Source organism: Acartia tonsa, chromosome 13 (genome assembly GCF_053477335.1).
Source record: "Acartia tonsa isolate MP-2025a chromosome 13, ASM5347733v1, whole genome shotgun sequence".
NCBI lineage: Eukaryota > Metazoa > Arthropoda > Copepoda > Calanoida > Acartiidae > Acartia > Acartia tonsa.
Window position 1 is genome coordinate 2,615,041 of NC_137272.1, and position 72,089 is coordinate 2,687,129.

The 72,089-nt window shown below is 36.2% G+C and overlaps 2 protein-coding genes across 2 annotated transcripts; both read left to right on the forward strand.

Moving 5' to 3' along the window:
• The first annotated feature begins 5,076 nt into the window (after positions 1-5,076).
• On the forward strand, positions 5,077-33,893 carry LOC145304404 (uncharacterized). Its single transcript, XM_080146286.1, has 27 exons — positions 5,077-5,161; positions 6,231-6,343; positions 6,959-6,986; positions 7,516-7,596; positions 9,526-9,580; positions 10,321-10,373; positions 12,079-12,134; positions 19,147-19,205; positions 22,476-22,545; positions 22,927-22,963; positions 23,646-23,681; positions 24,373-24,451; positions 25,399-25,456; positions 25,536-25,572; positions 25,898-25,997; positions 26,491-26,553; positions 27,182-27,248; positions 27,873-27,964; positions 28,323-28,946; positions 29,534-29,833; positions 29,910-29,941; positions 30,029-30,084; positions 30,735-30,786; positions 30,868-30,902; positions 31,635-31,671; positions 31,863-32,437; positions 33,598-33,893. Exons 1-27 carry the CDS (start codon positions 5,145-5,147, stop codon positions 33,891-33,893), a joined length of 3,108 nt encoding a protein of 1,035 aa, XP_080002412.1. The 5' UTR covers positions 5,077-5,144.
• Positions 33,894-35,484: 1,591 nt separating this feature from the next.
• On the forward strand, positions 35,485-55,699 carry LOC145335050 (uncharacterized). The gene is made up of 24 exons (XM_080180737.1): positions 35,485-35,596; positions 35,904-36,020; positions 36,394-36,491; positions 37,216-37,273; positions 37,590-37,694; positions 38,186-38,260; positions 38,796-38,927; positions 39,376-39,414; positions 40,056-40,133; positions 40,948-41,032; positions 41,261-41,348; positions 43,226-43,331; positions 43,913-43,999; positions 44,275-44,369; positions 45,119-45,253; positions 46,526-46,575; positions 47,746-47,812; positions 48,284-48,347; positions 48,738-48,814; positions 49,124-49,208; positions 49,849-49,915; positions 53,627-53,766; positions 54,261-54,310; positions 55,186-55,699. Exons 1-24 carry the CDS (start codon positions 35,567-35,569, stop codon positions 55,262-55,264), a joined length of 2,007 nt encoding a protein of 668 aa, XP_080036863.1. The 5' UTR covers positions 35,485-35,566; the 3' UTR covers positions 55,265-55,699.
• The last annotated feature ends 16,390 nt before the right edge of the window (positions 55,700-72,089 follow it).

Below are 72,089 nucleotides of genomic sequence, written 5' to 3' on the forward strand. Positions count from 1 at the left end.
TTAGCCATTATAAAAACTTAATTACCCCCAAATTTTAAAGCAAACTTAAAGTTAATAATTTTTCTCGTATTCATTCGAATCCGGTGGATAGGAACTGGTTCTTATCCATACGAAAAAACTATGTCTAGCATCGTATTATATCCAGCTTTCTACGAATATAAAAAGTGGTTTTAATCTTATAATTGTACATTCTATATCCGAGGAAAGCTGTTTCAAATACGATTCGAGAAATAACTATTATTTTTTTTTCTTTTTCATAAAATTTTATCCTTATATAAAAGGAACAGTATGTTGCTAACTGCTGGAATGATATGGTTCTCCTTTTCATTGATGCTTCTTTTAGGTCCAGGGATGTTTTAGAGCTATTTTGGGAGAGTGTCAATTAACTCCCTCCCCCAAGAGGAAGATTTCTGGAAAAAAATACACTCCATCCTCCAAAATTAAAAATTTTGAAAGGGCTTCATCAACCATGAAAATTCAGCCTTCATTAGAAATCTTATCAAAGCAAAATGAATAAGTTTTTACCTGAAGTTTTTACTGTGAGATTATTTAGAAAAGAAGGTGTATCAACTATTTTTTTTATAGCTAGCCGGTTCTTTTAGTAAGTAGTAGATGTAAAATTTTTCATAGAATTCAGATATGCAATCGGTTTTTTTGTAGACCTCTTATTTTTTAAGTAATTTAAGTTTTAAAAAAAAAAAATTAAGTCGATTTTAAGGTACTAAAATGCAACAAAAAAAAGAAAGAAAATGGTCATTATGAACAAAAATAGTAAGATCTTTAATTTGACACCTTACTTTTTCAATTCTGTCAGGTAATTATTGAAAAAATCGATTTTTTTAAACCCACGAGAATAAAAACTTTGAACTTAATTTTATTATTTCACAAATAAAAAAATATGGGTTCATATATACCATTAGAATCAGAAAAATATTACGAATCCATTGTAAGCAAAATTGAAAAAAAAAGTTTACAATATAGTATATAAACTACAATAAAAGGAATTATATGAAAATATCATATTATGTTGTACAGGCAACGTCTTAATTCTTCAATTGAGTATAAAAATGGGAAGGGGGTAAAGAGGGGGTAAAGAGGGGGTAAAAAAGGGAAGACAATAGTGTTGTCTGAACAAAAAAAATAATTGGCCATTTCTGTAATTTTTTAATTTTTTAATTTTTTTCAATTTTGCTTACAATGGATTCGTAATATTTTTCTGATTCTAATGGTATATATGAACCCATGTTTTTTATGTCTGTTTGAGAAAATATTTAGGTCTAAAGTTTTTATTATACCGAGGTTAAAAAAATAGATTTTTTCAATAATTACCCAACAGAATTTTAAAAGTAAGGTGTCAAATTAAAGATCTTACTATTTTTGTTCTTACTGACCATTTTCTTCTTTTATTTTGTTGCGTTTTAGTACCTTAAAACCGACTTAATTATTTTTTTAAAAAACTTAAATTACTTAAAAAATAAGAGGTCTACAAAAAAAACCGATTGCATATTTGAATTCTATGAAAAATTTTACATCTACTACTTACTAAAAGAACCGGCTAGCTATAAAAAAAAAGTTGATACAACTTCTTTGTATAAGTATATAAATAAGAACTAAATTCCAAAACATTCCTTTTTTTATCAGGGATTAAGGTTTAGGTAAATGAAAGATAATTCATGCCCCCAGAAATATAACAGCTCTGTCTAGTTCTCAATGTTTTTGATGCCAAATTCGCTAAGATTGTGTTAGAAACCTGGTTAAGGTGTCTATAGAAAGGTCTTTACATGCCCTATCAATCAAAAACGCAAATAATTAGAAAGTCTCATTATTTTTCAAAGCGATTTTCATCATAAAGTAATGTTGGCTATGCTTTTTGTGAAAGAATTTTGATTGAACTTAAACTAAAAAGTGATAAACTCTTTTGAAATGAGTCAGTTATATAATAATTGTATGTAATTATAGTAAGTTATGCTGAATTACATTTTAACATAAAATAAATCAGTGACTCATTTTGCAAACAAGAACAATCATTTACAATACAATGTAAATCAGTAATACAAATAATTATCTATTGTATAAAGTAATAGGTTTTTTTTTGTCTGTAGCTTAAGAATTCAAAACTGCTGAACCGATTGTGTTCTCCATTTTATGAGTTCTTCTTATAGGTCCCCGGATGGTTTTGGGATATTTTCCTACTTTCCTACTAAAACATTATCCTGTATTTAAGCAGTTTTTCAACAAATTTAATTAAAATTTTGATTCGACATTTCTAATTACGTTCTGATTTTTCAGTTTTGACACACTACAATTATAAATGTTCGTTTGTCCTACCGTTTCAGAGCTTCGCTTTTATGGATGTTGTCATCCTTGTTAGTCAACAATACACCTTTTGTAAGATAATATCTTCTGTCAGAGTGGAGGTACTCTCACCCAAAATAGTTATAAACCTTCCCATTAACCATAATAAGCTTCACTGTAAAGAAGAACCATAACGGTTAGCTAGATCTAGGCTACAAATAGATAGATAGACTTCCTGCTAATTTTATATGGGATTAAAAAAGCTTATTATATAAGACACATTTAGTTATATGTAGAGTGGCTACAATTTGATAAAAAACTGCAACGCCTTTTGACACTTGTTAAGTTGATCCCAATTTTACATAAATTACAAGTTTTTAATTAAAGCAAAATATTTAAAGATAGTCAATCAATGCGTCATTTTTTAAAGCAAAGCTTTTCTATAATTAGGGTTGGTCTGTCCGTCCATAACGGTTAGCTTTTTTGTTTATTTAAACAGTTTAGAATTGTCCTATCGATTTCAAACTTTGCATGCTGATTTCTGTAATATTTAGGTGCGACTTTGATACCGTAGCAACTCTATAATCGTTAACAGAAAGGCCATACGCCCATTTAAAACATGCTGTTTTTTTTACTTTTTTGACAAATTTTTGTATACTAAAATTTTCCGATTCGTCTAATTTTTGGAATACTGGTTCCTATTACTACAAGGTACAATAATACAAGCGAAGCATCTCTGTAATAAAGTCCTAAAAATGTAGGTATGTCCTTAAACATTATCCTTTATTCACAATTTTCTTTGGAATTACGAAATAATATTCTGCTTATTCAGTTCTTACACTCTACAAATGTTATTGTTCGTTTGTATTTCCATTTCAGAGCTTTGCTGTTATGAAACTCAATCAGTCAGTAGTTATCAAAAAATTAAACTACAGACATAAAAAAATTAGCTAAGATTCTATATGATTAATGTGTAACTTATGGACAAAATTGTAAATTTAACTTTAAACAAAAAAAGCTAAAAAATTTCGTTTAATATTTTTTAGTTTTTCCAAATAAAGCAAAATTTATTTTTAACTTTAAAAAGTAGCTCTGTTTATATGACTAAGCGTATTATGAATATATAATACCACATGTAAAAAGAAATTAAAATCCTATTGAAACCTTTTAAATCTAAACTATTGAATACTATTAACAAGGATGACAACATCCATAAGAAGCAAAACATAACTAACAAACAGACGAAATATAAAAAAAGTCGATAGAGTAGTTGCTCATTTGCCAGGGGAATATTCACAAACAATTGTGGCATATATGTAAAATTAATATCCTTAAAATAAAGTAACAAGATGTCTATTTTGTCTGTCTGTCAGTCTGTCTGTTTGTCCGAAGGATCTCGCTAACTGCTGAACCGATATGGTGCTCATTTACAGTGTAGCTTCTTATAGGCCCTGGGAAGGTTTATAGCTATTTTGGGGAAGGGTACCACCACCCTCCCAAGAGAAATCGTCAAAAATAAAAAAAAATATATTTGGTAAACAGCTGATTTTACGTGTCCCTAGAGGCCTCTAGGGGCGTAGCCGTTAGAAATATAATAAAGTAGTTAAAATAATATAATGTCTCTCCAAGTAAATGTTAGAAGGTGGTCATTTTAAAGGGAGTCAACACTGAAAAGTCAAATGTCTAGGGGTATAATTGGATAAGACAATAGTCGATGAATTTCGTTACATCCCCATTGATTATACACAAAATTACCTCTTCTGTAGATTTCAATTAATGGTTGAAACGTTTGGACACTCAAATAAATGGATAAACCAATAAAAATTAAATAAAAGTCAATAAAAAAGTTATTATAAGACTTTGGGGACCAGTGTCGTAATAAACAGCCCAATGTCCCCTCCCTCATAGATGTTTAATAGCAGCCGTCATTTCCCTCTAAGGCACGAACCGACAAAGTGAGGTATAGAGTAGATTAGTTACTAAAACATAATCTATAACTACATATGAGATTAATTGCAAATATGAAATACATGCAAATGTTTGATAGTCATACATTATTAAAAGCAAATCCACACGGATTACAAAGATCGTAAAGTTAGACATGTTATAATCGTCCTATCAATTACAAACATTGCAATATGATGTCTGTAACAAGTAGGTACCATTTAGAAAGCGTTCAGAGCCATTTGCCAGGGGACGCAACATTTTGAGGGGTTAAAAAAAGGGGATTTTAAAAAGTTTTGAGCGTTTTCCCTCAAAGGGCCTTGATGGCTTAGGTTAGGTTATATTGGTTAGCCCAACAGGGTTTAAGCTCTCTGCATGGGTTAGCACAGGAAACAAATGCCCTACCCCTTATTTTCATTTTATATAAGAATAAGTGCTCGAAATACACTTTCAGGGAAGGCATCGTTTTTGTTATTTCAAAGAAAGTTTGGGTCCCTTTTCTGGCAACACCTTTTAAGGGGCGTTTCGTCATATTTTCACAGTAGCTTTTGATAGGTTATTTTAGGTTAGGTTAGGTTAAGTTAGGAGAATGCCCCGCAAGGTTATGCAATTGGCCTCGCAAGGTTAGAGACCCCCACAGGGGCTAGAAATATGGGAAAAGCTACTGTGAAAATACGACGAAACGCCCATTAAGAGGCGTTGCCACGAAATGGACTATACCAAAGTTTTTTTTTATATTCAACTTATCTATTCCTGTATCTCTGTCTAATTAGCATATAAGATTATGTTTTAATAAAATATTATATTACATTCGCATAATTAATTAATACAGGACGTCTTAGGTTTGAATTTTAATAATTAAACAAATTCTAATTATCAATTTCGTTTCAGATGAAATTTTTAATATGAAGAAAGTTTTGAGGTAATTTTAAAGAAATGTATATAACCACATATGTTTTATAACAATAGAAATAAATATAAAAGTATCAGGGATCTAAAGGGATAAGACAATGGCCGATAAACTTATGTACATCCACAATAATTATACACAAAATTACCCCTTCTATAGATTAAAATTAGTCGTTGAAACGTTTGAACACTGAACTTAATTAATCAACTAATCAAAATTAAGTCCCCAAAGTTGTAAAAGAATAAGCCAACGAATAAGAAAACGTTATTATAAAACGTTGGGGACTAGTGTAATAAACCAGGGAGTAAGGGGACATTTGACTGTTTATTACTCTAGTCCCCAAAGTTTTATAATTGCGTTTTCTTATTCGTTTGCTTAACAACTTTAGAAACTTTTATTTAAATTGGATAAGATTTGTGTAATGTCTTATCCTTGTAGAATGATCCCTCTGTAAAAGTCTCTGTAGATCCCCAATCAGTTTTATTAAGTTAATGTTCTTTGTTCTATCTGATTTGCTAGGCTTCGCTCTTATGGATGTTGTCATCCTTGTTAAGACAAAGCTTTTCTATAATTAGGGTCGCGCCGTATTTAACAGATAGCTCTTATCGTTCATTTAGGCATGTTAGAGTTGTCGTATTGATTTCAAACTTAAACTTGCATAATATTTCCTGTAAAAGGAAGGTACTATTAGAAAACATAACTTTACTACATATATTACTAGAATGTCCGTACAACCATTTAAAACATGGTGCTTTTTAACATTTTTGAAAGCATTTTTTCATTAATATGATTATCCTTTTTATCTGATTTTTGGAATAATGATTCTTAAGACAACAAGGTACAAAGTTGTAAGTGTTGCTTCTCTATAATCAAGTCCTAAAAAAGTAAGTATGTACTTAAATAATGTCTTCGATTTAAGCAATTTTGCAACAAATATACTTACAATTTTGTTTGGACTGATGCATTAATATTCTGCTTATTCAGTTCTGACACGCTACAAGAGTTAATGTTTGTCTGTTATACCCTTTCAGTGCTTCGCTTTTACGGATGTTGTCCATCCTTGTTTATATATATATTTTAGGTTGGTAAAATCTGGGAAGAACAAGGATGCGGAAAAGCAAAAGGCGGAAAGGAAAAACTCTCTGAGCTCCAGAGGTTCTAGAATATCACTGGCTGCTCCTTCAACGTCTATAGGTATGCTATTTAATAGGTCCTAGGACAAGCGCAGGAGTGACAAACGGCAGAGTGACAAACGACGCAGTGTACACTTAACCTAAGCTAACCTATTTTCAAACATCGTATTGGTTTATTTAAATGCCTAACCCCTGAGGGGGGCTTTATATCTTAACCTAACCTAACCTGTATTTAAATACTTTTATTTTGGACACTCCTGCGTTGGTCAACTCTTACGTTTGTCACTCCTACGTTTGACCTGGAACCATTTCATATAGACGACAAGAACAATTCTGTATCAAGGACGTCCAAGCTTTTTTGAAGTTGAAGGGGAGGTATGAGGGGTTTTAATTTTCTTATCAAAAACTATATTATCCCCCCAAATTTCAACATGAAGGGGAAAATTCACATATAGAAATTATTCACCTTCATTTTTTTTTTTGGGGGGGGGGGGCTAGGGAAAGTGAAGAACAATAAAGTGGCGTAGAAAGATAGAAAGAAAGAAAGCAATTAACGCCCTTCTAATAAAAATCGGGCCAGACTTTTATTACGGACATACGGACACAAACCCATATAAAGTAGCTTCGCTACTTAAAGTGAGTTATGTATTAAATTCATTATAAACTATTGTTTTAGGTGGAATTGAATCAGGGTTTTCATTTGGGTAAGTTAATTTTCTCAAAATTATGGAAAAAAAATTATTTATAAATGATGCTTTATTACTTGAGCGAAATAAATATTTGAGACTTTACTTTAGAAAACTTTACTTACAATTTTATTTCGTGTTTTTTTGTTTACCTAGATTAAGTTAGGTTATGGTAGGCCCGAAGGGTTGTGGTACCTTAGTTATAGGCCCCACAGGGTTAAAGTACCCCGCAGTGATTAGGCATCAAGAAGAAAAACTGTCTAGATAATTTAAAAAATAGGGGGGTACTTTGTGCTTGATAGGAAAGGCATTCATAATTCTAACTTATACATTTAGAGTCAAAATAGCTTAAAGGACATACCAACTTTCTGGTAATGATTAAAGAGTTGCTTTGCTTTAAAAAATGTACATAACTCTTGCATGAGTTGAAATCTATTTGGAAATTAATAATCTTTAATTAACGAACGGACGGACGGCTGAAAGTAGAGACTAAATTATATTCTTATCCCTAATTAACATATAATTTGAAATAATTGTTGTATTTTAGTAAAACACCAGCTAGGTTATTACAATCAACATCAGCCTTGGATACAAGAAGTATTTCTAGCAGCTATAGTACACTAACTATGTAAGTAGGAAGCTAGTAAAAGTGGCTGACTCAGATTATGACGTCAAAAAAAAATAACCAATGAGAGGCCACTATAAATTTTACCATTGGTAAATTACAGTGTATACTGGACTCTCATTGGTTAATTTTTTTGACGTCATAATCTGAGTCAGCCACTTTTACTAGCTTCTGTAAGTAGTATTACTATCAGCCAGGGAGGGAGGGGACATTGGACTGTTATTACGCTAGTCCCAATAGTTTAATTTTCTTATTTATTGGCTTAACAACTTTGGGGACCTTTATTTAATTTTGATTTTTTGGTTCATTAAGTTGAGTGTCTAGTTACTTGGTCCGTCAGTTTGTCCTTCATGCAGCAAAGACATTTATTTATTTATATGTAAAGATTTTTGTGCTTTGCTTCTTATGAATGTACCTAAAGGGTGTGCAAAAAAATGCGGACCTTTTTAAAATTTAGATTGCGCGGCTTGTGTTAATAGTACAAAAACTTTATGCATACCATTAGAACCATTATGAGGTCTATTTTTTGGAAATATAAAAACGATTCCTATGCTACGTATAGTTTAGGAGCTATGTGGTAAAATGTCCCAACTGGCTTAAAACTTGACTTGCGTGTAAATCATTAAAGATAAAATTAAAGGGTATGCAAATAAAAATACGTTCATTTTTAAAATTTAGATTGCGCGGCTTGTGTTAATAGTAGAAAAACTTTATGCATACCATTAGAACCGTTATGAAGTCTATTTTTTGGAAATATAAAAACGATTCCTATGCTACTTATAGTTTATGAGCTATGTGGTAAAATGTCCCAACTGGCTTAAAACTTGACTTGCGAGTAAATCATTAAAGATAAAATTAAAGGGTATGCAAATAAAAATACGTACATTTTTAAAATTCTAATTGCTTAGTTTGTGTTAATAGTAGAAAAACGTTATGCATACAATTAGAACCGATATGAAGTCTATTTTTTGGAAATATAAAAATGATTCCTATGCTACGTATAGTTTAGGAGCTATGTGGTAAAATGTCCCAACTGGCTTAAAACTTGACTTGCGAGTAAATCATTAAAGATAAAATTAAAGTGTATGCAATTAAAAATACGTACATTTATAAAATTCTAATTGCTCAGCTTGTGTGAATAGTAGAAAAACGTTATGCATACACTTAGAACCGATATGAAGTCTATTTTTTGGAAATATAAAAACGATTCCTGTGCTACATATAATTTATGAGCTATGCTGTAGAATGTCCCCACTGAATTAAAACATGACTTGCGAGTAAATCATTAAAGATTAAATTTTTCACTTTTCTCACATTTATCAATACAGCTCCTAAACTAAAAATAGCACAAAAATTGTACTTATATTTCAAAAAAATAGAGCTTATGACGGTTCTAACGATATACATAGCATTTTTCTACTATTCACACAAGCCGAGCAGTTTGAATTTTAAAAATGTTCGCATTTTTACACACACTTTTTTTATCTTTAATGATTTACTTTCAAGTCAAGTTTTAAGTCAGTTGGGACATTCTTCTACGTAGCTCCTCAACTATAAGTAGCACAGTAATGGTTCTTTTATTTCCACAAAATAAACTTTATAGCTGTTCTAATGGTATACATAACATTTTTCTACTATTAAAACAAGCCGCGCAATTTGAATTTTAAAAATGTACATATTTTTTTATAAACTTTAATCTTTAATGATTTACTCGCAAGTCAAGTTTTAAGGCAGTTGGGACATTTTACCACATCGCTCCTAAACTATACGTAGCACAGGAATCGTTTTTATATTTCCAAAAAAAGACTTCATAGCGGTTCTAATGGTATTCATAACGTTTTTCTACTATTAACACAAGCCGCGCAATCTAAATTTTAAAAAGGTCCGCATTTTGTTTTGCACACCCTTTAGTTATCCTTGTTTTATTTTTAGTGATAAGAAAATTGGAAAACTTCACGAAGCAGCCAGAGATGGAAATTTAGAAAAGGTAATAAATTTAGCTGATTTCACTTTATCTGGAAAGTGGACTATTTATTATTAATTTGTAAAACTGCAAATGATAAAATTTGACCTATTTTTCACTTTAAAGATTCTCTTTAAACACCTCCCCCGTTTTATATAAAGATGCTAATTCCCCCCCAACCCCAAAAGGATATAAGCAGTAAAATACCCCGCAGTGGGTATAATTTTCTAACACTTCTTTCTTATTTTGTCTTTTAAAAGGATTCAAAATGCAAGGACATTTATATTTTTTTACTCTTATTTTATACATCTTAATTGGAACTGATGATCTTTTTTTATAGAGAAATATATGTATTCCATCAATAAAAAAAGTTAAAAATTAAACTGTGTTTATACATATAATAAAAAGACTATTTATTATAGAGATGCTTCGATTATAACACTGTACCTTGTTGCAATAGGAATCAGCATTTAAATAATCAGATGAATTGAATAAAACTTGTTATATTCAAAAAGTAAAAAATCAGCATGTTTTAAAAGTACGTGTATGGACCTTCTGGCTACGATTATTGAGTTACTACGCTTTCTATATGAATCGTACCTAACTACTTCAGGAATCACCATGCAAACTTTGAAAACGATAGTACAATTTTTACATGATCAAATTAATGAGAAGAGCCAACCGTTACGGACGGACAGACCAACCCTAATTATAGAAAAGCTTCGCTTTTAAAAATACATTATGATAATTGTCTTTTTATTTAGGTTAAAAAATGTTTGAAAAAAACAGATGTTAACGAACCTGACTCAGATAGAAGGTAATTAATAATGAAAATAAAATTAATTTATAAATATATAGTTTTACTATCCAGTATTCGGTCGGATATCCGGCAGTATAATATTATATTATACAATGAAAAAATCACAGTCAAAAACCAGTCCAAGCATTATTTCTTAAATTCTTGGTACTATTTACTAAGTATATTTGCGATAACTTTTATTTAATGAAATCTTCCAATTTTTAACATGTACAAAACGGCCTGCTTAATCGCTTCAAGATCCATGTCAGATCTATATAGGAAATAAATGTCTATAAACGAGCTCAAGTTTTCCAAGGAATATTTGTTTAAAACTCATAGTGCTCCAATAATCCATAATAAACTCTCATTGCCCAGAACAATAAGACCCATTATTTTACTTTATCAAAAATAAATTCCTTTTTTTAATTTCATGTTGCTATTTACCTTATATCAATGTATTTAATTTCTAATCATAAAAAAGAAAATTTTAATTCATAAAATAATAAATGTAAGAAAACTCTGTTTTAAAAGAATTCGATTGTGGCGACACTTTGTGTGTTCAAATATTAAACTAAAATTGTAATCATCATCATTAACCCTTTGGTGATGGTAATGTAAAGAAAAAATATAATTTAAAAAATCTTTTTAAAATCATTTAGATTATTAAATATTTACTTTCTTTTAGATAGTAATGCCGGGTGAGGAAAATAGATTTATTGAGAAATAGATATGCATATAGAAAACTAGCCAATAGGGAGATAATTATATCGAGCCAACTCTAGTATATATATAGCAATAAATAGAAGTAAGTCAAATGGCAGTAATAGTTAATCAGATTAATTGCTAAGAAGTAGGATCAACTTAATAGTTACACCATTTTATGAAGAAAACATTTTTTGCTACTTCGATATCCGGTTATCCGGTCCAACCCTTATTTTTGTGACCATAACTTTTTTTTGTTGTAGATAAAAAAACTCTATAATTCACTTTGTATGTCCGCCATTCAAACAGTTCGTAACGCTTTGAAGGAAATAAGATTTGCTTGACTGCTTTTAATGATAGACAGTTAAAATCTACAGTATAGATTTATATGATATATGTTTAAGCGCTGAAAGTGTCATGTGTGACGTCAAAAACAAGTCTAAAAAGGAGAAAGAGAGACTTATTTTTATGACGCCACATATTGCACATTTCAGCGCTTCATATATGCTCTCCTAGTCTATACATTTTTTGTCTATATGTCTTCCGCTCATTCTTAAAAAGACATCAACATAAATGTTTTGTGATTATCCATTTATTGTTACGTTGACTTTTTCGGATCATTTGATGTTTTTTGGTTATCTCAATAAGATAACATTACTGCACAGTGGGATCTTTTGACAAATATCGGGACATTAAGAGTAGACAAAAGTAAACTTCAATATCTATGCTTGTATTGGAAGAAATGATGTAATTTGTTTTGCTTTAGCTCGGAAATAACTTAAATTCTGCTTTTGTAAACTTCTTATAAGCATTTGGTATGTACGTCTGGCAAACTGTTAACTGGACAAAGTGTCTCAAAAATCAGCCATGTGACGTCATAAAAATGAGGGAAAGAAAACCCATAAAAATAGATCGATAATCCCTCATTTTTATGACGTCACATGGCTGATTTTTGAGACACTTTGTCAAATTATGGCAAACTGCCAAACAAAAAACCTTTAAAATTTTTATATATTTTCAGAACTCCATTGCATATAGCAGCTTCTGTTGGGCATATTCAAGTTGTTTATCATCTAGGTAAATTAATTAATTCAAAACAAGGATAACAACATTCATAGGTAGCATACAAGTTTGCATAAAATCTTGAAACCATTTTTATTATGAAGAAGCCATGTATGACTCATTTATAAGAGTTTAACTCACAAACAAAATATGATTATTTATTCATTCCGACATCACAAATTGTCTGTTCTCAATGTAGTACCTCTTTATAGTGCTTATAAAAAAAATGACGTCATATGTATGTGGTATCCGCCGAGGATAAATGGCAGACACCGGAGTTCAATTAGATTACGGCAGTGTGACAGATGTGGACACCTTACTATAGAGAAGCTACGCTTCTCTAGCATTCACTAAATAATAATCAACATCTATTTCAGTTGTCACTTTATTGAAGGTCTAAAGAGTACTAAAGCTATATACAACAAACAATAACTACACAGATAGGAATAAGTAATCATAACATAAAAGCATTATAATACATATACAATAGTCAGTTTGGGCAATAATGATCCCCCATCCCTGGAAAGGGTGGGGGAATTAACAATACAGTTTTAACCATAATAAAGCTTGTCAGATTCAATCATTAATTTTAGACATAGGGAGGGGGTCGGCAGACCCCTTCCCCAGGACTCGGGGGAGGGCCGTTGGCCCTTCCCCGAACCCCGGTCAGGGGTGCCATAGGCATGGCTCACGGTTGCCGAATACCACAACTCTCCCCTCGGAAGGCTGGGAGAGGGTTTCCCTACCAGACTTCCGACAGTGGTTGAGGCCTTCGGTCCGCTCCTTAGGGCTAAGATATATACAAATGATAATGATTCAATGGAATCCTAGTGGTGAGTGTTTCTCAGGGCTGATGGGCTCCCAACGTGGGATAGAAGGCAGAGGCTGGCTTTGGTTGGACACGTAGTTCAGCGCCGGCAGGTGTCAGGTTGGCGGGTGGCACAGTTGTTGCTGGGACGGTCAACAGCGGGGCATTCTGGTTGTTGTTGGCAGCGGCTGGGGCACTGGCTGCCAAGTTGACCGTCTGGGCGGCAGCCTGACCTCCTGAGGGGCCGCGGGGTCGTCCAGAGGGCGGTCCTGGCCTGCCTGGGCGGTCATGCCCGCTATCGGCTGATTGCATGGACACCATTTCCTCGGCTGCTTCCCGGCCGATGGGAATGGCATCCCAGTCTACTGAAAAGTCCCGGGACTTGGCATGGGTGAGCCGGGCTCTGGCCAAGGCCTTCCTGTACAAAGTTGGATGGTACAGGAACACTTGTGACATCGCATTCATGGCTGCCCGTACACCTCCTTGTGCTGCTGCCAGGGAAATGATGGTCAGGTCCCCCAGCAGTTTGAGGATTAACAACAGCAAGCACAGTATGGCTGCGCCATCTCCCCACTCGTTAATAGCTTGTCTGAATCCAGCCCAGACATCCAGGGCGGCCTCTCCTTCCTCCGCCAGTCGGTCGATGTTGTAGGACACTATCCCATGGTCCCCTGTGGCCGAACAGCTACCTTGCTGAACGCATGAGCCATAGGACAGGCCATTCAGCATGGCGCTTTTATACGCTGGGAACGCCAGCAGTTGCTGCCAGTCGTTCAACTCAGCCTGCGAATACAAGCCCCCTGAACTGAAGTCATCCAAGGGTTCTGTCAGCAGCTGCTTGGGCGTATCCAGCGGGGGTGGCCTCTTCTTAGGAGCGGGGGTTAACTCTATCCAGCCTTCCTCCGCGTGCACAGTCAGGGGGTATGTGGAGGAGCAGGGAATCTTGGTGGCGTGGCCGCTATACACTCGTGTCACGGCGTCTACAAATCCTGTGGGCTCCACTGGTACTTTGTCCCAACATTCCTTGTGTTCAAGGACAACATATTTGTTGCGTTGGCAGGTAAGCTGGAGCAGGACATCTCCCCTCAGCACCGAGAACGTGCTCCCCTGGACACGCACCGGGTGGGCCGGGTCTAGTTGCTGGAGCTTCCAGCAGTTGGCCGCTACTTCTTCTGCTGCTGTGCTTTTCATGCGTGTCTCCAGAGTAAATCCAATATAACCTGCATGTATCTGGGCCTGCAAGGGGACATCAACATCCCTGGCCGATACTCTGGGCAGCGCCGCCGCGGCTGGGTCAGCTGCCACGAACAATGCTGGGTGGTTGGTGGCATGGGCCTCAAAGTCGCAGTTCACTATTGAGGTGGGGTTGGTCATGTTGATGAAAAACTGGGCTTGATGGTCAACCAGGAACGCATCCATCACTAGGCTAGGCTGGAGGCTGCGGATCAGCCTCAAGGGGCAATCTCTCCCCAGGTGGTCCCACACGTAGGTTGCTTCCCCAGTGATGCAAGACAGCTCAGAATGGGGACATTCTAAGGCCAGGTGGTCAGATTGGGACTCCACCCGTCCATCCTCTACTACGTAGGTCTCTTCCTTGACCAGCAGCCGTCGCTCCTGGAGCACTAATTCATTGCGGTACAGCTGGCCCTCGAAGTGGACGTCCTCCCCTTCACAACCCACCCCCTCGGGGCTGTTGACGAGGGCGCCCACCATATCGAGGGTGAAGAACAGGGGATGGTTCAGCTGGAACGTCAGTGGCTGGGTCTTGCCTGGCAGCGTGTAGACTCGGTTCCTGGCCAGGTCTCGGCACGTTTCTGGATCTATCTTGGTTGGCCTCATGAGGGTGGGGACCGAGGTCACCTTGAGGTGACCCCATACCCCACACCTGAATGTCCACTGGGACACAGTGAGCCGGCAACTGTATCCTGTTGTTTCCCTAATCTTGACTTGCTGCAGGACGTGTACTTCATGGCCCAGGGGCACCTCCTGGTGTAGAGGTTCCGTGTTGCACATCTTTTCTTTATTGTAGGCTGTGACGTGGGTGGGGTTGGCACAGTCCCATCCCACCAGGACGTAGCTGGTTGTAGGCCACACAGCTGCCAGAGCAGTAGTCCCCCACAGGACCATCCACCAGTGTGAGAAGCTACCAGACAGCCATCTACCTCGCGCACGCGGCTGGGGATCTTCGGCTCGGGTCACGGCTGCTTCTCGGGGCTGGACACGGCTGGGCTGCTCCTGGCTAGGTACAAGTTTCCATTGAGCGTTATCTTGGTGTGGCCGAGGCACCCCGATACCCTCCCCAATGACAGACTGGCAGGCGACTGGCGCTTGCCTGGGTGTCGGCTCCCCTAGCCCCAAGGGGTCCCTTCCCTTGTCCATGGCATGCCCAGTGGCATGGGGCTGAAGTGCGTGTGGCACAGGCTCGCCCTGACTCACGTCCCTCCCCTGCCCTAGGAACTCAGGTGCATGTGGCACAGGCAAGTCCTTATACTTCTAGCACCCCCCAGTCATCGCAGGTGGCGGCACCGGGTGGCGCCCCATACATCGACTCTGTTGCGCTGGCTAGCGCCTCCTGCCTCTCTCGTTCAGCGGCCGCCAGGGCCTCCCCGTACACCGTCTCAGTGACGCTGGGTAGCGCCCCTCCACTCTTGCTGGGTAGGCTCGGTCTAGCAGGCTCCATCATGTTGAGGCTAAAAGGCTGGGGCCTCAGAACTTCTGGCTCGGCGATGTTGTTGGGTTGCACAAACTCCGGCCCCAGGTGGTTGAGACTGAAGCCCAGGCCAACCCGGTTGGGTTCAGCCGCGCCGCCCAGTACGTTGATCCTAGCTGGAACGGTCCCAAACTGCGGCATCCCGTCGGCTCGGCCCGCTGCGTTGGGGGCGGCTGCTTGCTGCGGTGGCGCTGGGGGCGCGCTCCCTTCCATATGGGCCACTCTGCTGGGCTTTTCTGGGGGAGCACCCTTGTCTGCGGTGCGCCTGCGGCCGGCTACCTGGTCCCAGTCAGCTCTGCACTCGGCCGCCGTGTGGCCGGCATAGTGGCAACGCTCGCACTTGGCAGAACGGTCACGGCGTGGCTGGGTGCGTCTCTCCTCTAGGCTGACTTCCATAGGCGTCGGGCAGTCTCGAGCTCGGTGGCCTTTCCCTTGGCAGCGGAAACAGCGGCCTGGAACCTTGTCATCTGGAGCGACCTTCCCCATCTGGTGGAGACCCGGAGCCAAGGCGCCAATCTCCATTGGCTCCGACTCGTCATATTGGGGCAACTGGATGCTGGCTGATCCTGTGAGCCCGTCGGTAGCGTCCACTAGGCACACACCCTCCTTCAGCTGCTTGGTAATCATTGTGACGGTGAACATGGCTCTCCGTGTGTACTCAGGTACACTGGTGATCTCATGACTCATCATTTCACGTTTCACATTAGCGTTACGAATGCCCAGTTTAATTCGTCCACTAATAACTCGAGATCCTCATGGCTGTAGGCGTCCCTATACAAGGCACACTTTGTTGATATGTATGCTTGTATAGGTTCTGTCGAGTGTTGCCTGTAATCCCTAAACGCTTGTTTAAGCGTCTGGGATTCAAAGGCGGGACGAAATAACATTTCACACTCGGCCTTGACCTGTTCGTAGGTCAAGGCTTGGCCTGCCTCGCCAAACAGATGAGAAGCCACTTCCGCCGCTTGCCCTACCAGTGACAGTAAAAGGGCGTTGCGACGGTTGAGGGAGTCATGGGGCGGCACGCGGTAAGCCGCCCATGACATCTCGAGTCTGCGGATGTGGGAGCTCCAGGATTGCTTGGGCGGTCCTCTATACTCCGGCAGGTTACTCAGCATCAGCTTGCGGTACTCGGCTGGAGCCGGCTGAGGGTCATCCTGGAGCCATCCTGGGGCTTGGTCGCCTCCTGGCGCTTGCGGCTGTTCCATCGGGTCAACGGTTCAACGGCGGGACACAAGGTTATAAGGCAATATTATAAATGGTTTGTCACTTGAGGCTTCTAGCCTAACAGCCAACACTGTTTTATCACTAGGTTGGTAGTTTAGTTACAAAGATATAACTTAGCTGTACTTATCACTAGTTGGATTCTGAGGTTGTAGAGTAGGCTGGTAGGGGTAGATAGGTGTTGAGGGTCTGAACTGCTGTCAGGAACTGATTTGGTTTTCCTTTATCACACTATAGATAAGGAAGAAGCTTGTAATTCTTTATTTTCTAAAAATACCTCTGTTAGATGCTATGGAGTAGCTCCGCTCCGGTGTGTGTGTGTGTGCGTGAAATCTCCTGTCCTTGCAACGCGCTTACGCACCGTCAAATCCGCGCACACAGGTAAAACGCGCACTTATCCCTCAACTCGCTCTCTCATTGGTCCGCTTTGTCCGTTGAATTTTATGATATTTCCGCACTCCGTTGCGCTACCCGTAAATGGCGCTCTGTGTTCCCGGTCACTAGCTCCACACCGTGGGCGGACTTAGTCAAGTGTGGGTAGGAGGGGGGAAGCGCGTGAGGGGACGGGGTAAATCCGTCCGTTCCCCCTGTGAGGAAGGGGGGAGTGCTGTGGGTTTGAGGTAACTGTGTGATGAGGTAATGGTGCCCTTTCTCCTTAATCCTAGGCTTATCTGTTATGTCACCTTGATTGTATTTCCTTCAATGGAGAGTGGGCCCCTCCCTTTCCTCTGAAATAAGGGGTGTATTTTTGTTGTGCTGTAGGCTTGGGGTGGTTAGATTGTTTATCAGGGCATTTGTTATATTACATCTAGCTTCTATTTTTGTCCTTATCACAATACATAACAGATTTGTTTACCAAACCTGTTCTATTTTTAGTTGTTATCACAATACACAACAAATCCAAGCCTGTTCTATTTTTAGTTTTATCACAATACACAACAAATTGTTTGCCAATCTTTGCTCATAAATCTATTGTTTAACCATCACACCAGGGTGGTAATCCCTACAATGTGATATAATATCTGTTTTTCTAGATGGGTTGGTGCGTTGTAGCCTCTCAGGATACTTGGAGTTGACGTAGTTTTCTCTGCTTTGGTGCACTACACTCGTATGTTGGCTCGCAGCTCGCAGCTATGTGGCGTTTTTCAGCCTATCGGCGGCAGGGAATGTCCCGTCCTGCTAGCGCCGCTGATCCCAATCCGGCTGATGGCGGCAGGGAATGTCCCGTCCTGCTAGCGCCGCTGGTTCGGATCCTGCTATCTCTTGCAGTAAGGTTGGCCTATTTTCAGCCGTTTGCACTTATTTGGCTTGTTTCAGCCAGTCCGCAGGCCTATTTCAGCCCTTTGAGCGCTCAATTCTCCGTTAGATGTCGGCGCTTCTCGCGGTTCTTCGTCAAGTTTCGCTGTTTCACTTCCACAACTGCCGGATGCAGAGTTAGACCTTGCTATCCAGGGTGGGTAATTCAGGTTGCTTGTGTCAGTTTTGCCAGTTTCACTGCTGGGAGTACCTTAGCCTCAGCTGCGCGTCTGCTCTACACTTGTGGTTTGCCGTAATCTCACACAGCTGTCACCAAAAGTTGTGGTATCCGCCGAGGATAAATGGCAGACACCGGAGTTCAATTAGATTACGGCAGTGTGACAGACGTGGACACCTTACTATAGAGAAGCTACGCTTCTCTAGCATTCACTAAATAATAATCAACATCTATTTCAGTTGTCACTTTATTGAAGGTCTAAAGAGTACTAAAGCTATATACAACAAACAATAACTACACAGATAGGAATAAGTAATCATAACATAAAAGCATTATAATACATATACAATAGTCAGTTTGGGCAATAATGATCCCCCATCCCTGGAAAGGGTGGGGGAATTAACAATACAGTTTTAACCATAATAAAGCTTGTCAGATTCAATCATTAATTTTAGACATAGGGAGGGGGTCGGCAGACCCCTTCCCCAGGACTCAGGGGAGGGCCGTTGGCCCTTCCCCGAACCCCGGTCAGGGGTGCCATAGGCATGGCTCACGGTTGCCGAATACCACATGTACAATACAAATGACCAAAAATGATAGGCCATTACACAGACTAAATTAGCAATGGCAGGCCAGTATACATTTTAATTGACCTATGGTTGGTCAGTGTGACGTCATTTTTAATAGGCACCATAAAAATCTTCGTCATTGTAAAACAGATGGTTATGCTATTGTTTAAATTAAGAAAAATTACAATGTATGGCTATATTGGAGGCTAATTTTCGATTTAATGTCCCTTACACTATTTCAGTTGCTAATGGAGCTCATCCGAACAGCCTGGATAATGACGGAGCTACGCCTTTGCAAAAGGTTAGATAATCCTTATAATAAAGTAACAGGATGTCTGTCTGTCTGTTTGTACCGAAGAATCTCGCTAACCGCTGAACCGATATGGTTCTCCCTCACAGGGTAGCTTTTCATAGGACCTGGGAAGGTTTTTAACTATTTTGGGGGAGGGTACCACATCCCAGCAAAGAGAATTCGCCCATAGAAAAAAAAATAGGTTATTAAATTCAATTCCCACCCCCCAAGAAAATAGTTATAAACCTTCCCGGGACCTATGAGAAGCTACCCCGTTAAGGAGAACCCGGTCGGTTCAGCGGTTAGCGAGATCCTTCGGTACAAACAAACACACAGACACAAAAAGACATACAGACATCCTGTTACTTTATTATAAGGATAGAAAATTAAGTATTTTATGAAGAAAAATATATCATATTTAGAAGCTAAAATATACCATTTCGCGGTTTCATGCCTTGCATAGAATAAGAAAGTTTTTTTGTTTGTTAGAGTTTTACTTTAGGCATAATTAGGTTATATTAAAAATATTGTAGCCCCGCAGGGATTTGGCGCTCCAAATATGGGCCAAGCAGGGGTGATTCCAAACGGCCCAAGAACTTATTTAGAAAACCAAACATTGAGATGAATAACAAAGTCAGTGGCGTGCGAAGCACTTTGTCTAGGGGGGGGCATTTTGAAGATTTTGTAAAATTTTGCCCCCCCCTAAATCAAAGTGCCCCGGGGGGGCACTTTGCTTTAGGGGGGGGCATTTTGATTATATATACTAATTTTAAATAAGGGCGTTTTAAGGGGTGGGTTTATTTGATTATGGGCCTTCTAGTTCTTATCCCTTCTTCCCCATCCCTTCCCCCATCCCTTTTTCCCATTTATATCCCACATCTTTCCCCCCCCCCCATCTCTTCTCCCCCATCCCTTCTCCCCACCCTGCAATGACCGAAGGGAAGGGAGCTAGAAAGCATCTTTGAAAAAAAAGTACAGAAGATAATTTAACCTCCCCCACCCCCCCCCCCCCCCACCACAAAACATTTTTTATGGGTGGAAGGCAGGGGCGTCCAAGCTATTTTTTTTGGGGGGGGGTAATTTAAATTTTATTAAAAATTTAGTATTAAAAATGCGCGCGAAGCTCGCAAAAAAATTTTTTGTTAGAGATTTTTTATTTTTTTTTGGGGGGGGGGGGTATTTACCCCCCCAAAATTATTTTAAATATTTATTTATTGTATGACAACAAGGATGACAACATCTTTAAGTAGCAAAGCACAAAAAATCATGAATAAGAATACAGACAAGTAAATTTAAAGAGCATCTGTTGAAATAAATATATATTTTAGGTAGAAAAAGTCACAAATCCTTTTTCCTGTAAGTTGTGTGATGACAGTCAAAGTAAATTACATACTGGATGCTCGAATCAGCGAGAAATTTTATTTTTTTAAATATTATAATCCACAAAAAAATTACTTGTCCTTTCATCTACAGATATAAAAATCTCTTAGAAATATAGGGTATAGTCTCTTTTGTGGCAACGCCTCTTAAGGGGCATTTCGTCATATTTTCATAGTAGCTTTTAAAAGGTTATTCTAGGTTAAGTTAGGTCAGGTGATTTCCCTGCAGGGTTAGGCAATTGGCTCCGCAGGAGCTATAAATAGGTGAAAAGCTACTGTGAAAATACGACGAAATGCACCTTAAGAGGCAATGTCACAAAAGGGACTATACCTGAAATTTAAAAGATACAAAAATAGCCAAAAACTTCCTGAAAAGCAGTCCAACCTTCATGAATTTTTAATAGTTAATTATACTCCATAATGATGGGAATGTTAACATTAAGTTTTAGCCTTCTATCTTTAATTGCAGTTGAAAAAATCACATTTCCCCCTTAGCATTACGTACTGACAGCCATAGTGAATTATAGAGAAGCTAAAAAGTTATATCAACATATCCTACCCTCTTTCAATGGCACTTTAAAACTCTGTTAATTTTTGATTAAGTGGTGTTTCCAAAGATTTATAAGGGCGGTGCGTGAAGGGCACCTAAAATTTTTACTCCCCCTTTGAACTAAAATCAATTAAAGACAACAAGAGTGGCGTATTTGATCAGGTTAGGATTATAGAGTGTAGTTAGTTTTAATGGTTTTTAATGAAAATTGCCATAAAAAAAATGTCTTTTTGTAAGGGTATGTACACAAAAAAAATTATAAACTTATCCTGAAAATAATATGACATCATATATAGTTATTCATTTAGACAAGGCTTAGTAAATATCAACGCTGTTTTTTTTTATATAAAATAACTTTTTGATTAAATATTTGTTGTTTACACATGTTTTTAAAGAAATAAAAACACAATATACAATGCAATGTGATAAAAAGCAGAAACCATTTGGAAGGGCGCGAAGCGCAAATTTTTTTCTTCAAATATGCAGGGAGGGAGGGGTTTTTGGGCTATTTATTACACTAGTCCCCAATATTTCATATGAAATTTTCTTATTCGTTGGCTCAACAACTTTGGGAACTTTAATGGAATTTTGATTGGTTGGTTAATTAAGTCGAGTTTCCATACATTTCATCCACTAATTGTAATCTAAATAAGTGTTTGTGATTTTGTGTATCATCATTGGGGATGTACAAAATTTCTTTGGTAAAATGTTTATATTATACAAAATAAAATACTTCCTATTACCTGGTTTGTTATGTTCAGTGAAAAAAGTTTATAACCTAATTTCTACACTAATTTAAAAATTTGGTAAGGTTAAATGAATAGTAACTGTCTGGTTGGCAAGAAGCGCCAAAAAAAATTTTTTTGAATATTTCTTGATCTTTTTTTTGAAACTGGGATAGTTTTGCTTTTTTTAGGGTAGGGGGCAAAAAGGGGCATTTTATTGACCAGGGGGGGGGCAAAATGGGGCATTTTTCAACATTTAGGGGGGGGGGCAGGGGGGGCGGTGGCTAGGGGGGGGGCAGGGGGGGGGGCGTTTTGGTCGCTAGGGGGGGGGGCGATTGCCCCAAATGCCCCCTTCGGTTCGCACGCCACTGAACAAAGTATGTACGATTTAAATGTATAGCTTCTACATAACTGATTTTATATTGAAAAGGTGCCCTCCCATTAATAAACACTCTCTAGAACTATAAAAAGATACAATTTAATGCAGTACTTTTAGCTGTCGTTGGGGGGCAACACTAATAAAAAATAGACGACCTTTTTATCTGTCGCCCAAATATCATTTTAGATTTATTTCGCTTGTTGGCTCTACCTTATTCCTGCTATCATATAAGGATTTTTTTCATAGGCAGTAGAAGGAGATCATATAGAAGTGATACAGTTTTTACTGGATAAAGGGGCTGAAACTGATATTCCAGGTAAAACAAGCATTCTATAGTTATAGGAGGACATTGGACTAAAAATTTTAACTTGTACTCAAAGTTTTAAGACAACGTTATCTTATTCGTTGGCTCAAAAAAACTGGGTACTTTAAGTCCATGTAACTTCATTATTTTCGGAGGGAGGGGACTTTGGACTGTAAATTTGACTTGCACTCAAAGTTTTATAAACACGATATCTTATTTGCTGGCTCAAAAAACTTTTGATTGGTTTTTAAAAAATAATAGTGTCCAATTTTTTCAATAATATTTTTTCTTGATATAATCTTATGTATCATAATTGGGGATGTAGTACACAAATTTATCATCCATTCTATCCACTAAAGGTTTTTTTTGCTAAATGAAGATTATATTTTTTAGATGGTAAGGGAAACACAGCTTGCCACATTGCAGTAAGGTAATTATTTATTAAATTAATTAATGAAAATGATAACAAGTTTTCCAGTGTTGCTTCGAAACCGATTAATATCCGCTGAATTAGAACCGGTTCTAAGCCATACTGAAAAATTGTGTCTAGCATCGTATTTCCCTTTCGTGGCAACGCCTCTTAAAGGGCGTTTCATCGTATTTTTTCAGTAGCTTTTGATAGGTTATTTGAGGGTAGGTTAGGTTAAGTTGGGTTATGTGATTGTCCCACAGGGTTAGGCAAATGGCCCCGCAGGGGCTAGAAATAGGGGTATAGCTACTGTAAAAATATGATAAACGGCCATTAAGAGGCGTTGCCACGAAAGTGAATATACCCCAGTTTTCTACTACTAATATTAAAATGTACAATCATACACTTGAGGTGAGGAGATGGGAGGTCAGACCTTCTCTCACCCATTTCCTATTAGTTTTAAAAAGAAAAAGAAAATTTATTTTGAGAGGTCGGGGGGAGGGGGGGGGGGTATTTCTGGAGGCGATTTCAATTGGGAGGTAGGCGATACTCTCTCTCAAAATAGTTATAACCCTCCCAGGACTACATTATAAAGGGGAAACAAATCGGTTCAACGGTTAGCGAGATCCTTTAGTACACACAGACAAACAGAGAACCATCCTGTTACTTTAACATAAGTATTATAAATGTTCATGTTTTTTAGGCAGAGAAATTATGATTCTTTGGCTGTAATTCTCAGGTTTAGATTTTAATTGTATAAGTTATGGATTGCCAATGGGACAAAGTGATTATAGAGCAGAGCTGGATCTTTAAATCATTCTAGTGGTGCGCCAGATAGGGGCGATCCAGAGGTGGTCTGGAGGTGGGCCGACGGTACGCTACAGTCACTGCTAAAAAACATTGATTTTTAAAAGATTTTTGGCGCGGTCCGATCCGTGCTGGTACAACTTTATAACTTTAGCCGTGGCAGTACAATATTTTATATAAAATATCGTATTGAGACGGCTAAAGTTATAAAGTTATATATTGTTTTATAATAAAACAATATATAATTTATTTTAAAAATAATTATAAATAAGCTCAGATGTTCATTTGTCAAATAAGAGAAAAAGAAAAATAGGAAGAATATATGATTCACATAAAAATAGTCGATCTTAATTTCTTGAATAGTCGCTAAGAAATCAACATTTTATAGCTTTACAAACTGACATATGGATGGACTAACAAAGTGAATTTTAGAGTAGCTTCGTTGATGGATAATCCCTCATTTTTATGACGTCACATGGCTGATTTTTGAGAAACTTTGTCCAGTTACGTGGTATATACTCCACAGTTTTGTATATATACATAGTTAAAATTTGCTTTAAAACTTATTCTTTTACTTAGACCCATGGAAATTTTATTTCTAATTTAAAATTAAATAATTTTAGAAAAGGAGGAAATCCAGATATATTAAACTATGGTGGACTTTCTGCCTTACATCTAGCTGTTTCTATAGGTCATGAGGAGGTTGGTTTTATAATTAAAATTCATATTATATAAGTATAATAACATCCAGGTATAATTATTGAGGTCTATCTACCTTACATCTAGCTGTTTCTATAGGTCATGAGGTGTTGGTTTTATAATTAACATACATAGAATATAAGTATAATAACATCCAGGTATAATTATGGAGGTCTTTCTACCTTACAACTAGCTGTTTCTATAGGTTATGAGGAGGTTGGTTTTATAATTAACATACATAGTATATAAGTATTAAGAAATCCAGGTATAATTATGGAGGTCTATCTACCTTACATCTAGCTGTTTCTATTGGTCATGAGGAGGTTGGTTTTATAATTAAAATTCATAGTATATAAGTATAAAGACTTCAAGGTATAATTATAGAGGTCTATCTAACTTACATCTAGCTGTTTCTATAGGTCATGAGGAGGTTGGTTTTATAATTAAAATTCTTAGTATATAAGTATAAAGAAATCCAGGTATAATTATGGAGGTCTATCTACCTTACATCTAGCTGTTTCTATTGATCATGAGGAGGTTGGTTTTATAATTAAAATTCTTAGTATATAAGTATAAAGAAATCCAGGTATAATTATGGAAATCTATCTACCTTACATCTAGCTGTTTCTATTGATCATGAGGAGGTTAGTTTTATAATTAAAATTCATAGTAAATAATTATGAAGAAATCCAGGTATAATTATGGAGGTCTATCTACCTTACATCTAGCTGTTTCTATTGGTCATGAAGAGGTTGGTTTTATAATTAAAATTCTTAGTATATAAGTATAAAGAAATCCAGGTATAATTATGGAAATCTATCTACCTTACATCTAGCTGTTTCTATTGGTCATGAGGTGGTTGGTTTTATAATTAAATTCATAGTATATAAGTATAAAGAAATCCAGTTATAATTATAAAAATTATTACAAAAACAAATCAATGGTTTTAGATTGTTGAATTGTTATTGAGGAATGGAGCTTTGGTTAACATTACAACTCATCAATTAGGTAAAATTAATGTAAAATATTAGAAATTATTTTATTAAAAAATGAATGGTTTTAAGCTTGAACTATTTTTTGTTTTCAGTGACACCATTGATGCTTGCGGCCAAAAAAGGTTATAGGTAAAAATTTTCATCATAACCTAAAGTAATATGTAAAATTACGTCTGGAATATATTTGGGAATAGCCAGATTTTGATTGTCATATTGAAAGGTTTTTGTTAATGCATCGCTTATCGTCATACTTATTATTCTTATTTAAGAGGAAGGGGGGGGGACATTGTACTGTTAATTTCACCACTAGTACCCAAAGTTTTATAACCTCTTTATCTTATTTGTTAATGTGATAGGTTGGTTGCAAAATAGTTTTTAATCTACAGAGGGGGTAATTTTATTTATCATCATTGGAGGAGAACATTAATTTTTGTTAAACGTTTTCTTATTATAGAGAGTTGGTGAGTGTATTAGTTGAGTATGGTGCAGATGTGCAGCGTAGAGACGAACATGGCAAAACTGTTAGTGACTACGCGGCTGATAATAGAAATGGGGTGAGTAGGTTTTCTGGTGCTTTCCCTAAAAGTTACTATTGAGCTGTAAACCTTCCCTTATTTTTGAAATAATTTGAAAGTAAATGGGAAGAAACTGGGGGGGGGGGGAATGGGGGGGACACCCCTACTTGATCTTTGAACTTCCTCGGGAGGTGCTTTTTAACCTTTTAAAATCCCTATACCTGTGATGCCCTAACCCTGCGGGGCTGCCAAGTACTCAATATAACCTAACCTAAGCAATAAACAAACAAACGAAAAGTACCACCTCTTGTTTTCGAAATCATTTTTCTTTATGAGGGAGAGGTTTTAATGTTCGACAAGACACTTTGGGGGAAATAGACAAACTTTTTTGAATTTCAGCTAATCAATGAAAAAAAATTTTCATCAAACTTTGAATTGGCTAAATGTTTCTCACAAATAAGGAGCTAAAATAATTAATCATTTAGTTTTTTTTGTTTAACAACACAAATCTAATTCTAAATGTTTTCAATAGGTGTTGACACTTCTAAAAGAGCTTGACAAAAGTAATCAGCCTTTGACCTTCTTCCCTTCGAAGGTAATTATTAATAGATAGATAGATAGATAAATAGGTAGATAGATAGATAGATAGATAGATAGATAGATAGATAGATAGATAGATAGATAGATAGAAAGATAGATAGATAGATAGATAGATAGATAGATAGATAGATAGATAGATAGATAGATAGATAGATAGATAGATAGATAGATAGATAGATAGATAGATAGATAGATAGATAGATAGATAGATAGATAGATAGATAGATAGATAGATAGATAGATAGATAGATAGATAGATAGATAGATAGATAGATAGATAGATAGATAGATAGATAGATAGATAGATAGATAGATAGATAGATAGATAGATAGATAGATAGATAGATAGATAGATAGATAGATAGATAGATAGATAGATAGATAGATAGATAGATAGATAGATAGATAGATAGATAGATAGATAGATAGATAGATAGACAGACAGACAGACAGACAGACAGACAGACAGACAGACAGACAGACAGACAGATAGACAGACAGACAGAGAAAAAAACAGCAGTGACTGACACTAAAGAAAATAACGAAAGTTTAAAAACCAACTGACCTAATTTTAGATTAATTAAAGTTACACAACTGTAAATGTTTTTTTTATCTTCTTCTAGATATCCCCACAATCAACACCGAGAGTATTGAGATCAGAAAAAGATTCCTTACCAAAAACAGGAGGAGGTTAGCGCTCTTTTTAAAAGCGTAGCTTTTTTATAATTAGAGTCAGTCCGTCCGTACGTCCGTCCGTCCGTCAGTCCGTCGTTAACGGATAGCTTTTTTCGTTAATTTAGGCATGCTAGAATTGTCCTATCGATTTCAAACTTTGCATTATGGTTCTTGTAGTAATTGGGTACGATTTAGAAAGCATAGCAACTCTATAATCGTTACCAGAATGTCCGTACGTCCATTTTAAACATGTTGATTTTTTACTTCTTTACAACGAATTTTTGAATGTTAAAATGATCCTATTCATCTGAATTTTGGAATACTGATTCCTATTACAACAGGGTACAATGTTATAAGCGAAGTATCCTTATAATCAAGTCCTAAAAATGTAATATGTCCTTTTTATACAGTACCATTTGTTTAAGCAGTTTTGCGATAATTGTTTTTAAGACTTATGCATTAATATTCTTCTTATTCAATGTAGACGCTCACGACTGATATATTAACATTATTAATTACTTCTAGAAATATAAATATACTATGAATCTTCATTCTTACCATTATGACCAAATTGTTAATTTATAAAAAGTACTAAATTTACCAGTGACAGATTAATAGCAGAAAAATTATCTTTATCAGGAGATGTTGAAAGTGAATTTTCGTCTTGGCACGACTCTGACCCGCTCAGAACCCCCTCACCCTCCCTTGATGCTAAAATATTTAAATCTAAGGTAAAAACATTCATCCTTTGTCTGCATCTTAAGATCTCCTGGGTCTCCTTTATAGAGAAGCTTCTAAAAGGTTCCCTTAAGTGCCCCTAGAGGCCCATAAGTGCGTGGCTGTTGGTTCTAATGTTACAGTGGTAGGATACCTGTCTGTCTGTCCACTCAAAAATCTCCATAATCGCTGAACTGATTTGCTTTTTCTATGCAGAAAATATTTATGTAGATTTAGTTTTTTTTTATCCTGTTTTTATATCAAACATTTTTACAATAATAAAAAAGAGTAGGGCAAAATATATATTCGTTGGATACCATATCATCTTTTCCAAAATTAATCATATGAATTTTCAAACCTTTTTGTTTTCAGAATCTGTTTGACCTATCAGCTGAAGATAACTACAACGATGATAATAACCATGAACCTCTTCAATTACGTGCAAGCAATGGGGAAAACATCAGCCTTCATGAAAAATTTAAATCCAATCTCAAATCCTCCATTGAAGAGCAACAGAAGAACAATGGGGAACCAGAAAAATCCTCATTGATGAATCCTTCTCTAAATTCTTTCAAAGCTGATGATATATCTCCCCCTTCTTCTAAACTTGATATCAATGAAGATTTTGAAAACAATAAAAATGACCAAATGGACCATATTAGTTGTGACCATTTAGAGGAGAATGAAGAATATAATTCTCTAAACAAACGTGAAACATCTTTTTATGTTAAAGATTCTACCATAGATGAAGTTGCTTTAAGTCAAATGATTAAATCGAGGACTGTAACCCCAACAAGTAAAGAACCTTTATCAATGACATTATCACAGGAAAATAAAGTTCATTCATCAAGAACAACATCTCCAATTGTCAAAGAATTTTCAAGGACAGTTTCTCCTAAGGAGACTTCCCTGAAAAGTGTCACCTCAGCTCCTAGTCCAGCTCCACCCAAGCCACCTAGACTACAAGAATATGCAGATATGTTACCTCTTGCAAAGGTAATTTGAATAAAATAATTTTATATAGCAAAAATCAAAGGGAGATAAAATTAATTACAAACATTACCATCAACATTACCATAAACATTACCATGAACATTACCATTACCATTAATATTACAATTAACATTATCATTAACATTACCATTAACATAACCATTAACATTACCACCAATATTACCATTAACATTGCCATTGCCATTAACATTAACATTAACATCAATATTAACATTTACATTACCATTAATATAAACATTACCACCAAAATTGCCATTAACATTACCATTAACATCATAATTAACATTACCATTATCCCAAACATTGACATTACCATTAACATTACTGTTAACATTAACATTAATATCACCATCAATATTACTATTAACATTACCATTAACATTACAATTAATATTACCATAGAAATTACCATTAACATTACCAATAACATTACAATGAATATTACCAATAATGTTACCATTAACATTACTATTAAGATTACAATTACCATTAACATTAAAATTAATATTAACATTACATAACTATTAACCTTACCACTACCATAAACATTACCTTGATGTCATATTTAGGACCCAGACACTAATCAAGAATCTTCTATAAACTGGTCAGATGACGACATCCCATTGCAAGAGGACGACATTACAATGCAACAAAGAAATAGCAAAGACAAATTTTATAAAAATGAAGACGACATAACAATACAATCAGAAATAAAAGCCAATCAATCAGAAATAAGAGTTGATGGATGCAAACAAGAAAATGTTAGAAAAGTTGGTATGCAATTAAGCCCAGAGAAAAAAGACCATACTTTGATAATTGAAAAAGATAAAGAACAATTTCTACACAGTTCAACTGATGATATTCTTAAGGTAGTAAACATTATTTCAAATAAGAAATAGTTTAAGTTTAAAAAATTGAAATTAATGGAACTTTCTTTTGTTTTAGTTAGAAATGCCAATTGAACAGAACACTATGAGGTAATTATAAAATAACAAAAGTAATCACAAAGAATATAAAAACAATTTTTGGATTCAGTCAAAAAATAAAATCATTTTTCTTTTCAGTGAATCTGAATTATCCAGTAGATTTGGAACTTTGAGATCATCTCCAAGAACTATAGGTAACACTGTCATAGAAAAGTCAAGGCGGTTCACGGTAAAATGTTCGTGGTAACGATAATCTCCAATGTCTATGAATTTTAAAGGCTGCCAGCTGCCAACCGGCTGAACATGCATAAAATAACGCATACAGTTTTTATAATCTGGAATAGTAATTAATCAATAATGCACAGTTACATCAAGTGCACATTAATGAACCCAGTAAAAGTGTCTGACATTGACGTCTGAAAAAATTAATAATTAACCAATGAGAGACCGCTATATATTTTACCATTGGTCAATTACAGTGAATACTGGCTTATCATTGGTTAATTGTTATTTTTTTCTGACGTCATAGTTCGACACTTTTACGAGGTTCCACATTAATGCGTAAACAAGGTTTATTTTACGCGTTTTTTCTTCAGTTAAACTTTTCTGCCGTACATGATTGTTCATTTGGGCTATTCCAAATTATTTGTAGGCCTTTTTATATCGCTTAAAATAGTTTGCGGGCATGATATGTACGTTCAGCCGTTTTGCAGCTAGCAGCCTTTCAATTTCATAGATCATAGGAGATGATCGTTACTAGGAACATTTTACCATGACCTGCCTTGACCCAAAAAGAAATTTAATGAATATGATAATAGAATTGAATACACTATTCCCATTTCAGATATTAAAAAGAAAAGAAGAAAACTGAGGAAAAAGACATCAAAATTATCTTTGTAAGTTTTCAAATGTAATTTTCATTGAAAAATAAGAATTAAGTATCAATTTTATGTTTTAATTATGAACCTAAATTTCAGAGATCATTCTAAAAAGGAAGATAGTGATACAAATGGTGATTATAAGTTTTGATTTAAGATTCTATCTATAATACAAAGTAGCTTGATGTCTGTCTGTCCGTCCGTCTGAAGCTTAAGATCTCGGTAACCACTGAACCGATCGGATTCTACTCTTCAGGGAATATACCTACTGGTACTGTGGTGGTTTTAGGCTATTTTCTAGGGGGCTGGGACACCCCCAACCCCCCAAAAAACAAAAAATTCCCCCCCCGACTATTTTTTTTCTTTGCAGAACATTTCCTTGGTCCATTTTTTTTTGCAGAACATTTCCTTGATCCTTTTTTTTTTGCCGAACATTTCCTTGATCCTTTTTTTTTGAGAACATTTCCCTGGTCCTTTTACGAATTTTGCCTTAATTTTTTTCTATCACCTCTTGGGGCAAAGACCCTAGAGGCTAGGGGCGAAGCCGCTAGTATCCTTATAATAAGGTAACAGAATGTCTATCTATCTGTGCCGAAGGATCTCGCTAACCGATGTACCTATATAACTAATATTTACATGGTAGCATCTCATATGTCCTGGGAAGGTTTTTAATTATTTTTTGGATGGTACTAAGAGAGATATTTCCACAGTATCAAATAAAAATGAATAAAAACATTTGATTTTAACATAGACAATTTATTTCTCAAAAAGGGACCTTTAGGGGCGTAGCCGCTAGTTTATTCTAGTATTAGATAATATTTTTTTTTATAATTTAATTACTGCATTATAAACAAGTAAATTTTTAGATTGTGTAGATAGAAGTCAAAGAGAACCCAAATACAGGTCTAATGTTTTTTAACAAATAATGTTGTAAAAAATAAATTTAAAAGTAGAAAAGTAAATGTAAAAATATTCATAGTTCAAATTCTATAAAACTTTAGGCAAGTCTAAGGGTTTGTTCTTATTTTTATGAAACACTAACTCCTAGTCTAGTTAATTTTATAAGATTTGCCCCAATATCTTTAATATTCTAGAAATGAAGAGATTGAAAATGAAAAAGAAACACTTATTCAAGAGCTGAAAAGTACCCAAGCCAAGTTAGAGCTCCAAATAAAAATCTTAGCAGAAAAAGATGGTCTAATTCAACAACAACAATATCTTATTGAAAAGATTTCTGCTGATCAAAGTAAATCTGTTAGCAATGCAATGAATCAAACTGATAATGACTTTATTTGTGATAATCATGAAAAATCTTCCAATGTTGATGTTAAAAAATCTTCCAAGTCAACTGATACTGAAACTCTTGATGTTAAACATTTGACTGACATAGAAATCCAAACAGATGGTGTAGATTCTAATATGGAAAATATTGAATTTAAAAATTTAGTGGATTCTGAAATGCAAACTATTACTGAACATAATAAGCTGAATGAGAAAGAAACAATTGATTCTGAAATGCAGACTGATTTAGTCGAAAATATTATCTGTGATAAAAAAGATTTAGATATTAAGAATATTTCTGAGTGTGCCATTCAAACAGAATACGACCATGAGCAGCTTATTAATAAACAGAAAATTAAATCTCTATCAGAGCAATTAGAATTAAAAGGTTTGTTTAAAATTCCTTCATCACTTTTATTTTAAAACAAAGATGACAACATATATAAGCAAAGAACATAATTTAATTTAATTTCATTCCCTTGGATTAAGGACAGACAGACATTAAAGACAACTTTATTGTACCGGGTGTTTCAAGATAAATGGCTTTTTAAAAAACTTAATTATACATAGAAAAAAAACAATAATATAAAATGCTTTATACAGTGTGTTTTTTTTATGAGAACTTTTTTGAAAGCAATTTTACCCCACTTATAGTTATCAGAATTTAATGATTAATGGCTTATTTTCTTTGTTTTTTAAGGCAATTAATAGAACAACAAAAAAATATTTCAGTTTTTATTTAAAAAGTACAGTAAAATCTAAATTTCAAAACTTAGGTGTCAACATATAAAAATGGTTTTAGTGCATTTTTCTTTAAAAAATGGATTTTCTGTAGTCGACTTTGGGGGGCCAGTACTCCCTCCCTGGTTGAGATATGACCTTCAAACTTTGATATGTTCTAGTACATGTCCCTAATAGTATCTGTATACATTTGTAGCTCTATATCTCAACTTTGAAGTGTTTAGCAGCCATTCTTGCAAAAGGTTGATTATTTGAGCATAAGAAAAATGCGCTAAAACCATTTTTAGATGTTGACACCTAAGTTTTAAATTTTAGATTTTACTGTACTTTTTAAATAAAAACTGAAATATTTTTTGTTGTTCTATTAATTGCCTTAAAAAACGAAGAAAATAAGCCATTAATCATTAAATTCTGATAACTATAAGTGGGGTAAATTGCTTTCAAAAAGTTCTCATAAAAAAAACACACTGTATATTTGGGAGGCCTTTAGAAAAAACGGTTTTTAGGGCATAATTTGTTGAAATAATCATTTTGAAATATTTTAAACATAAATTGACTAAAACAGGCTTTCAAATTTTACAAAGCATTTGATATAATTATTTTTTCTATGCATTATTAAGTTTTTGAATAATATTTTTTTATTGAAACACCCTGTAATTAGGTAATGAATGAGTGTAATCAATAAAAGAACAATTTTTAGAAGCATATCTTGAACCATTGCATTGTTGAAAATCCCCTTTTACACATACTGAAAGACAAAATAAATTATAGAATAACATCACGCCTAAAACTGATATTTTTTTGTAGAAAATGAAATAGAAAATCTAAATATGCAACTAGACAATGTAGAAAAATCAACAGAAAAAGAAATCAACAAATACAAAGCTGAAAATATTAAACTCACTAGTGATATAGAAACCATGAAAGCTTCCTTTGAGAATAAAATAGATGAATATAAGAATAATATAGAGCAACTTAAGCAAACTGTTGATCATTTATCAGCTGCTAATGAAAATAAATCTGATGATTTTGAATTAAGAAAGAATTATCAAGATACTTTAAAGGGACACTCTATGTTTAAGATTTATAATTGTCAGGGATAAATATTTCCTGATAATGTCTCACCTCATTAATCAGATAATTTCTCTGGCAGTCTTAAAGCTCTTGTGAAGTAGCTTCACAACTATCTACTCATTATGTTCTTAAATAGATATTAAAGTTTAGGAAAAAGATGTGAAAAAAAAACTGTTCCAATCTTGAGCTTTAAGATTCTGTCATTTTGTGTTATCTGAAAGTACAAGACTTTCAGAAATTGGGAAATATTTTCTGGGGGTATGCTCAGGAATGAAACAATTTATTTAGGCTTGCTTTGCTTCTCATGGGTGTGCCTCTAGTCAGCTAAAATATTAAGATCATATAGTACAATAATTTCATTGATTTAGAGGATGTTGATAAAAAAAAGTTTTTTTTATGCCTAACCACTGTAGTACCTATTCTTGTGACGTCAGTAACCTTACCTGAACTAAAGTAAAACATTAAGACAATAAAAACAAAGCCTTGCCTCCTTTATTTTTACTTTTCAAAATAAAGGGGGGGGGGGGGGGTGGAAAATTTAAGTACAATTGAATTCGTTCTGCCTTAAAAAGCAAAAAAAGTCCAATACATTTTAATAAAAACTTAAAAAACATAGAGTGATAATTTATAGACAAATGAGGAACTAAACTCTAGAATTGAATCTTATAAACTTGATAATGAAAATCTTTGCAGACAGTTAACTTTAGCCAACACTATTACAGGCATTTTTTATTGCATTGAATAAAAATATCGACTTATTTTTCCAAAAAATAATTACTAGGATTAATTTTTGCTAAAAATTGTGTTCTTTAGAGTTTAGCTTTCTTCAAATTTTTACTTATTTAACGCTATAATCCATAAATCATTATATTAAAGTTACAAGATGTCTGTTAGTCTTTCTGTCTGTGTTTAGCAAAGGATCTAGTTAACCGCTTAACCGATTTGGTTTCTTCTTTACAGAGAAACATCTTATAGTTGAGGGAAGGTTCATAGCTATATTACAAAAGGGTACCTCCATTCTACCAAGAAAAAATACTAAAAAACTAAATTTTTCTTTTGCGCCTCAAGGAGCAGAATAAGATCGAAATAGGGGACATACAAAATCTTTAAACCATCCAATATTTTTTTTTAAATGTGTGTCAAATCACCTTTTCCCGTTTCTATTTTGTATTAGTGTGTTATAACCACTTGCAGTCTTAGTTTTTGTATTGAAAAACCAATGGAATAAAATACTTTTAAGCAATAAAGAATTTTATGCTAGAACAAACCAAATCTGAAAATAATAGTCTAAAACAAAGTCTTACAGAACATGAAAAATCTATTTTAGGAAATTGCCATTTTACAAAGAATTTATTTTTTTGGAAATCTTAATGATATTATTTTTTTAAAAATTGTGCTTTACCTCAAAGTGTATGTTAAGCAATGATCCCCACTCCTTCTTTTTCAAAATAAATTGCTAAAAGATGAGGGGGGGGGGGGGAAGAAGTATATTTTTTTCTAAGACTAACCTCTATGGGGGACCCTAACCCTGCGAATTTAGTTGATTAAGGGAAAAGTGATAGGTAAAACTACTTCATTAGCTACCAAGTACCAGACCCAGTAATAATAGATATCCCCAAACTTTTAAAATGGTTTTTCAACAAAACCAGAACTTGATTCTAAACTATTGGAATTTCAATCTGAACTTGAAACTGCTGTCAAGATGAAAACTATTCTAGAATCCCACAATCAGGTGACTATCTTGGGTACTTCTTATTCAGGGAGGGAGGGGACATTGGACTGTAAATGACAGTTGTACCCAAAGTTTCATAATTATATTATCTTATTTGTTGGTTCAAGAACTTTCAGTACTTTTATTGGTCGGTTATAAACTAGTAGTGTCCAAACTTCTCAACCAATAATTTTATTCTACTAAAAATTTTTGTTTATTAACATTGGGGATACATATTAGTTAATCTTTAATTGTCTTATACTCAAATTAGATTTAGAGGCAGAATAATAAGGAAATTCAGTACTAATTTAGAATTTCTATCTATAAGGAGCTGACAAAATCTCTGCAAGACCAAGCTAAGAAAATGGACGAACATGAAAAAGCTTTAAAAGATAAAGAAGTCACTTTGATAGAGAATAAAACGGTCATTAATAATTTTCAACAGGTATTTTCTTCTTGTTTACAGGGCACCATAGGGAGGGATTATAACCCCCCCCCCACCTCCCTTCTACCCCCAATAACTTAGGCTTACTTTTGTGATTTTGACCCCCTTCCCCCATAATTCATCATCTGAAAAAATGCGCCCAAAGTACTTTCTATTAATACTAGCGGTCACGCTCTAGCCTCTAGGGGAATTGTATTCAAAGAAGCAGGGAGGTGCTGGAAAAATAGACTAAAACCATCCCATGAATTTAATCGGTTCAGTAGTTATTAAGATGTTAAGCTTAAGACAAAAACTCTCACTACTGTGAATTAAAATGATTTTAATATTAAACATATTTATTTATTAAAAATGGTAATATAATCTTTGTTTTTAGGAATTAGATAATAAAAGTGCCAAATTAAAAGAGCTTGAATTAAATTTACAAAAAGAAAAAAACGTGCTTAATGAAAATAACAGAGAAAATCAAAAAAGGTAAATCTTCTTTTGTTATTAGCGAAGCAACTCTATAAATAGGATCACCTCATCTATGCAAGAAATGTGATTTTTCAGTTGCTGTACATGATTGACAGTTCATTTTTTGAGTGAAGATTCCCCATACTAATCAGCATTTAGAATATAATTTACTTGTTCCATCTGTCTCTCAGTCTTGCCAAAATATAAATATTAAAACATAAAAAAACACTTATGAAAGGTTTTTTTTATTTTTATATAAATTTATGAATGTTAGCTCTTTAAATTACTCTATAAGTCGGTCTTTCTACTATTTTTTTGTACTTTGATACATATGGATGATATCATCCCTGTTTTTTTAAAAGCGAAGCTTTTCTATAATTAAAGTCGGTCGGTCCGTCCATCCGTCACAAACGGATAGGTTTTTCGTTAATTTAGGCATGTTAGAGTTGTCCTATCGATTTCAAACTTTGCATGGTGGTTCCTATAGTAGTTAGGTAAGATTTAGAAAGCGTAGCAACTCTATAATCGTTACCAGAATGTTCGTACGTCTATTTTAAACATGTTGATTTTTTACTTTTTTAACAACAAATTTTAGTTATTCAATTGTTCTGATTCCTGGGACAACAAAGTACAATACTATATGTCCGTTTGTCCTACCATTTCAGTGCTTCGCTTTTATAAATGTTGTCATCCTTGTTTTTTAAACAAATTAGTGGGATATGATTATTGATTTTATATGTAGACTGGAAGATGTACACAGAAAAGTAAACAATGTTCTTCTCAGTTGCACAGATTCTACAGTAAGTTAGAGTATTATATAAAAATAGAATAAATTCTTTATTAAGATCAGGGGGGGGGGGATGAGATTTAACTTATACTGGTACCCAAAATTTTAAAACCACGTTATTTTATTCGTTGGGTCTAAAACTTTTGTTACTTTCATTGAATTTTGATTGATTGATTCCCAAATAGTAGTGTCCAAATTTTTCTACCAACGATTTTAATGTATAGAAGGGGTAATTTTGTTATTCATAATTAGGGATGTATAATTTACTCCTTAAAATACTTGATTATGATTTAATAGTTTTTTTTAGGAATTAATAGTTTTTTATTTAGATGTTGCAAAATATAAGCAGTTTGACTTTGAGAACACATTCGATAGAAGATATGCTAGATTTATTATGTGATAAAATTAAAGATATGCAAGAGAATAAACTGAAGGTACGTAGATAAATATTTATTTTTCGTATTCATTTGAAACCGATTAAACCGGTGGATTAGAACCGGTTCTCATCATTACGAAAAAACTATTTCTAGCATAGTTTTATATCCCGTTTTCTACAAATATAAAAATGTACAATTATAAGATTAAAACCAATTTTTTAGCCCGTGCCTTCGGCTAACTGTACAATTTGTATTTGTATTTGTTTATAATACGATGCGAGAATAAACTATTATAATACTAAGTAGAGCGATATCTGAGATATAATATCTCAGTAACTGCTGGACTGAAAGGATTGTGTTTTTCATAGATTATACCATATAGACATACAAAGGTTTTAGGCTATCATACCCCTAAACGTGTAATGTCACTTTGTGTTAGACAAAATTCTAACAGGGGCAAGCCCCCTAATGGCTAAAGGCTAAGCTATAATTTATGGCAAAAATATTAAGTGTTATTTTAATTACTAACTACATGTTTTAATATTTAGGTTGATGATTTAATGAAAGAAAATTGCCAGTTAAAATTAACAACAAAAACTATACAAATGAAATTTGAAGAAAAGGCAAGTAGATAGTTATGACTGTAAAATACTTTTGTGACGAACGTTCGGACGGGCGTATTCAATTTCAAATCCTTATACGTGCAGGGAGTTTGGGGACACTGGGCTGTAAGCTACACTGAGCTGGATCTTTAAATCATTTTAGTGGTGAGCCAGATCGGGGTGAGCCAACTTTCCACCAATGAGAGCACAGCATTTTATGAAATGCCGCGCTGTGATTGGCTGAAATTTGGCTCACCCCGATCTGGCTCACCACTAAATTGATTTAAAGATCCAGCTCTGGTACCCAAAGTTTCATAATGTTGTCCTATTATGGCTCAAAAACTTTATGGCTTCTTTCATTGAATTTGATTGGTTGGTTCAAAACTAGTGTCCGAACTTTTCAACCACTAATTTTATCTACAAAAGGAGTATTTGTAATTAATCATCAATTGAAATGTATACCAAATTATCGTCCATTGTCTTATCTCTTAGGATAACTTGAAATGATTCATAGCTTCATTAATAAAATATTTCTCTGATTAACCTATTACTTTAGGAGAATACCTTGAAAGAGCTTGAATGTCAGCTTGCCAATTCCAAGCAAAGATATGAAACAATATCAGATCATCTGTCCACACAATCCAACAGAGTTCTAGAACTTGAAAAGTTAGTCCGAGACAATCAAAAGGTATGATAACAAAGATGATAACATCCATTATAGCTATGCTCTACAAATTAAACGGTCGTTTACCTCAAAGTTCCTAGTGGAGCACAGAAATCTCACACTTATACATATAGAAATAAGTGTTGGTTTATTTATTCATTTATTACTTTATATCAGGTTCGGTACGTCTATAACTTTGTAGCCCCGCGTTTATAAGCACTGCAGACTAGACGTCCAAGCTTTTTTAAGGGGGGGGGGGGGGTATAGGTAAAATGAAAGGTTAAAAAGTTTTTTTTTATATCCAAACGTTAGGATAATCAAATTAGATTTTAATGTAACAAAATTAATGTCTGGTAAGGGTTTTGATGTTGCTTTACATTTAAAATTGAGCCTTATTATTAAAAAATCTTTAGTAAGGTTTGAAATTGATAGGATATTTTGATGTATTCGTTTAGAATAATATTTTATTTAGGAGAAAGATGCTTTAATTGACAAGATAAAGAAAGAACAGGTACAATCTATTCATCTATCTTTTTATCAATTATTTTATTAATATCTTTATCTATCAATCTATCAATATATTTATATTAAGTGCTTTCCCTAGAAGCATCTTGCGAACACAACCAGCACTCCTTATTTCTAAAATAATTGAGACTAAGCTAGTATAGGTCTTCCTTTATGTCTTTCAATTGCAGTGTGTCTAACCCTGCGGGCCATATAAAGCTATTGTGTCGAAACCCTATGGGGCTAGCCTCTAGTAATTGATTTAACATTACATAATCTAAAGTAAAACACAAACAAATTTTCAATTTATGTAAAAATTAAGGGGAGGTTGTTTCTGTGCTCGAATTGGTACTTTGAGGGAAAATCACCAAATTATATTTAACTTTCTATCTATCTGTTATAGGTTGAAGATACAACTATGGTTGAAGTTATAAAACAATTAAGAGAAGAATATATCTCTCTATCTATCTATCTATTGTAGGTTGAAGATACAACTATGGTTTATGTTATAAAACAATTAAGAGAAGAATATATCTCTCTATCTATCTATCTATTGTAGGTTGAAGATACAACTATGGTTGATGTTATAAAACAATTAAGAGAAGAATTATATATACTTATATCTATCTATCTATCTATATGTTGTAGGTTGAAGATACAACAATGGTTGATGTTATAAAACAATTAAGAGAAGAATTAGACAAAGAGACAGAAAGAAAACAAAAGGTTGGTCAATAAAAAACAAGGATGACAACATTTTTAAAAGCAAATCTCTATATAAATAGTATCAGAACTTATTATGCAGAATTATGCATACACCCTTACCTAGTTCATTAGTATCCTAGTAAGAGGACCAGCAGTGAAGGCACGCTCTAGCTATATACATATACATTAAACTGCTACTACCACTACTTCCTATTATTATTACTATTAAATTTGACCTATCATAATCTGTTAATATATTCATTAGTTTGCTATCCAGTTATTTATTATTAACATAGTTGCGAAACTTCTCTATAGTCAAGCACTGTCTTTCAGTAATTCCGTTAATATCACATAAGTCTAAACAAAATTGAATATATAAATATGTTGCAAAATGAAGGATACTTAATTCTAATTAAGTTGTTTCTAAATATATGCTTCATATACATTTTGTTCAGGTATATACATTAATATTCTGCTTAATAAATTCTGACACTACAAGTTTTATGTTCCTTTGTTCTTTGTTTTTTTTCAACTTCGTCTTTATGGATGTTGTCATCCTTGTTTATTACTAAAATATTATTGGATGGATTTTTTACTAAATTTAAATAAATAATTTATCAGACATTACCTAACCAAGCTTTTGTAGTAGGACAAAGAGTCACAATCAGGCCTCTGACTTCATAAAAATGAGCGAGATGAGAGGAGAAGTGGGAAAGTAATCCACTAAAAAAGAGATGGATAATCCCTCATTTTTATGACGTCATATTGCTGATTTTTGAGAAACTTTGTCACACTGCCAAGATTTTTCTAAACTTATGTATTTTTTGATTTACAGGAAATGGAGTTTAGTGAGGGGCTTCAAACACAAATCCGAATGGCCCAACAAGAAATTCAACAGCTTAAAGCACAGAAACAAAAAGGTTTTTTATTTATTTAAACAATTATTTTAATAAATTAATTTACCGTCAGTTGCTCTGTATGTAAATTAAATTTTTGGTCGAAGTGTTTGGACACTGATCAGCTATATTATCAATGGCAAGTTTTTGGTCTTAGGATAGGTAGGCTTTTGACTGAGTGTAGGTCAACCCCCTTATAAAAAATCTCTCATAGATCGAATCCGCTTTTAAACAAACTTTTGTTACTTCTAGAGCATCAAAGATGGGAGATATGTTTGAAGAGTTTGGAAACAGAGCTTGATAGAGAAACAAGAACTTTAAAAGAACAAGTTTCTTTCAGGTAGTTTTCAATTTAGTAAACAGAAATTGATAGAGAAACAAGAACTCTAAAGGAACAAGTTTCTATCAGGTAGTTTTCAATTTAGTAAACAGAAATTGATAGAGAAACAAGAACTCTAAAGGAACAAGTTTCTATCAGGTAGTTTTCAATTTATCAAACAGAAATAGATAGACAAACAAGAATATTAAAGAAACAAGTTTCTATCAGGTAGTTTTCAATTTATGAAACAGACTTAGAAACAAGAACTCTAAAGTAACAAGTTTCTATCAGGTAGTTTTCAATTTAGTAAACAGAACTTGATAGAGAAACAAGAACTTTAAAGGAACAAGTTTCTATCAGGTAGTTTTCAATTTATGAAATAGAACTAGATAGAGAAACAAGAACCCTCAAGGAACAAGTTTCTATCAGGTAGTTTTCAATTTAGTAAACAGAACTAGATGCAGAAACAAGAACTCTAAAGGAACAAGTTATTATCAGGTAGTTTTCAATTTAGTAAACGACTTGATCAAGAAACAAGAATATTAAAGGAACAAGTTTCTATCAGGTAGTTTTCAATTTAGTAAACAGAACTTGATAGAGAAACAAGAACTTTAAAGGAACAAGTTTCTATCAGGTAGTTTTCAATTTATCAAACAGAAATAGATAGAGAAACAAGAACTTTAAAGGAACAAGTTTCTATCAGGTAGTTTTCAATTTAGTAAACAGAACTTGATAGAGAAACAAGAACTTTAAAGGAACAAGTTTCTATCAGGTAGTTTTCACTTTAGTAAACAGAAATAGATAGAGAAACAAGAACTTTAAAGGAACAAGCTTCTATCAGGTAGTTTTCAATTTAGTAAATAGAACTTGATATAGAAACAAGAACTCTAAAGGAACAAGTTTCTATCAGGTAGTTTTCACTTTAGTAAACAGAACTTGATAGAGAAACAAGAACTTTAAAGTAACAAGTTTCTATCAGGTAGTTATCAATTTAGTAAACAGAACTTGATAGAGAAACAAGAACTTTAAAGTAACAAGTTTCTATCAGGTAGTTTTCAATTTAGTAAACAGATCTAGATAGAGAAACAAGAACTTTAAAGGAGCAAGTTTTTATCAGGTAGTTATCAATTTAGTAAACAGAACTTGATAGAGAAACAAGAACTTTAAAGGAACAAGTTTCTATCAGGTAGTTTTCACTTTAGTAAACAGAAATAGATAGAGAAACAAGAACTTTAAAGGAACAAGCTTCTATCAGGTAGTTTTCAATTTAGTAAATAGAACTTGATATAGAAACAAGAACTCTAAAGGAACAAGTTTCTATCAGGTAGTTTTCACTTTAGTAAACAGAACTTGATAGAGAAACAAGAACTTTAAAGTAACAAGTTTCTATCAGGTAGTTATCAATTTAGTAAACAGAACTTGATAGAGAAACAAGAACTTTAAAGTAACAAGTTTCTATCAGGTAGTTTTCAATTTAGTAAACAGATCTAGATAGAGAAACAAGAACTTTAAAGGAGCAAGTTTTTATCAGGTAGTTTTCATTTAGTAAACAGAACTTGATAGAGAAACAAGAACTTTAAAGGAACAAGTTTCTATCAGGTAGTTATCAATTTATGAAATAGAACTAGATAGAGAAACAAGAACTTTAAAGGAACAAGTTTCTACCAGGTAGTTTTCACTTTATGAAACAGAAATAGACAGAGAGTTATTTCTTTCCTATGCTTAACACCTGCGGGTAGCCCTAATCCTGTGGGGCCTATACTAGTGGTGCTTTGTTGGAAGAAATTGATAAGGTTTTTAAAAATTTTATTAACATACTTATCATAATAGCATCTTTCTGTCTTAAAACATCGCTGGATTTTTGTATATCCTTGTTAAAAATACATTTTTTTTTCTAGTGACAGACTAAGAAAAGATTTGGATACAGAACGAAGGATAATTCAAAATAAGTTATTACACCAAGAAAAATGTGAGGAAGAAGCGAGAATTCGCAGAGAAAATCAGGTCTTGTAATTGTTATCCTAATAGAGATAATATATATCTAGATAATTTATATGAAATAAAAAAAAATCTGTAAAATGTTTGAACCAATGACATGTATAGTATGTACCTTCACTATTCTTCTATTGGCTAATTTAGACATTATGATCTCAATTGTAATTGTTTTAAAATTTTGTTAAAAAATGAGTGACTAGAATTTAATCGTTACATCCTATTCAAAAATAGAATACTTGTTAGAAGCTATGACACTCTATAATTAAAGAATATTTGTAGGTCAGTTGATCTCTCTCTTTAATATTCACGACTGTATTAATGCAGGGATCTAAAGGGATTAGACAATGACTGATACATTGATGTACATCCCCAATGATGATACATAAAATTACCACTTCTTTAGATAAAATTTACTGATTGAAACTTTTAAATTCTCAACTTAATAATCCAACTAATCAAAATTCATTAAAGTCCCCAAAGTTGCTAAACCAACGAATAAGAAAACGTAATTATAAAACTTTGGGGACTAGTCTAATAAACAACCCATTGTCCCCTCTCTTTCTGTTAATTTTATTGTATTTTTTTGCTAGGAAAAGCAAGAAAGACGAAAACTTGAGAAACAGGAATCAAAGTTAGATAAACTTACAAAAATGTTGGATGATGAGAAAAAGGCCAAGGTAATTTTTTTTTCAGATTTTAAAAGTAAAAGTTACTTTTCAAATCTGATTTATTTTCGGCTGAATTTAAAAAGGATTGTACAGTTTACACCCTTTACTAAACAAAAAAAGTATAAAATCAGCTGTGCGCGAAGCTTACCAATCTAAGATTGACCAAGTATTCTCACTTCCAGTCTCCGTGTGCATCTGAATCCTAACTTCAGAGAATCAGGGCTACAAACAATAACATGATAGAAATATATATTTTAGATTTTCTCATTGCTTTACTTTACTAGGATGAAGCCTTAGCTGCAAAGGACACGGCTGAAAGTCAATTGAAAACTCTTGAAAGAAAGATTTGGAGGCTAGAAGCAGCTGACAGAAATTCAAGGTATATCTTTTATTAATTAATTGAAAACAGATTAAAAGTATTTTAAAATCATTTAAAGACTCGCATAAACGCGGAGGACTAATATTAAAGATTATCTTTAACAAGGATGACCAACATCCATATAAGCGAAGCTCTGAAACGGAAGGACAAACGAATATTTATACTTGTGGTGTGTCAGAACTGAAAAATCGGAACATAAATGTATATATGTCGAATCAACATTTTAATTAAATTTGTTGAAAAACTGCAGAAATACAGGATAATGTTTAAGGACATACTTACGTTTTTAGGACTCGATTATAGAGATGCTTTGCTTATAACATTGTACTTTGTTTTCAAAAATCAAAACAATCGGATGATCTTATCACATACAAATTTGTTGTCAAAAAAGTTAAAAATCAATATGTTTAAAATGTTTAAAATGGACATGCGGACATTCTGGTAACGATTTTAGAGTTGCTACGCTTTCTAAATAATACCTTACTACTACAGGAATCACCATGCAAAGTTTGAAATCGATAGGACAATTCTAGCATGCCTAAATTAACGAAAAAAGCAATCCGTTACAGACGTACGGACGGACGAACCGACCCTAATTATAGAAAAGCGTCGCTTTAAAAATAGTACATAACTGTTACATGGATCGAAAATACAATTTCATACCTATTACTTTCCGTCGACATTTTTTGTAAAATAGATAGTTTTAAGGTACAAAAGTGAATAAATATCAATTGCCAAAAATGATTTAGGGCCCCAAATGATAATATCCGATCCCCCCGTGACCACTTGCGATCTCCACGCGGACACGATTATGACCGGGCAACATTTCATTATGAACGGTCACCAAGAAAGTCGTCTGATGACCATCAATTAGAGGAGCCAAGGTAAGACGATTATTTCCCGTAATCGCTTCGAAACCAATTAATATCCGGTGGATTAGAACCGGTTCACAGTCATACTGAAAAATTATGATAGCATCGTATTATATCCAGATTTCTACGAATATAAAATGTACAATTATAAGATTAAAACCAGTTTTTTTTAGCCCGTGGCACCGCCTCTTGGGGATAAAAAAACTAGCTTTAATCTTATAATTGTATATTTTATATCGGCGGAAAGCTGTTTATAATACGATGCAAGAAATAACTATTCAAAAGCATAGCTTTTGGAGGGGACATTGAACTGTAAAATAATCTAATACAAAGTTTTATACATATGTTATCTTTTTCGTTTTAATATTCGACCTTTTATAAGAGAATATTTCACTTTTTATAAGAGAATATCTTGGATTAGTCCTTATTTAATATTGTTATAATAACTCTTATAATTCATATGTTAACTTTTTATGTATATAGTTAAGACAAATAAAGAATCAAATAATATTCGACCAATTTTTAATCTAAAGAAGGGGTAATTTTGTTTATCATCTGTGGGACTGGGAATGTATCCATTGTCTTATCATTTAAGAGAATTGCGGGGTACAAGGAGAGGACAATGAAAGATTGTTAATTTGAACCCTTAATGAACGATGGTATATTCTGCCTTTAAATTGGTGAATTTAATTATTTATAACTAGTGGCTACGCCCCTAGAGGCCTCTAAAATTGTTCTTATCAATGTAAGTTAAAATCAGTGCGGCCTTTTTTAGCGATTTCTCTTGGGAGGGTGGTGGTTGCCTCCCCCAAAATATTTATAAACCTTTCCAGGAAGTTCGAAAATCTACATTGTAAAGGAGCAACATATCGGTTCAGTGGTTAGCAAGTACCTACCAGACAAACAGACAGATATCCTGTTACTTTATTATAAGGATTGATAATCAGCATATTTTAATCTATTTTCTGTCGTGTTTCTGTTGTGCCCCTTGCATCTAGGGGCTCTGTATTTGAATGGATATGAAAGGGCAGAAAAAAAGCCTAAAACCATACCCAGACTTTTTTTTATAAAAATAAAATAGCCCAAAAACCATCCCGGGACATATAAAAAGCTTTACTGTAAAGGAGGACTATATAGGTTCAGCCGTTGGCGAGATCCTACGCTACTGATAAAAAAGCTTACTACTTTATATAATAGGATATATGATAGATTTAATTTCTATTTTGTTTTTATTGTAAAGATTATACAAAAAAATGCAAATGAAACATGATTTGTTAATTTTAGGATTGAGAATGAAGATCGAAGCATTAAAGTAGCTGCTCGACTTAAAAAAGGTTATAACCTTCATAATTTGTGGGAATCCAGGGACAGTGCAATGGCCGATAAATTGATGTACATATTAAATAATTATACACATCATCCCTTTCATGTAGATTGCAATTAGTGGTTGAAATGTTTAGACACTCAAGTCAATAAACCAACCAACCAAAATTCACTAAAAGTCCCCAAAGTTTTTATGCCAACGAATAAGAAAACGTTATTCTAAAACTTTGGGGACTAGTTAAATCTAAATTCTATATAAAAACACTCGTGGCTTCGCCCCTAGCCTCTAGGGGCTTCGCCCCTTGAGGTAATGGAAAGTCAACCCTCCAGAATAATTTTATATTTTCAAAAAAGTTATTCTTTGCCGAATTACTCTTTGGTAAAATTAAACCCAGGTTGTGCGCCGTATGCACTAAAATTTCAATTCGTAAAAATTAAACCCAGGTTGTTCACCGTATACACAAAAATTGAAAACTCTCCTCTGTAAATTTTATTTAATACCTATAATTGTGACAACTTTTAAAAGATGTCAATTTTTAAAAGTCTTAAAAAACCCAAAAAAATTTTGGGTGAATTTTTTTTTTTTTTGGGGGGGGGGGGCTTCATGGGGGCTTCGCCCCATGGTGCAGTGGGGTTCCACTAACCAAAATCTTGTTTTTTGTTTCGAAAATTTAAAAAAAATTATAAATTTTGAAATGGGGATTTTTTTTTTTTTGGGGGGGGGGGGGTTTGGGTGTCCCACTCTCCTAGAAAATAGCCTAAAACCACCGGAGGACCAGTAGGTATATTCCCAGAAGAGTAGAGCCCGATTTGTTCAGCAGTTACTGAGATTTTACAAAAACTGTAAAAAAAAAAATTTTAGGGGGGTGTTTTTTTTAGTTTTGGGGGGAGTTGGGGGTATCCCACCCTCAAGGAAAATAGCTTAAAACCATCACAGGACCAGTAGGTATAATCCCTGAAGAGTAGAGCCTAATCAGTTCAGCGGTTACTGAGATCTTAAGCTTCAGACGGACAGAGAGACGGACAGACAGACAGACAGACGGACAGATATCAAGCTACTTTGTATTATAGATTAAACAAAAAAATATATAAACTTTACATTGTATTAGAAACAGTAACAACTGAATCCTAAGACTTGTAAGACACATTGTCTAAGAAAATATAATGTTTTAATATTTTAGAAACAGTAATAACAGAATCAAAAGATTTGTTGGACACACTGTCAAAAAAGAATGAAATTCTGGCCAGGTAAGAAACTCGAAATTCTTAGGACAGTTTGAGGCTATTTTTCTGTCGTTTATTTTCCCTTTTAGATGCCATTAATAACGGCAAAGAAAATAAAAACTTTGATAATTCGATCCTTATGTTTAACAAGCATATATAATATATATGGTTGAAGAATTGATTATTTTCAAAAACTAAAAAAACTGTTAGGGAACAAACGGCTAAACTTAAAGGTTATGTCTAAACTTTGTTAAAATTGGCATATGTGATAGACCTATAAATAATCTGAAAGAGTTGAGATCCAATAATGCAAATGAATTGCCTGGCCAAAGGAAGCGTGCGTAAATAAATCTTTCTGTAGAGATTTATAGGCCTTCTTTTTTTCAAGATACAATGATGTGCGAATATATATATATTATGTTTTATTTTTAGAAAACTAATCTATTTTAGCAATTATCCGTTGACTGCATTAAATCCAATAAATATAAAATGTAGGAAAGATGAACAGATAGATTATCTGACAGAGGAGCTTAGAAAAATGAAACATGAAGAAGATTTGAGGAAAACTAAATTTATTCTTAATAATACAAAGTAGAACGATGTCTGTCCGTCTGTCTGTCTAAAGCTTAAGATCTCAGTAACCACTAAACAGATTTGGCTCTACTCTTCAGAGAATATACCTACTGATCCTGTGACCAACCTTCCAAAAAAATTTCTTTGTAAAACTAAAATTACCCCCATGCCAAAATTTATGTACATTCCCAATGATGATAGACAAAATCACCCCTTCTGCAGTCTTAGATTAGAGGTTAAAACGTTTGAACACTCAACTTAACAAACCAAACTATTTATTAAAATTCTCTAAAGCCCCCAGACTTGATAATGAACTAATGTAATAAACAGCTTATTGTCCCTCTCTCTCTCTGCAAAATATAAAATTTGTTTAAACAGAAATCAGGAGTTAGTGGCCAAACTAAAAGCAGAATATGAGATCATGGCCAAAGCAGCTATCAGCAAGAAGATGAGGTATTAATTTTGTTTATTAACCCGCGATTGTGGCTCGTTGCCGGTGAGGTGATAGGTTCGAATCTCTGGCCGACACCGCGTCATAACTAAAGACGTTAAAAATGGTTCCTATTGCTGATATGTCAGGTACGCGACATAAATAATAAGAGTAGGGGGAATGCCTTGGCTCAAAAGGTTGGTTGTCTGATGGATGTTACTTAACCTAATATCTTTGGGTGTTAGAGTAACGCATCCCATTAAACGTGGATGATGCTCTGGATTCTCTAGATGATCACTTAATTCTATATTTCTATATTTTGTTATATTTAGGAAACTAAATCAGTATATAGAGGAGAGGTCTAAAAGAACCGCAGAAATTGACCAAGAAAAAGATTCGGTCATATCTTCTTTACAGGTAAGATTAGGGAGGTAGGGGACATGTAAGTTGCACAGGTACCCAAAATTTTAACCAAGTAATATTTTTTGTTGGCTAAAAAACTTTGGGAAATTATTGATTTTTCATTGGTTAGTTACAAAATACTATTGTCCAAAATTTTAAACCAATAATTGTAATCTACAGAAGGGGTAATTTTGTTTATCATCATTAGAAATTTAAGTCAGTTTATCCTCCATTGGTTTGTCCCTTAAGATCACTGGTAAAATATTTTTGTTTTTCGTTTTTCAAAAGAAATTTGACATGTTAAGAAGTTAGCGAGGTTACTATAAAATTTTGAATGCCCGTCTGTCCGTTTTCTCCTCTGCCATCTAGTATAAATTGTTTATGTAGATCCTCTTGGCGTATAAGCTTTTACTACATTACTTTAGCTGTTGGTGTGTCTTTAATGTTTTGGAAAATATTTAATTTATATTAAGGAAATGTTATTTTCTCAATTGCTCTATTAAAGATCAAATTAATTGTATCAAATTCTCATAACCAATGCATATCTACTCTATAATTCAATTAGATCTTTATAATTTGTTATATCTTAGCTGATCAGTATAATTAACTGGCTGTTTTGAAACTAATGACGTTGTTATCCTTGTTATAATTTTAGGAAGATATGGAATCTAGATTAACATTCACCCTGAAAGAACTATCAAGTCTTAGAGAACAATTAAAAGGTAAAAAAAGTATTAAAACATTAAAACAATTTAGATAAATCAAAGTTATGAAACAAATTTAATACTCATTGAGTAGCGAAGCACACAAATCATGTATTGACTAACAGACAAAGTAAATATTCAATTTAATGTTCAAACTTTCATACATATATTTATATGTCTTTTGTTGTATGTCCGACAGACTGACGGACTAGTAAGTTGTATATACTAGATGCTTTTTGGTAATATGTATATTCGACAAAAAAAATCAGCAGTCGATCTTAAAAAGCAGCCGAAAAATTCCATTCCCCTTTGAGCGTTATGGACTGACGGACGGACAGGCAAAGTGAATTATAGAGTACTTTTGATACTAAAAGTTATGGTCCTACCCCAAACGTAGGAGTCCCAAACGTCGGAGTGGACAAACGCAAGAGTCACAAACGCAGGAGTTCCAAACGTCTGAGTGGACAAACATAGGAGTGGGAAAAACATAGGAGTGGGAAAAACGTCGGAGAGGACATTGCTTAAGTAAAACGCAGGAGTGTCCGCTATTTTAATAATATGACAATTTTGAAAGTTTTTTATACCACTGTCAACAAAATAATGGTTATGGCCGCAGCGCTCGGCCCCCTAGCCTGCCTAGCCGCAGCGCTCGGCCCCCTGGCCTATGACCTAACCTAACCTAACTAAGAAAAATAAGGGGACCGAATAAAGGGGGGGGGGGGGGGTGGATAAAAAAATTCAAAATTGAAAAAAAAATCAAAATTGAAAAAAATTTCAAAATTGAAAAAAATTTCAAAATTGAAAAAAAAAATCTAAATTGAAAAAAAATCAAAAAGAGGGAGGTCATTTTCTAGTAAATTCCGTAAAGGTGTGTGTTTTAAGGCCTAAAAATAGTAGTAGAACGCTAAGGTGCTCTAGATATATTCCCTATTGAATAGAACAATAGGGGAAAAAAAAAATTTTTTTTGATTACTGTACCTGAGATTCTTTAAAAAATACGAAATTTCTATCAAACGCTTTGATTTGCTCAAGGTGACATAAATTAACCCTAAAAATGCACCTAACCTTAATTTTTTCAGAAACCATTTGATCAATAGAGTTGATTTCTTGAACTTAAGCTTTTATGAGTATGAACATCTCATGGTTTCGAAGTCAACCCTGTACCCCCACCCCCTAGCCCTCTGGGGCTCAAAAAAAAACCTGGAAATGAACCTAACCTTAATTATATCAGAAACCATTTGATCTATAGAGATGATTTCTTAAACTTAAGTTTTTATGCTTATAAACTTACTAATAGTTTTGAAGTTACCCTCCTGCCTCCAACCACTAGCCCTCTGGGGCTAAAACAAAAACCTTGAAATGAACCTAACTTTAATTATCTCAGAAACCATTTGTTCTATAGATATGATTTCTTAAACTTCAGCTTTTATGAGTATGAACATCTCATGGTTTCGAAGTCAACCCTTCTATCCCCACCCCCTAGCCCTCCGGGGCTCAAAAAAACCCTGGAAATGAACCTAACCTTAATTTTCTCAGAAACCATTTTATCAATTGAGATGATTTCTTAAGTTTTTATGCCTATTAACTTACTTATAGTTTTGAAGTTACCCTCCTGCTGCCAAACCCTAGCCCTCCGGGGCTCAAATTAACCCTAGAAATTAACCTAACCTTAATTTTCTCAGAAACCATTTGATCAATAGAGATGATTTCTTAAACTTAAGCTTTTATGGTTATAAACTGACTTCTAGTTTAGAATTCATCCCCCTGCCACCAACCCCTAGCCCTCCGGGGCTCAAAAAAACCCTAAAAATGTACCTAACCTTAATTTTCTTAGAAACCATTTGATCAATAGAGTTCATTTTCAAACTTAAGTTTTTATGCTTATTAACTTACTTATAGTTTTGAAGTTACCCTTCTATGACCAACCCCTAGCCCTCTGGGGCTCAAATTAACCCTTAAAATGAACCTAACCTTAATTTTCTCAGAATCCATTTGATCAATAGAGATGATTTCTTAAACTTGAGCTTTTATGCTTATAAACTAACTTCTAGTTTAAACTTAAAAGTAACGTTAAGTTTAGAAGTCACCCTACTGCCGCCAACCCCTAGCCCTCTGGGGCTCAAATTAACCCTAAAAATTATCCTAACCTTAATTTTCTCAGAAACCATTTGATCAATAGAGATCCTTTCTTAAATTTAAGCTTTTATGCTTATAAACTAACTTCTAGTTTAAGATTCAGCACCCTGCCACCAACCCCTAGCCCTCCGGGGCTCAAAACTCCCTAAAATGAACCTAACCTTAATTTTCTCAAAAACTATTTGACCAATAGAGATGATTTCTTAGACTTAAGCTTTCATGCTTATAAACTATCTTTTAGATTAGAAGTCACCCCACCTGCCCCTAACCCATTGCCCTCCGGGCTTAAATTAACCCTAGAAATGAACCTAACCTTAATAATCTCAGAAACCATTTGATCAATAGAGATGATTTCTTAAACTTAAGCTTTTATGTTACCCTCCTGCTGCCAACACCTAGCCCTTCGGGGCTCAAATTAACCCTAAAATTGAACCTAACCTTAATTTTCTCAGAAACCATTTAATCAATAGAGATGATTCCTTTAACTTAAGCTTCTATGGTTATAAACTAACTTCTAGTTTAGAATTTACCCCCCTGCCGCCAACCCCTTGCACTAGCTCCAGGGCTCAAAATAAACCCTAAAAATGAACCTAACTTTAATTTTCTCAGAAACCATTTGATCAATAGAGATGATTTCTTAAACTTAGGCTGTTATGCTTATAAAAAAGCTTCAAGGTTAAAAGTCAGCACCCTGCCGCCAACCCCTAGCCGTCCGGGCTCAAAAAACCCTAAAAATGAACCTAACCTTAATTTTATCAGAAACCATTTGATCAATAAAGCAGATTTCTAGGACTTTTATGGTTTAGAAGTCACCCCCCTAGCCCCCCAGGGCTAAAAAAACCTAAAAAATTAACCTAAACTTGATTTTCACAAAAGCCATTTGATCAATAGTGCAGATTATTTTTGTCTAAAGCTTATATGATTATAAAATAACTTTTAGTTTGAAATTTTGTTAACCTCAGTAACCACATTATTAAATGTTCAGATGAAAGTTTAAGATATCGTTTCTATTGATCAAATGGTTTCTGAGAAAATTTAGGTTAGGTTCATTTTTAGGGTTTTTTTGATTCAGGAGGGATAGATATTGGCGGCAGGTGGCTGACTCTTAAACTAAAAGTTATTTTATAAGCATAAAAGTTTAAGTTTAAGAAATCATCTCTAATGATCAAATGGTTTCTGAGAAAATTAAGGTTAGGTCCATTTTTAGGGTTTATTTTGAACCCTGGAGGGCTAGGGGTTGGCGGCAGGGGGGTGACTTTTAAAGTTTAAGTTAGTTTATAAGCATAAAATCTTAAGTTTATGAAATCATCTATTGATCAAATGGTTTCTGAGAAAATTAAAATTAGGTTCATTTTTAGGTTTTTTTTGAGCCCTGGAGGGCTAGGGGTTTGTAGCAGGGAGGTGAATTCAAAACTAGAAGTTAGTTTATAACCATAAAAGCCTAAGTTTAGGAAATCACATCTATTGATCAAATGGTTTCTGAGAAAATTAAGGTTAGGTACATTTTATATTATATATGGGGTTATATTTTTCTTTGGACTATTTTTCTTGGATTTAATAATCAAATAGTAATTTTCCATGCCAATTATTTAGACAAAGAATCCGAAGTGTATAGAATGCACACGAGATCCCAAACTCTGGAGCGACAGCTCAAGTCTAAAAATCAGATGCTGGAAAGACAGCTGAAGTCAGAACGGACCAGAAGGCTTTCAACTGAAGAACAGCTGAATCAGGTATATTTATTCATCAAATTATAGACAGCTTTCCGCAGATATTAAAATTAATAAATTCCAGTTTTGTTAGCCGCGAAGGAGCTAAAGCTCCGGGATGAAAAAACTGATAGAAACAATATGATTTTTATTTTATTAGTCGTAGAAAATTGTCTATAATATGATAAGATAACTACACAGTTTTTCAGTTTAGCTTAAAACCGGTTTTAATTCATGGGAATATTAATCGATTTCGAACCATTTACTGTAATTGGAATCCTAAAGTTTTAAAATAAGGGAAAATTAATAGCAATTTGACTAAAGTAGAGCATTTAACACTAAAGATCTTAAGAAATTTACGATAATAATCAACAAAATTATCCCTTATGTTGATTCAAACCAATATTGAAATAGTTTTGACACTCTTGCTGATAATTTTATAATCAAAGATAAACCGATAATCCCAAAGTTTTTAAGCCAGCGAATTGTAGAACGTGTTTAATAAATTGTCTTTTAAGGTTTTAAATGGACAAATTGCGTCAAGAGTTGAAGATCCTACATATGTCAGGTTATTAAATTTTTTTATTTTAAAAAATCTATGAATTATAAACGAGGATGGTAACAATTATAAGTATGGGCAAACGTAAAGGATGCTCATTGGTATAGGGAATCTATAAAAAACCAGCCGGCTATTATGAATAACAGTTGAGAAAACACAATTCTTCCGGAGTTACGGACTCTCTGAATGACGGACAGACAAAGGGAGTTATAGAGTAGCTTCGCTACTAATAATCAGAGAGATTTTGGGTGACAAAAAAACCAATGAGTGAATCTGACCCCCAAACTTACTTTAACACCCCTCTTTGCTGTTTGGAGTGGGAGGAATGAGTGTATGAAGAACCTTAATTTGGATGCTGTAAGTATTGGTGCAAAAAATCGGGACGAATTTCAAATTGATTTGACGGGGCTGTTTTTTTACGTCACAAGTGAAGGGAAACTCTCATCTCTTTTCTAGGGGGTTTCTTTCCCCCTTCTCTTTTCTTTCCCTTCATTTGTGACGTAAAAAATCAGCCCCGTCAAATCAATTTGAAATTCGTCCCCATTTTTTGCACCAATACTTACAGCATCTTAATTTGGCAGGGGGGTGGATACACTCCAGATCTGCACACATTAAACTTCTTATTTTAAAAAAATTGGGTCATGTGAAGGAAACGAAGTTGCGGTTTTCGTCATACTTTTCACAGGAGCGTTTCTTTTATTTCTAGGCCTTGCGAGGGGCTCTAACCCTGCGGAGCAATCACTAACCTAACCTAAAATAACGTTTCAAAATCTACTGTAAAAATACGACTAAACCCGCAACTTCGTTTCTTTTACATGACCCGAATAATTTTAGCAACATTTACTTACTGTAAACTGATTCTAATTGAATTAATTTTATTTTAGAAGTATTGACCTATCACAGCCGACGCCACAGTTTAGGCTTCAAGCCCCGGCCGCAGTTCATCATTTCCATTGTCCTTAGACTAATATACAAAGTAACAGGATGTTTTTCTGTCTGTTTGAAGTGTAGGATCTCGCCAACTGCTGAACCGATATGGTTCTTCTTTACAGTGAAGCTTCATATAGGTCAAGAGAAGGATTTTAACCATTTTTCCAATAAAAAAGAACATCCCCCCCAAAAAAATATATAAAATTAAATTGAAAACGGAGGAGTCGACTTCTCCGACCCCCCTCCGTTTTAGTACCACTAGCATCTTCTAGGGGCAAATCTACTAGAATTATACAAACTTTACAAATTAAGAGCGAAGGATCTCGCTAACCGCTCGACCTCTATGTTTCTACTTTACAGTGAAGCTTTTCATTGGTCCTTGAAAGGTTTATAACTATTAAGGGGAAGGTACCACCACCCTCCCTAGATGAATTGTCCCTAGAAATAAATACCTCCTCCTCCTCCCCCCCCCCCCCCGAAATATTTTTTTATTTAAAATACTGTCAGTTTTAGTCTATTTTTATTGTAGATTTTATTTTTTACTTTTTTTTGTCCCCTTCTTTCGCTTTGAATACAGAGCCATTAGATTCTAGGGGCGCAGCCGCTAGTATATCATAAACTTGGAAACATTTAAGCTGTTTTTTTTTGTAATATAATATATTTTCTAAAAATTAACATCACGAAACCTTTGATTATTAATAGTTATTTCTCGTATCGTATTATAAACGGCTTTCCGCGGATATAGAATGTACAATTATAAGATTAAAACTAGTTTTTTTAGCCCCGTGGTATTCGTAGAAAACTGGATATAATACGATGCTAGACATAGTTTTTTCGTATTCATGAGAACCGGTTCCTATCCACCGGATTCGAATGAATACGAGAATACAGAGCCATTAGATTCTAGGGGCGCAGCCGCTAGTATATCATAAACTTGGAAACATTTAAGCTGTTTTTTTTGTAATATAATATATTTTCTAAAAATTAACATCACGAAACCTTTGATTATTAATAGTTATTTCTCGTATCGTATTATAAACGGCTTTCCGCGGATATAGAATGTACAATTATAAGATTAAAACTAGTTTTTTTAGCCCCGTGGTATTCGTAGAAAACTGGATATAATACGATGCTAGACATAGTTTTTTCGTATTCATGAGAACCGGTTCCTATCCACCGGATTCGAATGAATACGAGAATACAGAGCCATTAGATTCTAGGGGCGCAGCCGCTAGTATATCATAAACTTGGAAACATTTAAGCTGTTTTTTTTGTAATATAATATATTTTCTAAAAATTAACATCACGAAACCTTTGATTATTAATAGTTATTTCTCGCATCGTATTATAAACGGCTTTCCGCGGATATAGAATGTACAATTATAAGATTAAAACCAGTTTTTTAGCCCCTAGGTGCCGTAGGCACGGGCTAAAAAAAGCTGGTTTTAATCTTATGATTGTACATTTTTATATTCGTAGAAAGCTGGATATAATACGATGCTAGACATAGTTTTTTCATATGGATGAGAACCGGTTCCTATCCGCCGGATTCGAATGAATACGAGAAAATCAATTATGAATTAAAAATCCAAAATGTAATTATTTATCTTTATCAAAAATATCGTTAATAATAAAACTTTCTGTATAATTCATTTCTGTGATTTTCTTTTCTTATTCCTATCATTAAAATTTTATATATTTAATAATAAATGAATTTCAGAGTTTTAAATATATTTGTTATGATTTAAATTTATGTTATTATCGTTTTTTTTTATTAAGGTGAAAAAAATATTGCCCACGGGCCTGCGGCAAAGCAAGGGCCAACATAAAAGGAATATAACCTATACCTTTTGAGATATACGGTAACATATAGTTTTATAAAGCCACGAAAGAAATAAATTATTGTGGTAATACGACAACCAGACGGACAGGCAGTTTACAGAGTTGCTACGCTGTGACTTATCATAACAAACCCACTGCACTAATCTTATTATATCACCATCTATCTCATGACCGATGTTGACCCCGCTATCTAGCGGTCAAACTGGCCTGCCTAAATGTGGGGAGGGACTCAAACATGCAGCTATCACGCGCCCCTCACGCGATTATACAACCGGGAGGCGCTGCCTCCCCTTTTACCACCGCTGCCCCCACAGCCTGTCTACCGCCGGGAGCTAAGCCCTAGCGTCCCACACCCCCTTCATACCTAACCATTGTTATAATCTGTTGTATATATATAGTAAACATTGCTTGTAAATATCATTCAGTTAAATATATAATTTCTGTATGACTAAATCCTGCTAGTTTGTTTTGGTAGAATAATTCAAGGCTAGGGCTCGTTGAACTCGAACTCGTTACCCTGTGGGCCGAGAACGCTCGGCTTACCATAACTTGGTGTCAGCGTGTTTCAATCGAGCCTTACAGAAACTAGCCTATTCTACCTCTGATTGGACCCTTTGGCAAGTAAGGGGACAATCAGCCGCCAACTGAGAAGCCAACTGACCCGTGAGACGGCCTATTTAGGTCGAATTTCCATCATTTTGAACGCAATATGTGGGCCTCTGGCCTACGGCAAGCAGATTTAGCCTGCTAAAAGCGCCAGTTAAGACGCTTTTTCCGTACCGTGTAGGAGTAGCGCTAGGTGCGCAGCCACGGTAATCGGATAATTTAGCTCAGACGGCTACAGAACTGAGTCTAAATTGGCAAGTGTAGCTGGGACAAGCCCCAGGACACCCAGGCCAAACCTACGAGACAGACAGCTGGGTGCTGGTCTCCTTGAGAAGGCAATGTGTGGCTGCGAAGCTTCAGCACACAAGTAAGCCCTACCACTGCGACGGATAGCAGATTTTGAGCCACAGGCATGGCAGGACGGGACATTCCCTGCCGCTGCCTTCCAGGATTCGAACCCGAGGCGCTGTAGGACGGGCCATTCCCTGCCGCCATTTTCGGGATTCGAACCAGCGGCGCTGTAGGACGGGTCATTCCCTACCGCCGTCACCCCTCTGAACCTTGCAGGACGGACATTCCCTGCTGCCAGTGCTTCCAGAATCACACCTAGAGCTCCTAGTGATAACAACACATAAGTGTGTATAAATGTCAACCAAGTGATAAAAATAAATATAAAATTGTTGACCCAGTGATAATTAATCAGCTCTAGTGATTTGAAGCTACAGTCTAAGCCACCATGGTAAGCGATACCACCATAGCTGCGGTTCGGCCACCACCGAAGTTTCTGCCAACCCCAGCCGAACGGGAGGCCCCCTTGTCTCAAGGGCAGGACCTCCACTTCCCCTGCCATATCAGGGTGAGGTTTCCTACTCCTGACCCTACCCAGCATGTACAGGTTGATGCCATGATCGATTCTGGCAACCGTGTACCAGGGTCTGCTGTAATTTCTGAACACCTCATGCACGCAATGGGCGTGCAACGCATGTTGATTCCGGACAACACCCAAATCCTGACTGCTAACGAGGAAGGCCAGCCCCTCCAGGTAATAGGAAAATTGAAAGAATTATATATGGCAGTCTCACACACCCTTATACTCCATCTTTACCACGTGACTGTGGTCCGGAACCTCTCACACCCTCTGAACCTAGGAGGGTATTTTCTCAAGGAGTTCGGAACTAGGCTCTGTTTCGACATGCAACCACCTTGCTTGTGGGTGCGTGGGGAGTTTATCCCACTCCGTGGCGTCCCCATTGACCAGGAGACAGCCGAGAGAGAGTTGAGTTATGAGGGGCCTCTGCCAGGCCCACTGCCAGAGCAGCCGCGTGTGGTCGAGAAAGGCACGCACTGGGTGGATGCTGCGCTCAACGCCCATAGGGGGGCCAACCTGCTAGCCATGGGGTTGCCCCCAGTGCCCAAGGTGCCGCGGGAGAACCTGCCAACAACGTTCCCTGAGATTGCCAGCCCTCCAGAACCAATCTTCTCCGCCGACACCTCTACCTGGGACCCCCAGCCAGTCAACCAGCCAAGCCCGAGTCCAGACCCGTCAAGTCGCGGTCTGATGCACCCGGAGCCACACTCAACTCCCAGGAATCAGCCTCTCCCGGCGCCGTGCCCGTCAAGTCGTGGCCGGCTGCCTCCGGAGCCATGCATGGCTCCGCTGCCTCAGCCTCTCCTAGCGCCGAGCCCGTCAAGTCGCGGCCGGACGCCCACGGAGCCCAGGCTGGACCCAGCGCCTCGGCCTCTCCCAGCGCCGAGCCCGTCAAATCGTGGCCGGACGCCCTCGGAGCCACACCTGGCTCCGACACGTCAGCCCCTCCCGAGGCCGAGCCCGTCAAGTCGCGGCCGGTGGGTCCCGGAGCCGAAGCTGACCCCACCAGCCACGTATAGGTTAAGCGCTGTCACTCCAACTGACGGCCAGCCACCCCAACTGCGCACGGCCAAGCGGGTGGTCTTGCCTGGCCGCGGTGTCATGGCGGTCCCTGTTGAGCTAGTAGGCCACCGCACCAAGGATGCCATCCAACTAGCTGCCCCAGAACAGAGGTTTGGGGAGGATCTTGTCATCCCAGAAGGCCTGTATGCCCACAGGCCTGGATCCGCCACTGTGTTTCGAGTGCTGGTGGTGAATGAAGGGGAGACGCCCCTCCTGCTGGACGCTGGCCTCCCAGTGGCAGGGGAGCTGGTCAAGCCTGACATTTTAGAGGTTTCTGATAAGCCTCCCCCGAGTCTCCACTCGTTCCAAGAGCCTGCAGAGCCCCCAGACATGCAAGAGTTGTGGGAGGCCCTTGAGATGGAAGACAACGAGTTCCTGCGCAAGGACCCCTTGCTCAAAAAGGAGGTCTGGACCATGCTATCAGAATACAGGGACGTCTTCTCCAACTCTACCCCCGGCTGCACAGATGTAGTCGAGCTGCAGCTGCGCCTCAAGCCAGGGACCCAGCCGATCTGCCAGAGATTTAGGGATCTGAACCCGCGGCAGGAGGCTGAGCTGGAGAAACAATTGGACACCTGGCTACAGGAGGGAGTCATAGAGCCGTCAGACTCCGCCTGGAGCAGCCCCCTGGTGCCCATCAAGAAGAAGGACTGGAGCACCCGCTGGGCCGTCGACTACAGAGCCCTCAACAAGTGCCTGGAGCTGGATAGCTACCCTCTGCCCAGGATCCAGCAGTTGGTAGAACGAGCTGGAGGGCACCGCGTCTACAGTGCCCTAGACGCGGTGGCCGCATACTACACCATCCGTGTGTCTGAGGACAGCCGGCCCTGCACCGCCTTCACCACCCCCAGGGGCTTGTACCAATGGAAAAGGATGCCCTTTGGCCTAGCTACGGCGCCATCTGTCTATTCCAGATTTATTGCAGGGGTCCTAAACCCATTAGGCACAGCCAACCTCCAGTCATACCTTGACGACGTCCTGACCTTCCACCAGGATACCTGGGCCCACCTGGCTAGGCTCCGGGAGGTCTTGGAAGCCCACCGCCGGGGAGGAATCCGCCTCAAGCCAGCCAAGACCAAGCTGTTCCGAGCCAAGGTGGATTATCTGGGCCACACCCTCAGCCGTGAGGGGATAGCCATGCAGGAGGATTATATTGACCGTATCCTGGACTGGCCGGCCCCCAGCACCCCCAAAGATTTGCTGGCGCTTCTGGGGTTCTTTGGATACTACCGCCTGTTCATCCCAGAGTATGCCGACCTCACCTACGAGATGAATCGGCAGAAGACGGCCAAGACCCTAGCCTGGACACCTGAGATGGAAGCCCAGCTGCTGCAGCTCAAGGACAAGTTCCGTCAAGCCCCCATCCGAGCGCCGCCCAGGTTCGACTTGCCAGCGGTATTCCAGCTCACCACAGATTTCAGCAGCCGCGCCATCTCTGCCATTTTGAGTCAATGCCAGGACGGCAAGGAGAGGCTGATTGCCGCCGTGGGGCGCAAGACAACCAAACCCGAGACGCGCTACCCGTCCTGGAAGGGAGAGATGGCCGCCATTATGTATGGAATCCGGAAATTCCACGGCATCTTGTCCTACCGCAGCTTCCAGATCAACACTGATTCCTCAGCCTTGCTGCAGATGAAGTCGCTGAACACATCCACAGGGATGGTGGCCCGCTGGCAAGAGGAGCTAGCGGCCCTAGATTTTACTGTCTGCCACCGTCCTGGCACCCAGAACACCAACGCTGACGCCCTCAGCCGCCGAGAGGACGCCAACATGCCAACGGCCAGCGCCGAAGAATTAGCAGAGCAGGCTGAGTATATCCATAACCTTTGCCAGCTAGGGGAGCCCGCAGCCAGCCGGCCCCCTGCCGCCCGACTGGACCCAACTAGAGTACTAGAAGCCCAGACACAAGACCCTCTCCTGCTCCGTGTCCGCCAGTGGGTGGCTGATGGCAGAGCCCCAACCAAGGCTGAGCTGCGCGGCAAGGAACGAGACGAGCAGCAGTACGCCAGCCGCTTCCCAGCCCTGGGACTTGACGAGCATGGCTGCCTCACCACCACTGACCAGACCCTGACAGGGGAACGGACAAGATACCTGCTGCCTTCAGCCCTCCAGCAGGACGCGTTTTTCTAGCCCATGGGACCCCCATGGCCGGGCACTTTGGGATGGACGCGACTATCGCCCGCGTTGCCATGCACTTCTGGTGGCCCAACCTGGCCCGTGACATCCGCCTGATGGTTCAGACTTGTCTTGAATGTGTCCAGAAGGTTACCAAGGAAAGGTTGAAGCAAGGGATACATGTGCCCTCCCGCCAGGGGTATCCACAGCAAGTCCTGTTCATCGACCTGGTGGGGCCACTACCAGAGACTCCAGCCGGGAACCGCTATATCCTCACCTGTCAAGACGGGTTCAGCCGGTTTGTCAGCCTCTACGCCATCCCCAACAAGCGCACCCTCACGGTGGCTGAAGCCCTGCTGCACCGCCACCTGGCCACGTTCGGATGCCCCCTGAAGATCCACTCCGACAATGGAATGGAGTTCACCGGCCAGGTATTCCAGGAACTGGCCTCCAGGCTTGAGATTGGCCTGACACATCCACCACCCTACAACCCGCAGTCCAACCGAGTGGAAAGGTTTCATCGGACGCTCAATACAGGCATGCGTCTGTTCTTAGACAGAGACGACAACAACTGGGAGCCCCACTTGCCTGCCATTGCCTTCGCCTACAACACCAAGGCCTGCAGATCTACCGGCGTGACCCCGTTCCTGGCCTTCTTTGGGAGAGAGGCCAAGCTTCCGGTGGACATGGTGCTCCGGCTGCCAGAAACAGAATATGCCTCGGTTCCAGCCAACGTCCAAGCTCTCCTGCAACGTTACCATGCAGTGTATGATGCCATCCAGCAGAAGGAGGAGGGAGCCATCCGGAGGAGCGCGGCAGCATACGAAGGCACGGCCAAGTATGAGGTTGGAGACTTGGTCTGGTACCTGGCCCCCCGCCTGGTGCCAGGGAAGGCAGCCAAGATCACCAAGAGATGGACTGGCCCCTGGAAGGTAGTGAGGAAAGCTACAGAAGTCCATTATGTCATCAAACCTGCCTCTCCAATAGCCAGGATCTCGGAAGTTACCGCGCATGTAGGCCGACTGCGCAAATACACTGGAGATGTGACTGCCCACCAGATTCCAGCAGACATTCAAGTCGACGTGGACAGCGACGAGGATGCCACCGAGCTGCCGGTTGGAGCGGCGGCGCCCGCAGCTAGCGACCCAGGACAGTTCCCAGTGCACCAGCCGGCCGCAGCCGCCCCACAGCCCAGCGGCCAGGATCGTGACCCAGTAGAAGAGGACCTGCAGGAGCAACCCAACGAACCACCGCCGCCGCCGCCAGCTCCAGAGCCACCCAGAGATGCCATCTGGAATCCTGATACAGACATGGAGCACCTGCCAGCCAGCAGCGAGCCTGTAGGAGGAGAAGCAGCTACTGCAATGGAAGAGGCCGCCCCAGAGGACGAAGCTGAAGCCATGTGCCCCCTGTTGATGACAGCCATCCCTATCCGGGTAGGAGCTAGGAGGCCAAGCAACCTGAATCAAGCAGGCGCCCCCATGGAATTTTTTGCGCCCTCATCCATCGTCATTCCCCCCTTGGGAACCACCAGAGTTAGCCTAGGCCTCCGTGTCCAGCTACCCGCTGAGGCAGAGCTAGTCCTGCAGACGAGGCAAAATTTCCAGCGCCGGGGCTTAGCCGTCGCCAACCCCCGTCTAGAAGCCAACCAGGAGCTGACAATGCTGATATCCAACCACAGCCAGACCGAGCAACGAGTGTCCCGTGGAGCCTGTGTAGCCCGAGCTGTCCTCCATCGAGCTGTGCCCCAGGAAGAGCCTGTCCTGCGCAGACATAGGTTGTCGTATCCCCAGGTTCAAGGCCTGGTGGCTCGAGAGCCACGCAACCCTTGAAGGGGAGGTTGTGGTAATACGACAACCAGACGGACAGGCAGTTTACAGAGTTGCTACGCTGTGACTTATCATAACAAACCCACTGCACTAATCTTATTATATCACCATCTATCTCATGACCGATGTTGACCCCGCTATCTAGCGGTCAAACTGGCCTGCCTAAATGTGGGGAGGGACTCAAACATGCAGCTATCACGCGCCCCTCACGCGATTATACAACCGGGAGGCGCTGCCTCCCCTTTTACCACCGCTGCCCCCACAGCCTGTCTACCGCCGGGAGCTAAGCCCTAGCGTCCCACACCCCCTTCAAACCTAACCATTGTTATAATCTGTTGTATATATATAGTAAACATTGCTTGTAAATATCATTCAGTTAAATATATAATTTCTGTATGACTAAATCCTGCTAGTTTGTTTTGGTAGAATAATTCAAGGCTAGGGCTCGTTGAACTCGAACTCGTTACCCTGTGGGCCGAGAACGCTCGGCTTACCATATTATTATGCTGTCTTACAGCTTTAACTCTAAGTATAATTTTTGAAACAGTTTTAGAAGAACACAGTAATAGTGTCTGACTGATTATGACGTAACAAAACAAAATAGCCAATGAGAGGCCGTTATTGACCAATAGTAAAATTTATAGTGGAATCTCATTGGCTAATTTTTTTTGTTACGTCATAATCAGTCAGACACTATTACTGTGTTCATTTTAGAAAAGTGTATTTTTATATAAATACTTTATTAGTGAACATATTTTCAGGTATCTAAAGGGATAAGACACTGGCCGATAATTGATGTATATCCCCAAATGATGACAAACAAAATTAATCCCTTCAGTAGATCAAAATTAGTGGTTGAAACGTTTGAACACTCAACTTAAAAAACCAATCAACCAAATTTCAGTAAAAGTCCCCAAAGTTGTTAGGCCAACGTATGAGGAAACGTTATTGTAATACTTTGGGGACTAGTTTACAAGAATTTATTGTAGGAAACTGGCCGCTGTATAGTTATTGCTGTAAAAGAAATGCACATGGCTAAAACAGCACGTGTATATTTTAACTCTAGTGCGCGAAATTCCAGGGATCTAAAGGGATAAGACAAGGGCCGATTAATTGAAGTGATGATAACCAAAATTACCCCATCTGCAGATTCCAATTAGTGGTTGACACGCTTGGACAGTCAACTTAATGAACCAACTAATCAAAATGAATAAAAGTCACCAAAGTTATTAAGCAAACAAATAAAAACAAGTTATTACAAACTTTGGGGACTACTAATTAACAGCCCTACCTACCTGGCCAAATTCAGGTTTTTTTGCGCCTCGTACTTTTTCTATTTTGTCCGTCTACTCCAGCTAAGGTTAAAGGAAAGTCAATGGGCTTTAGAAATTTAGTTTTCTAATTTAAATGAATAAATTGAAGTAGGATCTTGGACGTTTATATCTGTCTGTTTTAGGAATGTGGTTAACAATGCCATCTAAAAGTTTCTAAATTAAAAAACGATAATTTATCAATTCCTTAATCTTATTTAAAACTTTAAAACGAACGCTAAAAGAAAGCTTTAAAGTTCACAAAAATGATCATTTGAAAAAAAGATAAAATGTGCAACTTGCAAGATATATATCTTAGTTTAAACAAGGATGACAACATCCATAAAAGCGAAGCTCTAAAATCAAAAGGAAGGACAGATGAACTTAAACAGTTGTAGAGTGTCAACACTGAATAAGCAGACTATTAATGCATAAATCCAAACAAAATTGAAATACTTACATTTTCAGGACTTGATTATAGAGATGCTTCGCTTATAACTTTGTACCTTGTTGTAATAGAAATCAGTATTCAAAAAATCAGATGATTCAGATAACTCTAACATACAAACATTTATTCTAACCTGTTTAAATTAAGGAAAAGGGCAAAGCGTTATGGACGTACTGACGTACGGACGGGACGACTCTAATTATAGAAAAGCTTCGCTTTTATAAATGTGTAAAAAAATTTACTTTTTTCAACCTTCTTTGATTTAAGATTGGGAATTTGGTGCGATGGTTTTTTCTTTAAAATAATTAATTTTATTTCCTCCAATGTCATTTTATTTTACATTTTTCAATATTTTATTGGGGGAAGATTAATTTTTTTTGCTATTACCCTTTCCCTGCTTATTCCTGAATCTTTGACCTTGAAAGTCGCAAGTCGTTGCTCTAAGAAAAATGTAAAAATGTATTGCTACTTTTTTAGTAGCGAAGCTTTTCTATAATTAGGGTCGGTCCGTCCGTACGTCCGTAACGGATAACTTTTTTCGTTAATTTAGGCATGTTAGAATTGTTATATTGATTTCAAACTTTGCATGGTTATTCCTGTAGTAGTTAGGTACGAGTTAGAAAGAGTAGCAACTCTATAATCATTTTTAGAATGTCCGTTCTGACACTCTGCAAGTATTGATGTTCGTTTGTCCTATCGTTTCAGAGCTTCGCTTTTATGAATGTTGTCATCCTTTTTATATTCATGTTTGTCCACGAGAATACATGCATAACGAGGAAGACAAAATTTTAGGGAGTATAGAAACATTTTTGATTACTCTTGAACCCTCACCACAATAAAAAAAGAGGCATGCCTACATTTTTAAGACTTGATTATAGAGAAGCTTCTCTTATAACATTGTACTATGTTGTCCAAGAAATCAGTATTTAAAAATAATTTAAATATGATAATTTTATCACTTGAAAAATTGTTGCCAAAAAATTAAAAATTAGCATGGATCTACGGACTTTCTGGTAACGATTATATAGTTGCTACGCTTTCTAAATTGTACTTAACTGTTATAGATATCATCAGCAAAGTTTGAAATCGATGGGACAATTCTAACATGTCTAAATTGATGAAAAAAGCTAACCCTTACGGACAGACCGACCTAATTGCAGAAAAGCTTCGCTTTTAAAATATAATGACTTGAACTTTAGTCCCTGAAATGCACACTGTTAAATCTAAAATCTAAGGGCACAGCTACTAGAAGGGCTGGGAGCCGTTGCTATGGCTGCAGCTGTTCGTCGCTTAGGCTGGCTGCAGCTTAGGTTGGCATTATGCTTTCTCTAATTCGCGCAATTGTTTGCGGCTGCTACTTTTTTTAAAGCTGTTTGTTTATGTATTAATACAGCTCCTACTGCTGCTATATTGCCGCTTGGTTCAGGATAGCAAAGGCTGGTTATGGGATAGGCTGAGTGAGGCTATTGGTGGCTACGGATTAAGGTATTTTCGACTAGCGTGGCTGTGACTGATGCTTACCTGAAGGATTTCTAGGTGGATTGCAAAGCTGAGTAACTAGCAGTATTTCTTACTACTAATGTTTAACAGTTTAAATTAAAGTTTTTATTTTTAATAGGTCAGGATTGGCTTTAAACTGTTTTTAACCTATTTTTAAAACGTATATAAAAAATATACTATGACAACAGTAGAATCGGACTGCAGAGCCTAAATTTGAATTAAGTCCCCAATAAACTTTTTTGGTGGGATTTAAAAATTAATTTTTACTGATGCTCTGGTCATTTTTGACCAGAGCAAAAGGTCTTTTTTTATTGGGGTAAAATTCGTAGCTTTTAGAGTGTTTTGCTTCATAAATCTTGTATTCTGGTATAGAGTAAAATTAGGCCTTTTGATTTCATCTAAATTAATTCATTAAAAAATTTATTCTTTGTAATATATCAATGAATTAACATTAACATGTTTGTGTTCTATCATTTTTTTTAAAACTTAAAAAATGGCTGTAAAGGGTTAAATGACAACAAATGTTTATGCAATACAACAAATTTATTTTTGTCACATATACAAATGTGATATAAAATAAGATTATTAAAACTTATTTTTTAAAATAATTGTAAAAAGTATGTATCTTTTATGTGTATGGTTTTCATTCTTTTCATTTTAATTAAATAAAAATTATTTAACTACATTGGAAATAAGTCACTTTGTGAAAACACTCTTTTTTTAATTGTAAAGAATTGAAATAAAACAAGACTTCTTATTGGTTAGACTTCAGAATTATTTGTTTTATGTAAATGTTAGATTTTTCAATGAAATTAATTGTTTTAAAAAAAATTATTTCCAATGAACAGAGTAATGTTTTTTTTAACCGAAGTAAAAAAAGAGCTTTTGCTCCGGTCAAAATGACTACAGCAACACTAAAAATTAATTTTAAATCCCCCCAAAAAAGTTTATTAGGAACTTAATTCAAATTTGGGCTCTGCAGTCTGATTCTATAGGTGTCCTAGTATATTTTTGACCCCCCATTCAGAAATAGGTTAAAAACAGTTTAACTAATTTTATGTCTTTTTTTTACTTTGAAAATTTGAAATTGTAATTTTAAAATTTAATTTAATTTAACGGTCTATGGAGTATTTTTGCAACACCTTTAAAGGGTTAATGCCCTTATTGTACCTAATTTTGACATTTTATAATGTTTCTTTAGAGGAAAACTTTTTTATTCAGACTTCATAGAATAATTTGAATTTTCTATACCAAAATGATTAAATAAAAAAGTTACACATTTTTTTCCAGTTTTGAAACCTTTAAAATCCTGTGGATTAAAACAGGTTATTAGCCATACTAAAAAATTATATAGCCCAGGTCATCGGACTCTCAGGCATAACAAAACTAGATTTAATCTTTAATTTTTCATTTTAATATCTGCGGAAAGCTGTCTATAATACGATGAGATAAAAAAACTATTCCCTAAAAATAATTGAGAGCATTATCATCAAGTATACCTTCAAAGAAAAGTATTAAAAATCTTTGTTAAAAAATCCTTGAAAATTAAAATTATAACCTTCTTAACTGCTTAATTCTTGTAAAATGACCCTGTCCCAGTAGAGAAATTTCAGGGACCTAAGGGATAAGACAATGGACAATGAATTATGTACATCCCCAATGTTGATAAAATAAATTCTTTATATGATTACTAGCGGCTTCCCTCCTAAAAGGCGAATTCGCGAAATTCGTAAAAAAATTAGGGGAGTATTTTTTTATTTTTGAGGATGTCCCATCCCTCAATAAATTAGCCTAAAACCACCACAGGAGCAGTAGGTATATTTTAAAACCAACCAATCAACATTCAAAGAAACTAGCAAAAGTTTTCGAGCCTACGAAAAAGATAACGTGGTTATAAAACTTTGGGTACCAATGTAATTTATAGTCCAATGGATCCTCCCTCCCTGAGAAAAGTTCTTTTACTGTAGTTTGAATCAAAGTGTTTATTTCAAATGAGTATAATTTTCTAAGGCGAAGCTATTCTATAATTAGGTCGAACACGTTTTCCTTATTTGAAAGTAACAAGATGTTTGTCTGTCTGTCTGTGTGTACCAAATGATCTCGATAAGCACTGAACCGTTATGGTTCTCCCTGACAATGAAGATTCTGTGAAGGTTCATAACAATTTTGGGGGAGGACACCTGCACAATGTTCCCAAGAAAATTCCCCCCAAGAAAAATAACTTTTTCTTTTGAAAGAATATACAATTATAGGATCTCCCCCACGCTCTAGGGCGTGGTTGCAAGTCAGGGATAAGTCTATATTAATCAGAGGTGAATTATTTGAAAAAAATTTGCCTCATTAAAATCAGTTTGCCCCACTAAAATCAGTGAGGCTCGCTAAAGATTTAGAGGGGATAATTTTGCCTCACTAAAATTTTTAGTGGGGCAAACTGATTTTAGTGAGGGAAAAGTTTTTTAAGAATTCACTTTAGGAATAAAGAATAGTTCTGTGTTTCTCTTTTTTCCTTTTTCTAACTCTCTCAACTGTAGACAATTTTGCTTATGATTTAAAACAACTTCGTTTTTATTAGACATAATCCCCTTGTTTTTCATTATGTATTGTAATTGCTACGCCCTTCTTTAATATAATTTTCCATTCTAAATGTTTTGTAATATTACAAAATAAACTATGGTCAAAAAACTTTCTCTTTTTAAAGAATCCTTTATAACAAAAGAAAAAAATGCCCTGCGGAATAATAATCTTGTGTTTTTCCTCATTAATATTTTTTTAAAGCAAACTTTTAATATAATTAGGTTAAGTCTAAAGAGGTACACTATTTCTCTATAATGAAAGGTGTCCTAAACAATTTAAAACAAATTAACTTGCAATTTTGTTTAGACCTATTAATTTTTGGTTTTGAATGTTGAAATGTTTATTAATGTTCGTTCGTCCTGCCTTCTGATTTTATCATCCTTGTTATATTTTCGCTTACTGGTATAATGTATATAGAAAAGAGACGCTTATAAAATATTTTTTTTTATGAAAATGCAAGTTTGAATTCAACAAAGCATTTGAATATTTTTCAAACTAGGATGACATTGACAACATCCATAAAAGTGGAGGTCTAGAATCAGACTGTAGGAAAACAAACATTCCCATCAGAGCTTGATAATAATCAGATTATAAATTTAAATATATAAACAAAATTGTATGTAAATTTGTTAGAAGACACTGTTTCAGAACATACTTACATTTTTATAACTAAATCATCGAAATACTTATCTAATATTATTGTTCCTTGTTGTCCTAGGAATCATTATATCAAAAATCAGATGGAAATGATAATTATATAAATAAATAACATTTCTCTAAAAAGTTTTAAAAAATCAATATGTTTTAATGGACTTTCTGGTAACGATTAGCGAGTTGCTACGCTCTTTAAATCATAAATCATAAAGATAACTAATCCATAGGTGATAGGACAATTCTGAAATACCTTAGTAGCTATCCGTTGCGGACATTTGGACCAACCCTATTTTTAGAAAAGCTTCGCTTTTAAAAACTAGAATACTCAAATTGAAAAGCTTTGTTAAGAAAGGCTTAATAGCGGCGGAGAGTAAAAAAAAAGAGTTTAGAATATAGTCCAAGGCTGAAGGAAAACCCCAAATGTCTTTTTTGGGGTGTTTTAACGTTTCGACTGATTTTTTTCTTTTAATTTATATCTTAAAAATTTATAATATTAAATTATATATGCTGTCATCCTATTATAAAAAGAAGTAATCTTTTTTCTCTGTAGCGAAGAATCTAACTAACCGCTGAGCCGATATGGTTCTCACTCATATACAGTGAAGTTTATTAGTAGGTCCTGAGATGGATTTAGGCTATTTTATTCTTATGCATAGGTATGGGTATGGATTTAGGCTATTTTTATGCCCTTCCATATCCCTTCGAATATAGAGCCCTAAGGTGCTAGGGGCGCAGCCGCTAGTTTATTCATAACTTACTTAGAATGAAAGACAGACAGAGGGGCAAACCTTTGTTCGTACTTTTAATGGAAAACAATTGAAAAAATTGTGTAAACTCTTTTCTCGTATTTATTCGAATCTGGTGGATAGGAACCGGTTCTCATCCATACGAAAAAACTATGTCTAGCATAGTATTGTAGCCAGCTTTCTACGAATATACAAATGTACAATCATAAGATTAAAACCAGTTTTTTTAAGCCCGTGCCTTCGGCACCTCGGGGCTAAAAATCTGGTTTTAATCTTATAATTGTACATTCTATATCCGCGGAAAGCCGTTTATAATACGATGCGAGAAATAACTATTCTACTGTTTATAATTTGCGTCGTAGACAAGTTAAGAATCCGAGTGCATTAGTAAAATAGCATCACATAATAAATTCTAACAAAGAATTTTAAAAGTAAATCTTTTCTATAATTAGGGCCGGTCCGTCCGACTGTGACGGTTAGCTCTTTTTGATAACAATTTTTTTATGTTAAAATCATCCATTTCATCTGAATTTTGGAATACTGATTCCTAATACAACAAAGTACAATGTTAAAAGCGAATCATCTCTATAATCAAGTTCTAAAAATAGAAGTATGTCCATAAACAGTTTCCTGTATTTAAGAAGTTTTGCAACAAATTTACGTACAATTTTATTTTGACTTATGCATTAATATTCTTTTTATTCAGTTCTGACACTCTACAAGTTTTAATAGTCGTTTGTCCTTCCATTTCAGGTCTTCCTTTTATGGATGTTGTTATCCTTGTTTTTTTTCTTTCTAATTTTACATTTATAAGTACGAATTCAATATTGATGTTAATACCCTGATTAATACATCTGGTGATGGTAGGGCCAGGTACTAACATCCTAATAGACAACCAACCCATTAAATGTCTGGAATTCATAACTTTGCATGATAATGAGTTTCGCCTGTTTTAGGATATGGCATTCCCCCCATAATCTTACTCTTAATGTCGTGCATTTTTAATGTGTTTAGTTATGACGAGTTTGGATCTAACTGGTACAGGAGTCATTATGCAAAGTTCAAAAATAATAGGACAATTTCAAAATGCCCAAATTAACGATAAGAGCTGTCCGTTACAGACGGACGAAGATGATATAAGTCTCTCTACAGATTATGACGATATACGATAGAATAGCCAATGAGAGGCCTGTATAAAATTTATTCTGGCCTCTCATTGTCTATTCTATCGTATGACGTCATAATCTGTGGAGATACTTTTATGTTGGCCTCTCATTGGCTATTCTATCGTATGACGTCATAAT

Bases quoted from the DNA above. Each gene is read 5' to 3' on its own strand.
- LOC145304404 (XM_080146286.1), top strand. The intron at 6,344-6,958 runs GTATGCTATTTA...CTATTGTTTTAG, and splicing joins TGCTCCTTCAACGTCTATAG to GTGGAATTGAATCAGGGTTT. The intron at 27,965-28,322 runs GTAAAAACATTC...TTTTGTTTTCAG, and splicing joins CTAAAATATTTAAATCTAAG to AATCTGTTTGACCTATCAGC.
- LOC145335050 (XM_080180737.1), top strand. From the start codon at position 35,567: ATGAAAACTATTCTAGAATCCCACAATCAG. The intron at 44,000-44,274 runs GTAATTTTTTTT...TTACTTTACTAG, and splicing joins ATGATGAGAAAAAGGCCAAG to GATGAAGCCTTAGCTGCAAA. The intron at 49,209-49,848 runs GTAAGATTAGGG...TTATAATTTTAG, and splicing joins CGGTCATATCTTCTTTACAG to GAAGATATGGAATCTAGATT.